Source organism: Neomonachus schauinslandi, chromosome 1 (assembly GCF_002201575.2).
Source record: "Neomonachus schauinslandi chromosome 1, ASM220157v2, whole genome shotgun sequence".
NCBI classification, from domain to species: Eukaryota; Metazoa; Chordata; class Mammalia; order Carnivora; family Phocidae; genus Neomonachus; species Neomonachus schauinslandi.
The window spans coordinates 115,509,419-115,581,507 of record NC_058403.1 but is presented as its reverse complement, the minus strand read 5'-3'; positions in this window follow the sequence as shown (position 1 = coordinate 115,581,507).

Below are 72,089 nucleotides of genomic sequence, written 5' to 3'. Positions count from 1 at the left end.
CAAGTACGCAGAGAGGCAGGCAGAGGGGGAGGGAGAAGCAGGCTTCCCGCCGAGCAGGGAGCCCGATGCGGGGCTCGATCCCAGGACCCTGGGATCATGACCCGAGCCGAAGGCAGCCGCCCAACCGACTGAGCCACCCAGGTGCCCCTTGATTGCTTATTTTTAATTTCATTGATTTCTACTCTAATTTTTATTCTTCTGCTTACTTTGGTTTTAATTTGCTCTTTTTTTTTTTTTTTTAGTTTCTTAAGATGGAAGCTTAGATGAGTAATTTTAGGTCTTTCTTCTTTCTATTCTTTCTATTTCTTTTCTTTACATCATGATAAACTCATTGCAAGTTGAAAATGCATTTAATACAACCAACATAGTGAACATCATAGCTTAGCCTTGCCTACCTTAAACATGCTCAGGACATTTATTACATTAGCCTGTAGTTGGGCAAAATCATCTAACACAAAGCCTATTTTATAATAAAGTCTTGAATACACCTGTAGGTTATTGAATACTGTATCGAATGATTGTATGGGTCCAGAATGGTTGTAAGTGTATCAGTTGTTTCCCTTCATGATCTTGTGGCTAGCTATGGCTCCCTGCTGCTGCCCAGCATCACAATAGAGTATCATACAGTGTATTGCTAGCCTGAGTAATGATCAAAATTCAAAATTGAAGAATGGTTTCTACTTAATGTGTATTGCTTTTGCACTATTATAAAATTGAGAAATTATAAATTAAACCATCATGAGTTGGGGATCATATATGAATTCATTGCTATAAATTTTCTTCTAAACACTGCTTTTGCTGCATCTCACAAATTTTTATAAACTGTGTTTTCATTTATTTCAAAATAATTTTTAATTTCTCTGGACTTTCTTTTTTGACCTATGTATTATTTAGAAATGTATAATTGTCAATTATTTGGGGGATTTTCCAGCTACATATATATATATTTTTTATACTTAAATCATAATTTTTTTTATTTTATTATGTTATGTTAATCACCATACATTACATCATTAGGTTTTGATGTAGTGTTCCATGATTCATTGTTTGTGTATAACACCCAGTGCTCTATTCAATACATGCCCTCTTTAATACCTATCACCAGGCTAACCCATACCCCCACCCCCTCCCCTCTAGAACCCTCAGTTTGTTTCTCAGAGTCCATCATCTCTCATGGTTCGTCTCCCCCACCGATTTGCCCCCCTTCATTTCTCCCTTCCTATTATCTTCTTCTTCTTTTTTTTTTTTTTTAACATATAATGTATTATTTGTTTCAGAGGTACAGGTCTGTGATTCAACAGTCTTACACAATTCACAGCACTCACCATAGCACATACCCTCCCCAATGTCTATCACCCAGCCACCCCATCCCTCCCACCCCCAACCACTCCAGCAACCCTCAGTTTGTTTCCTGAGATTAAGAATTCCTCATATCAGTGAAGTCATATGATACATGTCTTTCTCTGATTGACTTATTTCGCTCAGCATAATACCCTCCAGTTCCATCCACATCGTTGCAAATGGCAAGATTTCATTCCTTTTGATGGCTGCATAATATTCCATTGTATATATGTACCACATCTTCTTTATCCATTCGTCTGTCGATGGATATCTTGGCTCTTTCCATAGTTTGGCTATTGTGGACATTGCTGCTATAAACATCGGGGTGCACGTACCCCTTCAGATCACTACATTTGTATCTTTGGGGTAAATACGCAGTAGTGCAATTGCTGGATCGTATGGTAGCTCTATTTTCAACTTTTTGAGGACCCTCCATACTGTTTTCCAGAGTGGCTGCACCAGCTTGCATTCCCACCAACAGTGTAGGAGGGTTCCCCTTTCTCCACATCCCCGCCAACATCTGTCGTTTCCTGACTTGTTAATTTTTGCCATTCTGACTGGTGTGAGGTGGTATCTCATTGAGGTTTTGATTTGGATTTCCCTGATGCCGAGCGATGTTGAGCACTTTTTCATGTGTCTGTTGGCCATTTGGATGTCTTCTTTGGGAAAATGTCTGTTCATGTCTTCTGCCCATTTCTTGATTGGATCATTTGTTCTTTGGGTGTTGATTTCTAGTTTAATTCCACTGGGGTCTAAGAGCACACATTGTATGATTTCTATTTTTTTTTTAAGATTTTTATTTATTTATTTGACACAGAGAGAGACAGCGAGATAGGTAACACAAGCAGGGGGAGTGGGAGAAGCAGGCTTCCCTCTGAGCAGGGAGCCTGATGCAGGGCTCGATCCCAGGACCCCGGGATCATGACCTGAGCCAAAGGCAGATGCTTAATGACTGAGCCACCTAGGTGCCCTGATTTCTATTTTTTTTTTTTAATTTTCTAAGGTGTGTTATATACCCAGAATATTGTCTATCTTGGTGAATGGAAATGTGAGCTTCAGAAGAATGTGTATTCTCTTGTTGGATAAAGAAGTCTATAGATGTTAGTTATACTTGATTGATAGTATTGTTGAGTTCAGTTATGTCCGCACTGGTTTTCTGCCTGCTGGAACTATCCATTTCTGATTCAGGGGTGTTGAAGTCTCCAAATATAATGGTGGATTCATTTATTTCTCTTGGTAGTTTTATCAGTTTCTGCCTCATGTATGTTGGTGCTCTATTGTTAGACACATGTTAAAGATTGTTACATCTTCTTGGAGAATTGCCACATTTATCGTTATGTAATGCCCCTCTTTATTCTTAATAACTTTATTTCATCTGAAGTCTACTTTGTCCAGAATTAGTATAGCTACTCACACTTTCTTTTGAATTTTGTTATCATGGCATATTTTTCTCCATCCATTTACTTTTACTCTATATGTGTTTTATACTTACAGTGGGTTTCTTGTAAACAACATTTAGTTGGATCTTGTTTTTTGACCCACACTGATAATCTTATTTGTAATTGCTGCACTTAGAACCTTGGTGTTCAAAATGATATTGATAATGTTGGATTAATATCTACTATATTTGTCACTGTTTTCTATTTGTCACCCTTTTTTTGGTCACCCTTATTCTTTGTTTCTATTTTTGTCTTTTTTTTAACTTTTGTGATTTCAATTGAGTGTATTATTCCATTTTCTCTCCTTCCTTAGCATATCAATTATCCTTTTATTTTTTTTACTGAATGCTTACTCTAGATTTTGCAAAATACATTTATAATTAACCCAGTCCATTTTCAAAAAATACTATGCTGCTTCACAGGTATTGCAAGTACCTTATGATAATAATCCTAATTCCTCTCTTCTGTCCATAATAACATTGCTGACATTTGTTTCACTTATACATAAGAATACATAATCAAACACATTGTTAGTATTATTTCAACAAATTGTTTTATGTTAGATCAGTTAAGAATAAAAAATAAAAGTTTTTATTTTACTTTTACATTTCTTTTTCAGTGCTCTTCCTTTATTTATGTAGATTCATGTTTCTGACCCATATCATTTTCCTTCACCCTAAAGAACTTCTTTTAACATTTCTTGCAAGGCAGGTTACTAGCAACAAATTCCTCAATTTTTTTTTTATCTGATAAAGTCTTTATTTCTTTTTCACTTTTGAAGAGTAATTTCCAGTAAATTCTAGGTTGGTGAGTTTTTATTTCTTTGTTTTACTCCTCTTCACACTTTAAATATTTCACTCTACTCTCTTCTTGTTAACATGTTTTCTGAGAATAAATCATACACGATTTTTATCTTTCTTCCTATGTAGAGAAGTTGCTTTTTCTTCCTCTTCTGGCTTCTTTCAAAATTTTTCTTTATTTTTGATTTTATATAGTTTGGAAAGGTTATGCCAAGATGTAGTGTTTTTGTTTTTGCTTTTAAGTTTTGGAGGTTTCTATTGAGATATTCTCAAGTTCAGAGATTGTTTCCTCAGCTGTGTCTGGTCTACTAATAAGCCCATCATAAGCATTCTTCCTTTCTGTTAAAGTGTATTTAATGTATAGCCTTTCTTCTTGATCCTTTCTAACAATTTCCATCTCTCTGCTTACATTGCCCATCTGTTCTTGCATGCTGTCTACTTTATCAATTAGAGCCATTAGCATACTAATCATATATTTAAAAAAAAATCGTGATAATTCTAACCACCCTGCCATATCTGAGTCTGGTTCTGCTGCTTGCTCTGTCTATTCAAACTGTGTTGTTTGTTTGTTTGTTTGTTTGCCTGTTAGTATTCCTTGCAATTTTTTTCTTGATAGCCAGACACGATGTACTAGGTAAAAGGATCTGCTATAAATACGCCTTTAGTAATCTGGTGATAAGGTGTGTGTTGGGGAGAGGGGCAGAGCAAACATTCTACAGTTCCATGGTTCGGTCTCAGTCATTTAATGATCCTGCCCTTGGACTGTGAACTTCATATGCTTTTCTCATTCCTCCCCCTCCTCCTTCACTCAGGTGAGACAAGATGTCTAGAGTGGCCTTGGGGTGGATATTTTCATTCCCTTAAGTCAGTTAGGCTCTGGTAAAACCCCAGTAGATTAGACCTGAGTTCAGACCTTGTTAAGGAAAACAGAATGCTCCAGTGTATTTCAAAATGGTTCCTTTTCCTCTCCCCCTGCTGAAGGCATGAGGGGATTTTTCCCCCCCCCTGATATTCACTGTGAGAACCTGCTAGAGCTCCAGGGGGTAAAACTCACAAAAGTGTGTGGGTCCTCTAATGATGAGTCCCCCTGAAGTGTTTATATCTCAGACTTGTCTCAGACAAGCCTCTGACAATTCATCAACTGCAATTCAATTTTCCCTACAATCTCCCATGGAGATTTCAGCTAGAGGGTTTCTGCTCTCAAAAGTTGTGATATTCTGTATTTGCTTGTTGGTTTCTCCAGTTTTAGAGGCAGGACTTTGTGCTGTGACTTCCATTCTCTGATAGATGTAAGGAGAGTTGTTGATGTTTCAGTTTGTTCAGCTTTTACTTGTTCTTAAGATGTAGTTGAGAGCTGCTAAGCTTCTTACATGCCAAGCCAGAAACTAGAAGTCCTTTAAGGACATATTATTTCCCAGAGTTACTTTAAGTTTTTAGACCAGCCTGCTTGCCCCAACTGGTATCCACCTTAGGCATCTGTGATGACAAATGATTGATTGATTGCTGCTGATTATTTTTGGCAAATGCCCTGGGAATGGGTCATTTTTCACTGAGTATGCTGTGAATCAAAATTAAAGACAAGGTCTGAGAATGAGATTTTTCCAGGGAGCTGCCAGGCAGGTGTAATAATAACCATCCTGTGGGGATAAAGTTTTGGGGAGCTCCAAACCCATTCTTCCCTCTGTGGTGTCTATTAGTCTGTTGTCCTCCAAAATTACCATTGTAAGACTGTTTTCTTTCTTTTTTTTTTTTTTAAAGATTTTATTTATTTATTTGACAGAGAGAGAGAACAAGTAGGCAGAGAGGCAGGCAGAGGCAGAGGGAGAAGCAGGCTCCCTGCTGAGCAGGGAGCCCAATGCGGGGCTCGATCCCAGGACCCTGGGATCATGACCTGAGCCGAAGGCAGCGGCTTAACCGACTGAGCCACCCAGGTGCCCCGTAAGACTGTTTTCAAGGGTACTGAGGAGCTGAGGTACAAGGGATAGGAATGGAACTAGTTTAAATGCTATGGACCTCACTGTTTCTACCAGGATTTATCTCCATTTCTTAAATAAACACTTTGTGGATTGCTGTAGACTGGTTAAATTCCAGAATTCTGAAAATTATAATTGAGAGAAGTTTTCCAGTGTTCTCATCACTTTTACACAGGAGTGGATTTCAGAGGTTCTTATTTTGCCATACAGAGTGCTTCTCATCAGCAATGTGTATTTACATGGCCAAAGTTAAGTCCTGAAAGATAACATATAGCATAATGCTCTTTTTGTAAAATTAAAGAAAAAACAACTAAGATTACAAAAAAAATGGTTGGAATATACACTATATAAAAGGGAATACAGCAAAAAATAATAATGGGATTTGGGATACTGGTCATCCTGGACAGGGAGGGTAGGGAGAGGGGATGGTAGTCATACATGAATGAGAGTATATCATGAAAAAAAATGTATGTTTAACCTCCCTGATTCCAAGTTGGAATGAAGGGAGAAATAAATATCTTTTTAGCCTAAGACCATATCAAAATTAGCAGCAAATGAATAAAAAAAGCCAGTGGTCGACTTCAGTTTTTCTAGACTGTAGTTCACTTATATATATATTATCCATATGATCACATATTATCTGAAGTTACATATTTTCCATACATTTACATATTATCCATACACTCACATACAAGAAGTTGTGTGTATGCTCTTCAAAAATAGCATCAGACATTCTGCATAATACTTTATCAACTGCTTTTTTTTTAAGACTTTATTTATTTGTCAGAGAGAGAGAGAGAGAGAGAAAAAGCAGAGGGAGTGGCAGGCAGAGGGAGAAGCAGGCTCTCCACAGAGCAAGGATCCCGATGCGGGACTCTGTCCCAGGACCCTGGGATCATGACCTGAGCTAAAGGCAGATGCTTAACCGACTGAGCCACCCAGGCTTCCCATATCAAGTGCTTTTTAATATGTGTGGGATAAAGGTTACAAATTAAATTGAATGTATATGTGTCCTGTTTACTGATTCAACTGCAGTAGAAATTAAAAAACAATCTGTTAAAATTTTAAAGAAAATTTATTCTTTTACTGTTTTTTTTTAAGGACTTATCCTTTGAATGTTGCCAGTCTGACCTGTATTTTTATGATTACCTCAAAAAAAAAATGATTACCTCTTTTAGGTTATGCAAACTACTTAGGAAAGGTAGTCAACGAAGCAGTAAAGATGTAGCACTTGCTTTAATAAATATAAAATCTGATTCTAACTAATGCTATTTTGTATGCATCATCATCCTCTGCTCAAAATATACCTGTCCATAACCATAACTTTGCAGCAGATATATATGTTTAGGTTTGCTCAATCTAACCAGTTACAGTGCTTCACTTATGAATTTGGCCTGAGAATTTATTGTAACATAGTAGTTTTAGAATGGCTGAATTTAGTAGAAAACACTTAAGTCTCCTAACCCCACTTACCAACATTTTTAAATTCTCAGTTTTCTGTCCCATTTTTCTTTATCTAGTTGACATTGAACGAAAAGCTTATAGAGCACTCACTCATCAATCAATAAATAAATACATAAATAAAACTTTAGAAGGTTATTAGAGGGGTTCTTCCCCTTATCAGATGTGAAGACTGGGATGTCAAATGTTTATAAAAGGAAAAATTAGTCTTCATAAGTCTTTCCAGGTGGGTGTTAGTGTAGCCAAGAAATCAGTAGGAATTTATACTTTCTCGCTTACTTAATGATAAATATTTATACCAATAGTATAATAAACATTCCCAACAATATTAGGAGAAAGAAAACACTGGAAGACTAAGCAGTTAGAAAACATTGCAAGACCCATGTGCTGTTATTTCTTTTAATTTTCTGCCTCATTAACATCCCAGATGGGCATATGCTGAGTGTGCAGTAGTTGTGCTCCTTTATTATTAAATACTTCACTGCAAGCCAGTTCTTTATTGTCCTTCTGAGTGTGTGTGTGTATTATCCATATTGTGTTCATGTATGTTTATATATTTATATATATAATATGTGTGTATATATGTACACATTTGTATATATAAAATGTTTTATAGATATCCATATAGTTTATATCTCCATAGTTTGTTTGAGCCACAGTAAAAAGAATAAAACTATTGGGTCTGGAATGATATCCTAACATTTGATCATTTTGTTTGTGAAGTGCGTTTATTTAGTATAAAAATAACTATATTCCAAGATATTTGATACCTAAAAATGTATGCTATTAAATTTTCTATAATATATTGGAAAATAAGGAAAAAGAACCCAGGATATATGAGGAAGAGTTTCTTCCAGTCGCAGTTCTAGCATTGAATATTTGGGATTATGGGAAAGTCATTTAGATTTTCTCATTCTTAAATTCACTGAAAAATAAATATTAAAATATTGTTTTCAAGGTCATGATTATTCCTTCTCTGTTTTCTTCTCAACTCTTTATCACAATTTTTTAAGTCTTCTATTGTTTTATAATGATCTATTTACTTTCTGCTTCCCTGAGCAGAATATAAATTCTTGGAAAACTGTCTTTAACTTATCTTTCTGTCACACTTATTAGTGAATTCTAAGTTCATTTACAGCTTTAAAACTACATGAAAATTCACTTTGTCATTTTTCTTAATGATTTAAATACATAATTTACACTTTAATAAGTATTTAGCAAATTAATATATTACGACAGAGTAAGACCACATGTCCTTTGAAATTATGATATGCTGTCTAAAAAGGCTTTGCTCATATCTGTAGACTTATGCAAAGCCAGCTTCGTTTACATAAAGTTATTGTTGTGCACATGTGTCTTTTTGTTGATTTTTCTATTTAGAATGTTAGTCAAGTATGCATACTTAAACCTTAGCAAAAGTAAGTCACTTAACTACTAGTCAGGATCTTAAGCCGTTAATATGAGGAAAACTGAATATATATGTACATACGTATAATGTTAGAATTATAAAGTCTAAAAGATCTGGCACTTGAAAATTTGTAACATGCTACATTAAAAATCGTTACTTTGCTAAAGCAAACTATATGGCTTTACATTTGAAGCTGTGATTGTTTTCCTCCTCGATATCATACCACTCAGTGTGCTCATTTCCACCAGTACATTAAAAAAATGTGTCGCTGTGTCTTTTCTTTTTTTTCTGTCTGCCTCTATCAGTCTTTCTGGCTGCTGTTTCTTTTAGAATGGTGGAGCTAATATCATTCAGTTTGAATAATGGACTATATTAGTTTAAGCTTCAGAGACTATATGCAGCCCAGCATGAGGTTTTAGAGCCTGAGGGTAGTAAAGAAAGTAGTCACACTGGAAGACAGCCAACACAGAGTAGTTTAGTGAGAGCTAAATAAAGAGGAAATACAGCCCGGTGTAGGACATCAGAGCTCAAGCTGGTTGAGGAGGTTGTTCATGGTGGGGGACATCTGGCATGTCATGTCAAAGCCTAAGAAGATTGAAGAAGTGTCTTTACAGAAGAGCAGAGCACTGTGTGGTATCAGAGCCCAAGCAGTGTCTGCATGGGAGGGCTGCCTGGCATGGGATATTGAAGGCTGAGCAGGATGAGGAGTGTCCACTAAATGGTGGAGTAGTGACAATAGCCTGTGGTGGGAATTTCTTAGCCCAAGTAAGATGAAGAGGGCATCTGTGTAGGGAAGGAAGAGGAGGAGGAGTTTGGTAGGAATCAGACATTGTTCTCTTCTAGGAAGTTGAACAAATAAGTAAATGCATAAAGAATAGGTGCTAGTTTCCTTATTGTCAAAGATGTGAATTATAAATGTGGAAAGAGATAAAATTAGCATCAACCATGGTGTTGGACTAAACTGGAAGCCTGTGAGCAAACTCATGGTTTTCAATAGATACATATATAATAAAATATAGGTGTACATATATTTATGTATATGAATAAAATATATGTACATATGTGTTTATCTTATGCATGTGTGTGTGCACATGTGTGCATCTCTAGCTCTGCTTGGTAGCAGGGACACTGCATAGCAATAATCGTATCTAGAAAATAGATCTTGAGATGCCTGGGTGGCTCAGTCAATTAAGCACCTGCCTTCAGCTCAGGTCATGATCCCAGGGTCCTGGGATTGAGCCCTGCATCAGGCTCCCTGCTCAGTGGGGAGCCTGCTTCTCCCTCTCCCACTGCCATTCTCCCCGGCTTGTGAGCTCTCTCTGTCAAATAAATAAAATCTTAAAAGAAAAAAAGAAAATAGATCTTGTCTTTTAAATATTCCCTACTGGGGCGCCTGTGTGGCTCAGTCATTAGGCGTCTGTCTTTGGCTCAGGTCATGATCCCAGGGTCCTGGGATCGAGCCCCTCATTGGGCTCCCTGCTCCACGGGAAGCTTGCTTCTCCTTCTCTCACTCTCCCTGCTTGTGTTCCCTCTCTTGCTGTCTCTCTCTCTTTCAAAAAATAAATTTAAAAAATATTAAAAAAAAATATTCCCTATTAATGAATCAATGCTCAGTGGAAAATGGCTCATTCCCAGGAGCCGGATAATACAAGATGAGCCTAGAATATCATGTTGTGCCAGAAAATAAGAAAGTGCTCAAAGACTGATGATAACATACCAAATTGATAATAAATGCCACTTGCAAATCTATAATCATTTGAGCATCAAAATAAATATTGATAGTATCAGATTATAATCTATTGAATAAAATAGGAATAAATAAAATATGAGACTATACTGAAATTAATCAGTTAATTGAAACTTCAGTAAGTGTATTAGTTTTCTATGCTGTGTTACAAATTACCACAAATGTAGCAGGTTTTAAACAATATAAATGTATTATCTCACTGTTTCTGTGGGTCAGAAGTTGAGCACAGGATGACTGGGTTCTCTGCAAGGCGGCAATTAAGGTGTTATCCAGGGTTCTCTATAAGACTGCAATCAATATTAGTCAGGGCTGGGTTCTCATCTGGTGGTTCAAGTGGGGAAGATTCTGCTTCCAAACTTACTCAGGTTGTTGGAAGAATTCATTTCCTGATGGCTGTAGAAGTATTAGCTTAGTGTTCCCTGAGGCCAGCCACAGAGAGCAGGACTCCAGAATGAGTCAGCTAGCAATGCAAAGTCATATATATTAAAACAAACAAACAAATAAATACCATGGGAATGACATTCCATCAATTTTGTCATATTTTGATTAGAAGCAAGTCACAGTTTTTTCTTATAGAGGAGACTGTACTGGGGCAGGAATGGCAAAAGGTGGGAATCATAGGGATGACCTTAGGGTGTGTTTACCATATGAGGAACAGAATACAATTGACCCTTGAACAACGCAGGGATTAGGGGCTCTGACCCCTCCCCCATGCAGTCAAAAGTCCATGTATAGCTTTTGATTCCCCAAAAACTTAACTACTAATAGCCTACTATTGACCAGGCAGCCTCATCAATAATATAAACACACATTTTATATATTATATGTATTATATACTGTATTCTTACAATAAAGTAAACTAGAGAAAAAGTATTAAAAAATCATACAGATGAGAATATACATTTACAATGATGTACTGTATTTATTGAAAAAAATCCACATATAAATGGACCCGTGCAGTTCAAACCTGTGTTGTTCAAGGGCCAGCGTATTTACACAGCTCAAAGTACCATCCTACAAATGACTTCTTAATTAGAAACCAAAAAAAGAGTAACATTACAGTAGATCAAGCCTGTTACAGACTCCAGTGATCAAGTGTTCAAAGTGAATCTACCCTGTCTTTCAACAAACTGAAATTGTGTGACAGCTTATAGACTACAACAAAAAGAACAGAGGATCACTTCTATAATTTTTTTCTGCCAATGATGTATAATCTGAATTTAATCACGAAGAAGCATCAGGCAAGCCCAAATGAAGAGTATTCTAAAAATACGTGTCCTGTAATCTTCAAAAGTGTCAGGGTCATGAAAGTCAAGGTAGTTGTTCCAGACTAATGGTGGCTAAAGACAACTAAATGAATCACATAATTCTGAGCTAAAACCCATAGCTACAAAGAACATTTTTATGTTAAGTGGCAAAGCTTGGAAGAGGTCTGAGAATTACTTTAAATTATTGTATCCATTTTAATTTACTTATTTTGACGGTCCTATAATGGTTATGTTGGCGAATATCCTTCTTTGTTGAACATACATGCCAATACTTTAGGAGTCATGGAAGGTGAATTTGGCAACTTACTTTCAAATTATTTAGAAAATAATTACTTGTCATTTTTTTGTTAAATTTCTTTTGGGGCTTTTACTTTGGGAATATTTCAAAGTAAAAAAAAAAATTAAAAAACTATTGATTGTTCTGACTGCCTTCAGTGGCATTTCCTAAAGTGTATTCCTCAGAGTGTTAATGCCAATTGCATTTAAAATGCTTTAAGCCAAATACATTTGGGAGATGTTTAAAAAAATTTAAACAAGTTTCTTAAGCACAGGACTTCTTAGAGCCTTAAACATAATAAATATGTTGCTAGTTTCAAAGAGGGTGAAATAATATCTAGTGTTTTTTGATTTTGTTATTGTCTGTGCCTCCCCGTGAGAATTTCGTGGGACTGGGACTATAGAAAAAACACTTTGGTAAATGCTAATGTATAAATAAATTAAATGCTCCTTAGGCAATTATACCAAGCTGTTGTAATTTACCCCTTTATCAGTTCTCAACCTTGTTACTCCAACGATTAATTTTTTTCTTATTTAATAAATTATTTAGATATTTACCATTTAATCTTTGACATTTTATTTGTGAAAGTGCAATTATGTATAAAGCAGAAAATAAAATTCATTAGAAATCCCACCCACCAGAGACCCTGACTATAGCATTTTGTGTCTTTCTTTTCATTAACCTCCCTCACTTCCCCAGGTACGTGTATCTGTCAGTTCAGAGCCAGCCTCATTGTTCATTTAGGGTTTATGGTTCAGCAGTCACACCTTAATTATCATTATCCAAGCATTATCTGTCTTTTCACATTATTATTACTCTGGAAAATCCCAATTCATGGTTCAAATTAAAGCTTTCTTGTTACTACCTCTGTGATCTTTTCTGACTCTATCAGGTGAAGCTTATAACCCCTTCTGTGCTACTTCAGGACAGAACTTGTATATAATGGCAGTCAGGTGCAGCATTTACCAAAAGAAGTGAAGTCTTTCCTGAACTTTTTGGAAAACTTAAATGCTAAAATGGCATCTGCTTTATTTGTGCTTCTCTGGTACTTTGCACAGTTCTTGGTGGTCGACAATAAATGTCAGAGACATTTCCTTCTCAATTCCCCCAATGTTATCTTTCAATTTGTGATAGCTTATGCAATGCTGCCTAATATAATAAATGACCCATCAGAAGCAAATTTAAGTATTGCCAACAGACAATGAAAGTTTGAGATGCTTTAAACTTGTATAAATAAGGGGCAGTAATGTTGGTGAAAGTATCAAAGAAGAAAATATTAGTCCCAATAATTACTGTTAAAGCGTCTTTTAAAACAGAGAAAGTGGGATGGCTGGGTGGCTCAGTCAGTTAAGTGTCTGCCTTTGGCCCAAGTCATGATCCTAGGGTACCTGGGATGGAGTCCCACATCGCGTCCTTGCTCAGCAGGTCGCCTGCTTCTCCCTCTGTCTGCCACTCTCCCTGCTTGTGCTCTCTCTCTCTCTGACAAATAAATAAATGAAATCTAAAAAAAAAATAAAACAGAGAAAGTGAGGGAAATTAAGATAAATAAAACAAAGTCTTTATTTTGTTGTTGAGTTTTATAGTAATGCTTTAATTCTTGCGTATTCCTTCTTGTATTTGAATCTTAGACAATTAAAGTGTGTTTCCCGAGGGAGAGATTTTCATAAACTGGGGCATCATGCTAAATAGTTGCACATGGTTGCATATTTTGGGGCTGTTTAATTTGACATATTTCAACATGCTTGGGTTGAAGCTTCAGCGAATTTTCGCTACTCTTTTTTCCCCTTTTGCTTCTGAGAATGCAGATTAATCCAGTTCCATTCAGACTGATTACGGTTGTTAAATAAGTTACCCATAGCAGACTCTGTGAAATAAATCTAGTAATGCAATTCTCAATGGACTGCAAAAAGCTGTTATTAGTTAATTATCAAATCACTTCTGAGTGATATTAAATTATCCCATTTGTCTTCTGATTATTATTCTGGTGTCATGTAAAATTGTAAGATGTGTGAAGAATGTCCTGTTAAATACTAAATTTCCAACATGAGTGATTTTTACAACCACAAATTTAAGTTTTTACTCCTCAAATTTTAAGAAGTTCTTCTTTGACATTTTTCCTTATAGTTCTTTACTTCTTGGACAACTATGTAATTTGATATTAAGGTGGAATTTTTTTAGTCGTTAGATTTCACTAAAGATATATTAAAGTTAGTTCAGCTGACTAAGGCACCATTTATAAGTCCAAACCTGGAGATTAGTCCATCTGCTCTGCACTAATGTACAGTGATCAACAGTTTTGCTCACCTTACTGGTCAATTCAGCTGTGCCTGCCTGCACAAAACAAATGAACAGTTAATTCACCAACAAACAGATATTTGGTTGCTTTAACAATATGACATACTTTGTGGTGTGGCTTTTAATATGTAAAATAGGAATATTATGTATCTCTTTGTTGTTGTCAGGATAAAATGAGCTCCTTGGCATTTAGAATGTGTTCAGGAGGTATTACCTTAATAGTATTATGAGATCTTACAGGTTAGTCCTTGGTGGGCTTTATCAGATGAGCTTTATGAAAGGTGCCAGGTACAGCAGGATGTTCAAATAAAATTGAGACAAAAGGTTTCTACTGAATTTGTGAATATGAAGGTCCTTAGTCTCCATTGTGTTTTTATCCTTGGGTTCATGCTTTAAGGTAGAATGGCATTCTTGAAAACCATAGGCACTAATGAAGTATTTTCTATTTATTGTGTTGACTAAAGGGTAAATCATTACTTTTCCTACCTGGTAACCCACATTAAGTGAATCTTTTTGGTACCAACCATTCAGTTAATGTAATGCTTCTAGGATTTTCTTTTTTTAAACTTATTCCATTAAAAAAAATCCACTTAAAGTATGTGAGTTGTTTCTAGAGGGAACTCTGCACTCAGTACCTATTAATGCTCTTGAAAAGATTCACAATTCAGTACCGCAGCCATCCCTAGTCTCTATACTTTCCTTCGTTTGAATATTATGTTTCTCAGGCAGGTCATTCAAGAAAGAAGACATATTAAGAACTGTAAAAAAAAAAAGTAATAATTATCTGTTCTTTCCAGGAAAGCCCAATTAACAATTAAAGGATGTGTTGAAATAGGCTTTATCAGAAATTATGTATTTGTTCTCTATTTATTCCTACAGTGTTGTTACACAGTTCATTGCTCAAATTTAGCAGAAAGCTAAATGATAACCCAAATAAATGTTTTAAACAGCTTTAACATTCTTCTAAATAACAAGTCAAAAGCAAAATGACTCAGTTTAATTGTTTAATGCTTCTTGGATGAAGAGGTATTTTAATAGGTTCATTAGGAACTATAAAGGAAAACTCAGCTTTCCCTCCTCCTGTGTAGGGAAAAACCAGCTGTCCTACTATGAGTTTCTCCCCTGTTAGTGTCTCCTTTACTTTTACACAGAACTCCATGGCTGTCAGTTCTGGCCACCAAATTTGTTGAGGTTTTTCCTCACAACAGGCCATTCTTGGCAATGCCAGCTAAATGTTCTATCAATTAACTCAATTCTGACAGAATCTCTAGAGATCGTGTCAGATCCAACAGTCTACGAGCTCAATCCCATAAGACTGCTTTCCACCACACTTCAGATGCCACCTGCAAAGAGTAGGTCCCCAGATAACATACAACGTCCATCTGATTTGGCTGCCCCCTCCTCAAATCTGATTAATTTGCTAGAGTGGCTCACAAAACTCCAGGAAATGCTTACTTACATTTACCAGTTTATTAAAAGATATGATAAAGAATACAGATGAACAGCCAATGAAGAGATCTATACGGGAGAGGCCTGGGTGGGTCCTGAATGTAGGCGCTTCTGTCCCCCTGCAGTTGGGATGCATCACTCTCCTGGTATGAATGTGTTTGCCATCCTGAAAGCTCTCCAAACCCCAAACTTCAGGATTTAATGGAGGCTTCATTCATCACATAGGTATGAATAATCACTAACTTCATTTTAAGCCCTTCTCCTTTCTCAAGAGATTGATGGGGGTAGGGAATTGCTGAAAATTCTAAACTTCTCATTATGGCCTGGTTTTTCTGGTGACCAACCTCCATCCAGGAGTCATCCAGAAGCCCACCCAGTGTTGCCTAATTAGAATAAGAGATGATCCTTGTACTCTTATCACTTACAAATTACAAGGGTTTTAGGAGCCCTGTGCCAGGAACCTGGGGCAGAGATCAACATATATATATAGTCTAGTACCTCATAGGAACAGTCTAAAATGGTTTGAAAATGTCATTAATCTTTAGGACTAAAAGATCTTAATGAGCAAAGAAGAAGAAAAAAAAAAAAACCTCCTAAAGGAATGAGTAGGAATCAAGGTTAGGAGTTTGCAAAAAAGATGTATTTTTTTTGTATGTATTAGCATATCTAAGCTATATTTTATTCTCACTTTCTCACAGATATCTAAAATTAATGTAATTTATATAAGTTAAGAGTATGTCTGAGTTTGAGAAAATTTTACAAGGAATTTAATCAGATGGCAGAAGTTTAGAAAAGGCTTATATCAACTGATTTAATCTGTTAGGATATTGGAGTATCTTTTCAAAATGAGAATACCATAATGATAAAATTATATTCAAAGATTGACTAGATGGATTCTGCATTTATACAGAAATATTTTTTCAAAACTTTAGTAAACTAATAATTATTCATTATGAAAAATTGTTCTTACTAATCTTAGAACAGTGAATTGACCCATTATCAATATATTATTTTATGGAAATCATAAATTTGTAAACATAAATTATTTTCCAAGTAATAATTATTTAACATATAGAAAAACTATGAGGAAGTAATGAAAACTTGATTTTATAAAAAATGATAAATATCTTCTCCATTGAAGGAATAGTTTTACTCCTATGACGGTAAACATGAGTGAGAAATCATAGATTCTTTGAGTATTTAAGAACTTAATTGTCAACAATTTTGCCACTAATGTATTATTTTATATATTTATATATCTCCAAGTTTATGTGCTCAAGAAGTTGAAAATCTAATTTGGATTTATAATTTATGGAAAAGAAAATATGTAGTATATATCTTTTGCTACTTACACACACACACACACACACACACACACACAGAGCTATGCTGCTACAACTCTAATTGTTATAGGCCCTTAGAAAAGGAAGAAATTAGTGTTTTCTAGATAAACCAGTCAAGAAATAAGCAGGAAAGTACTTTCCTTGGAACACATAAGAAAGCTACGACTTTGAGAGAAAGTGACTTGCCAAGTTGCAAAACTGCTCTCAGAAGCTAAGCCCATGCCTTGTTAGTGCTGTGGTTTTTTATGGGCATACATTTGGCATTTGAGTGTGCTAATTCTTTCTTTAGGGCACTGGCCCACTCATTGCATCTATTATATATCTGTGCCTCTTGCTCACTAAACAGCATTCGCAAATACCCTACACATTTCCAAATGCCCCTCGGGGGACATGCCAACTCCTATTGAGAACCCTTTTAATACATGAATTCATTTAATTATAGGAAATAAAGATTTGTGACAGAACTTTAAGATAATGTAAGATACTCTTGACCAACTGAGAATTTATTATTATGGTGATGATTATTTAGTTTTTCTGCTGGCATTTCTACAAAATGCTTTATGGAAATTACAAATAGAACTTTTTCACCATCAATAAGCTATAGATAGGGTTGGCAAATAGATTAAATACTGTTGTACTACAGGAAATTTTAATATGTGATTAAACTCTATTAGTTCCTTTTGCTATTTTCCCAAGTACTTTTTTTACTCCATGTACTGATACGTGTTACTTTAAAAGTAACATTGTTTGACTTGATTACAGCCCAGTAACATTCTTCCAGCATTTTACCTTACACTTGTTCTTAGGTTTTTTTTTTTTTTAAATATATTATTTATTTAGTTAGTTGAAAGAGAGAGTGAGAAAGCACAAACAGGGGGAGCAGCAGAGGGAGAGGGAGAAGCAGGCTCTCCAATGAGCAGGGAGCCCAACACAGGGCCCCCTCCCAGGACCCTGGGATCATGACCTGAGCTGAAGGCAGATGCTTAACCAACTGAGCCAGCCAGGCGCCCCAGTTCCATAGCTTCTTAATAAATACCTTTGGAAGTGACTTGAGTACAGGGATGTTAATATGCTGCAACAAGAAAGATTGTACATCAGAAGTCAGGGACCTCTCACCAGACAAAGGAAGACACATTTTTTGTAGGGTTTGTGAGAAGGACAGAATTTAGATAAAATTTAAATGTAAGCAATACATATCAGGCTCAAATATATATTCTCTCAGAGACTTTTAAACTACAAATTCTCACTCAACTTGAAATAAGTAAACTTCCAAAGATAAAGCTGGATTCAAAGTCAATTGAAACACATTTTTGTTTTCTTTTTAAAGATTTTATTTATTAGAGAGAGGTGGGGAGCACAAGCGGGGAGAGGGGCAGGCAGAGGGAGAAGCTGACTTCCCACTGAGCAGAGAGCCTGATATGGGACTCGATCCCAGGACTCTTGAGATCATGACGTGAGCCAAAGGCAGACACTTAACCCACTGAGCCACCCAGGCGCCCTGAAACATGTTTTAAGCAGGGATTACAAACCTAAAACCTATGTGCCTTTAGTGGCCAGCTTACATAGATAAAATACACAGATGAGGTTGGGTGGGGATTTTGAACTTCAGAACACTTGCCGTCTCTTCTCGATTCCATCAGCCGGGAGAGTAGCCTTCATGTGGCCATACCAGACCTTCCAATTTTTCAAATAAATTACAAATTTAGATGTTTGTATGAAAGACATCAATTTTTAAAGATTTCTATTTATTTGTCAGAGAGAGAGAGAGAGCACGCGCACAAGCAGGGGAGCGACAGGCAGAGGGAGAAGCAGACTCCCTGCTGAGCAAGGAGCCCAGATGTGGGGCTCCATCCCAGGACCCTGAGATCACGACCTGAGCCTAAGACAGACGCTTAACCAACTGAGCCACCCAGGTGCCCCGAAAAGCATCAATATTTAAATTTTGCAAATTAATTAATGTATTTTATAAACAGTGTGAGTTTAAAAAAAATATATCCATTGGATTTTATAATTTGTTAAAACATTTATTTATTTATAGTAGGATAACATCAAAAATCTACACATTAAAGGGAGGAATGTATTCGAAAGTTCCAAAAACAATTGCACCAGAATAAACTCTATAATAAATCATTCCAAGAATAAAGAGACCTCCCAATTCCAAGTTTTCCTATGTGGAATATTTAAAATTCATCTTGCATTTGATATGCTAAATATCACAAATATTATATTTATGAGAGTAATAAAGGGAATAAGCAATTGTAGTTGTTCATAATGGAAAAGGACTACTGTTGAAATGAATTGAGTAGGAAACATCAAATTATTAATACAAAATGGCAAAGCCTATTCCTGACTCAATAGAGTGAATTTCTGCTTAAATAATAAATGACTCCAATGTCTTTAAAAACATGATAACCACATAGATGTAATTTGAGAAATAAAGTTCATTTTTTTAATGAAACCTCTCTCTCTACAATCAGATACTGTTAGGAAGAACTTTATAGAAAGTTATTAAAGATTATCTTAAATTTAACTGTATTTCTTATCTCTTACCAATCTCTGTTTTACAAAAAAGACTAGTACTAAATTTTGACTATACTATTGGGTGAGATCTTTTTAATAAAACAGAACAATGGTGTGATTTTTCTTTACCTTTGAGGCCACCCACTGCCAAATCATTTTATATAAACTAAACATTTTGAGGGTACATCCATATAGACATACACATATGGTAAATTGTTGTGGTAATAATGCTTAAATATATCACTTCTGGAACTGAAGAAAACCAGGTAATTAAGACATGCCATAATTCAAATTAGATTCAGAACCTACATCCCAGAGAACAGAATTATTATTGCTGGAGGGAGCATTAAAGTTTATTTCCACTAGTCCCAATGTTTAAATTGAGGAAATTGAGTCCCTGAAAATGTTCCCCTTAAAATTATGTGTGAGCTTTCAATCGCCAAGTCCAATGACCTGTTCTGTCTTTCCTCTTGCTTGATCTTTCAGCTGAATCTGACCTTCTTGATGTTCTCGTATTTGGCTTGTACCAACTGCTTTTTCCTCATTCTTGTTCTCAGTTTTTCTCCATCTTCTGTTTCCCTGCCAGTGCCATTGTGTGCTGATATTGCCCAAAGTTCTGCTTAATATTCCTCTCCATGTCCTGGCTGATGACAGCTATGTTTATTGCTTCAGTTATAACCGATACCTATTTTTCTAGCCCATGATCTTATCGTGAAACTCAAATCCACATTACCATTCTTCATCTACAAAGACTTTACTTTTCTTCATGATTTTATATCATCTTGGAAAGTTGACAGCTTATCACCCTTGACGGGTATTCAGTCTCTATTTTTACCCTGACCCAATATGCCCTTAGTATTCAGTTGTTTTCTGAATAGATCTAATTATTTCAGCCCCACTGTTTGTGGCACTCTTTTCAAATGGCTCACTTTTTCAAGATCAACTTTCTGCTTTACTTCCCCAGCTCCAGGCCCCTGAAGTATTTCTCATTCCTCAAACGTGTGTTTGTGTGTTGCATCTTGAGAGAATTCTTGCCTTGGTCTGGAATCCCCTTTACTTCTTTCTCTAGTAGAATCTCTCTTCTTGTAAGTTACACAAGGGTTACAAAAGAGGAAACCAAAGCAATCTTTCCTACGGAGATACAGGTCCCCTTTCCAAGGAATCCCTTGACTCCTCCTTGATACAAGGTTCTCTAATCAGTAATTAAATTGTCCAGTCACTTGGAGTAGGCAAAACTCTTGGTTTAATGATGTCTTGTTTCTTCCATTATCCAAGGCCTGTCACAAATAGGGAACTGATCGTAGGAGAATGGGGACATATATGTGGATTTTTCTTTTTTTTATCTTTTTCTTCAGTCACCACATAGACCTGTCAATTTTTGTCCATCCTATCCAGCTTGCTTACTGTAGCTTCAGATCCTTCAGGCCAAGTGACAGAGTTTGGGAAGTGTGAAAGGAGAGGAGATAGGAAGTTGTTATGACTCTCTTGTGAGCTAGAGTCATAATCTCTAGGTCTGGCTGGTGATTAGAATTGGCTCTAGTAGGAGTGTTCTTTAGAGATCTCCTTTTACTGGATTCTTTCACCTATAGCTTCCTTGACCGAGATGAAAGCCTTTCTACTCTAGCTAATCACTTACACAGTCTCTAGCCCCTAGGAATCTGGCAATACATTTAGCTTCTCTCTGCTGATGACCCTATGACTCTCTAGGTCATTTGGACCTAAAATGACTCCATAATGGCTTTTCCTCATGCTTGGCCACATCTGGTCCGTAAGGAATAATCATCCCCAAAACTGTTGGTGACAGGGGCCAATCCACTCTGTCCTTCAACTATAAGCACACATATTGGCTTCTCCCAGGGGATCCATTTAAGTGCCTCTCACCTGGTTTGATGTGAAGAGCATTCTTTTTATGTATCAGTTGCTCCCTCAAAAACTCCCTTCACAAATAACCTTCTCTCTTACTCTTTGGAAATACTTATAAATGCAGTATAGGTAAGGTTTAAGACTTGTCTAACTGGTCCCTGTCCACCCATTTCCTGCTGGCCCTGGAGATCCACAACTCATTTGCATATTATTGTGAAGTCTCAGCTAAAACTTTCATTTTACCTACATGTTTCACATGTTACTGACAGACAAGGTCATGGAACTCCATCTCCTGAGTGTAAAATGAAATCAAATTGGAAATTCTAGGTTTAAAATGAAAGTTCTAGAAGATGGAGAGGTGTCACAGGAGATTCCCACACATTTTCCTAGAGTGAACTGGTCACCATATGTGAATCTCAATTTGAGGTTTATGTTTGGAAGTTTTCAGTAACAGGTGGATTCTAGCAGGTATCCTAAAGTCAAATGAAAGAGCTAAAACCAGAAGATGTGAATACAGGCATAAGTTGGAGATATTGCTAGTTTGGTTCCAGACCACCATAATAAAGCAAATATTGCAATAAAAAGAATCAAATGATTTTTGGTTATCCAGTGCATATAAAAGTTATGGTTACACTATACTCCAGTACTGTTTTATGTCTAAAAAAAAAAAAAAACCCTGCCTATCTTAATTAGAAAATACTTTATTGCTAAAAACTGCTAGCCATCACCTAGATTTTTAGTGAATCATAATCACTGATCTGGGATCACCATAACAAATATAATAATAATGCAGAAGTTTGAGATATTGTGAAATTTACCAAAATGTAACACTGACATGGAGGGAGCAGATGCTGCTGGAAAAATGGCACCAAGAGACTTGCTCATCACAGGGTTACCATAACCCTTCAATTTGTAAAGAAATACAGTATCTGCAAAGTGCGATACAGTGAAGGACAATAAAGCAAGGTGTGCTTGAATAAATAACTGTAAGGTGCAATGCAGCTCGAGGAGAGCTGAAGAGAGCCGAAGCTGCCTCATTGGTGAGCTGTACCTTAGACCCTGCGGCTGCCTTTTCCTCACCTCACTTCCTCACAGACTTGGCTGACTCCCTAGCTTCTGGCTGTGCAGCCACCCCCCAAGAGAAGGCCAAGGGAAAAGAAAAGGGAAAAGAAGAGCCCATATTTTCTTTTTTAAATTTTGAGTTATTTTAGACTTAAAAAGGAATCTCAAAAATTCTAGATAGAGTTCCCCATACACCCTTAGTTAGCTAGCTTCTCCTTATGATAACATCTTCTATATCTATAGAATGTTTATCAAAACTACATAATTAGCCCTGGTGAAATATATTAACTGCTGAATGTATTTGAATTTTATCAGTGTGCCTACTAACATCTCATTTCTTTTCCAAGATGCAGGTCAGGAATCCAGATTACATTTACTTGTCATGTCTCCTTAGCTTCCTCCAATTTGCAACGGTTCCTCATTCTGTCCACATCTTTAAAGACCTTGATATTATTGAAGAACACTAATTAGTTATTTTGCAGACTGTGTCTCAATTTGGGTTTGCCTGATAATTTCTTATGACTACATTGAGATAATGAGCTGTTGAAAAGAATACAAAAAAAAAAAAAGATATGTTCCCTTCTTAGTGTATCATATCAGGTGTTATATGACATACCCGTGTGTTACTGGTGGTGCTAATCACTTGGCGAGGGTGGGAGCTGCCAGCATTCTCCCAAAGTAATTTTTTCTATTTTTCTTTTTATAATCCCTAAATATTTTACAGGAGATACTGAGATTAAATAAATATTTATTTAGTCTGCTTAAATTCTCTCCTAATTTCAGCATTGGTGGATCTTGCCTTCAGCAATTATTGTTGTAATGTTCTAGTAGTAGTTTTTCCGTGTCTTTAATTTCTTCTGTATTTATTAATTGGACTTGTATAAAGAAGAATTGTTATTATTTCTCTATTTACTCAGTTATTCTATTAGTACTGATTCTAGGGTAATTATTCTATTCTTTGGGATATAGCTCCCAACAATGGTTATTTATTTTGTTGCTCGGGTTATTGCCATTTTGTCCATGGGGAGCTCTTCACATTGGCTCCTGTGCTCTTTGGATATACCTCCATACTTTTTTTTTTTTTTAAGTATTTCCTTACTTTCTGGCACCAGAAAGTCAGAAGATGCTCCAGATTTACCTTGTATTATTCATACCCCAAACAAGGAATCAACTACTTCTCCAAAGAGCCTTGGCACTTATTATTGGAGGATAGTATTTAGAAACCAAGATCATGGGCTCTGTTTTTTCCCATTTCTAATGGAGGGTCACTGCTTCCAGCCCCTCTTAGTAGATATAGCTAAGTTTTATACACAGGCAAACACACAGTAAGCTAACTCATGGATATACACACCTAAGTTTATTTCTCCACCTCTTTATAGGACTCTGTATTGATATTTCAACTACGGCTGGCATCAAAGGGTTAATTCTAGCCCTCTCCATTTCTTTATATCTTTAAAAAAGTTTTGACCATAAAAACCTGGCTCTCATTATCTGTAATACCTTAATTTATTTATTCAAATTTAATATTCAAATACAGTAATTATGGAATTCCTAATCCATACTCTCGTAAGAACAAATTTTGTAACTGTAATGTATTTGTATAATATTGTTTTGGTCTTAACTTCACATTGTCCTGCCAAAGCACTGTTTTTCAAAGTTAGTTAGATTAGCTCCTTTCTTCCTCATACTTTCCAGGGTGGTTAGATGATTGATTTGTTTTTCAATTAGATTCATTTATAAAGGTCCATGTACCAGCTTATCTCCATACACTATTTTTTTTTTTTGAAAGGGGTTTACTTTACTAAAAAAATAGATTTAAAAAAAATAATCTCCACACTCAGTGGTGGTCTCGAACTCATGACCATGAGGTCAAGAGTTCCATGCTCTTCCAACTGAGCCATCCAGGCACCCCTCCATATACCTTTTTTTTTTTTTAATTAGTATACGTATAGCAGAATTCATTTTTTGTGGTGTACATTTCTATGGATTTTGACAAATGCATAGAGTTGTGTTTTCACTACTGCAGTTCCACACAAATGTTCCATCATCCCAAACATTCCCCTGTGTTACTCTGCATAAACTTTCCCCCACCCAATACATTGGCAACTGCTTTTGTTTTCTGCTAATAGTTCTGTCTTTTCCACAATGACGTATTAATCAAATCATGCAATATGTAGCCATTTGGATTTGCTTCTTTTCCTTAGCAAGATACATTTATGTTTCATTTAATGTTGTTATATTCATCGATAATTCATTCTTTATTATTGAGTAGAATTCTGTTGTATGGATGTATCATAGTGTACTTATCTATTTACCAGTTAAGACACTTTGATGTGTTTGGCAATTATGAATAAACTTACTGTAAACATTGACATACAGGTTTTTACGTGACCATAAATTTTCATTTCTCTTGGTTTAAAAACCCAGGAGTGTAGTGCTGGGTCATAAAGTAAGTGAAAACTGTTTAAGAAACTGCCAAAGTATTTTTCAAAGTGGCTATCATTTTGCATTCCTGCCGCAAATGTATGAGCATTCCAATTGCTCAGCATCCTCATAAATACCTGTTATTGCTAGTTGTTTTTAACATCCTAGTGAGTGTATAGCAATATCTCATCATAGCTTAAATTTTTATTTCCTAAATAACCAAAGATATTAAACATCCGTGTGTGTGTGTGTGTGTGTGTTGGCGTTCATATATCTTCTTTGGTAAAGTATCTTTTGAGACCTTTTGCTTATTTTTTTTAAAAAATTTTTAATCATTGAGTTTTTAATTATTTTCTTCTTTTCTAATTGTTGAATTTTGTGAGTTCCTTATAATTTCTGGAGACAATTTATTTCCCATATATAATATACAAACATTTAGTCCCAATCTGTTGGAATGTTTTTTTCACTTGCTGATCAATATCTTTCACACAGCAAAAGTTTATATTTTTAATAAGTCCCATTTGCCAATTTTTTTTCTTTTATAGATTATGTTCTTAGTATTGTATTCAAAAGCTCATTATGTAAGCCAAGGTCATGTAAGTTTCCTTCTACAAGTTTTATGCCTTTATGTTTTATATTTAAGGTCTATTATCTATTTTGAGGTGATCTTTGGATACTATGCAATGGGTCCAGACTCATTTTTCTTGACTATAGATGTCCAGTTGTTCCAGCACCATTTGTTAAAAAACTGTCCTTTCTTTCAATTGTCTTTGCACATTTGTTAAAAAAATTTGTTGACTCTTACTATGTGTGTGTGTATGTGTATGTTTTCTGGATTCTTTATTCTGTTACATTGATCTACATCAATCAGGTAATGGAATCCTTCAACTTTGTTCTTTTTCAAAATTATATTAGCTGTTTTAGTATTTTGCTTTTCTATAAAAATTTTAGAATCTTCTGTTACTATCTATAATATACAACTGGAACTTTGATTAAGACTGTGTTGAATCTGTAGATCAAATTGGGTAGAGTTGGCCTCTTGATAATAATTAGTTAAATAATTAAGCCTTAATTTTCATATTTGAGCCTCCAGTCTATGAACATAGTATCTTTCTCCTTTAATTTAGGTATTCTTTGATTTCTTCCTCAACGTCTCATCACTTTTAGAGTACAGATTCTACAGATAATTTGTTGGATTTATATCTTGGCATTTCTTTTGCTTTTACTTTTCTTTCTTCTTTCCCTTCTGTACTGATTTGTTAGGGAAGAAAAATCATAAACTAGGTGGTCTAAATAACAGAAATTTATTGTCTCGCAGTTCTGAGGCTGAATGTCCAAGGTCAAAGCTACCAGCAAGTTCAGCTTCTTCTGAGGCCTCTCTCCTTGTCTTTCAGATGGCTGCCTTCTTCCTCTGTCTTCACATGACCTTTCCTCTGTGAGCACACTTCCCTATTGTCTATCTCTGTGTCCTAATGTCCTCTTTTTATAAGAACAGCCATCACATTGGATTAGGACCCACCCTAACGACCTCATTTTAACTTAATAACCTCTTTAGAGTCCCTAACTCCAAGTACAGTCACATCCTGAGGTACTGGGAGTTAGGGATTCAACATTAATTTTTGGAGTGACATAATTCAGCCAGGACACCTTTACCTGCCTTCTTGCCTTCCTTCCTTTGTTTCTTCAACCCCAAGTAAATGATATTGCTTTTTTTTTTTTTTAAGAAGATTTAAAGTCCAATTATTCACTGCTAGTATTTGAAATTCCATCAGTTTTTTATGACACCTTGCATACCAAATGATACGGCATGTTGCCCACCTTCTCCATTAGTGCCTTAAACTTTTTAATCATAGTTAGGAAGTTTCTTATCAGATTTTTTGAATCTGTGTCATGTCTGAGTCTCATTCTTATGATCATTTTGTCTCTTCACGCTCTGTTTTTTCTTGCATTTTTTGTGCTTCATAATTTTTGGATGAAAGACATTTTTTGTGGGTCAGCAGAGACTGAGATATTTCTCCTATCCAGATATGTGTACGTTTTTCCTTCTATAGACCTTTACAGCAGAGTTTCATTTAATGTATTTAGGAGTTGGACTAGGTTTGATGTTATTGCTGTCATGGTTACTGTCATTGCATATCAGATTTTAAGTTTCTGTAGAGATAGCTTATGTTTAGGATGGAGGATGGTTTACCAAAGAAATGTCCATTTGATTCTGAGGTGTAGATCTTCTGTCTGTGCTGCACCTTAATGAGAGCCTCTGTACATGCTGTTCCTGTCCTGTGACTCTGTCAGCACTATTCTGTGTCACTCGTCATTTGTCACTTGTTGGCTTGTGGTGGGGTGTGCTCATTGCTTCTGTAAGCCTTAGTCTTGGACATGCACTGTGTAACTGGGTCTAGGCCATGTGGTCCTCTCAGTTCCTTTGTCCCTCTCACTGCAGTTGTAGGCTCAGCACATAGTACTGCCTCTCATCCAGAAGTAGGATTGTTTTCCCCGATCTTTGTCCCAGTGGTAATGAATTTTTAGTAGTGCCCTAAGGACAGCAATTCTTCTTGCCCTTCCCACAGATTAAAGCTTGTGTTCTATAGTGTAGACAGAAAATGTTATGAGTTGAATTTTGTCCCTCCAGAAACACATGTTGGAGTCCTAACTCCCTGTATCTCAGAATGTGACATTATTTGGTGATAGGATGTTTACAAAAGTAAAAAAATTCAAATGAGTTCCTTAGAGTGGACCCTGATTCAATATGCCTCATGTCCTTTTAAAAAGGGAAAAATTGGGGGGGGAGCCTGGGTGGCTCAGTCATTAAACATCTGCCTTCGGCTCAGTTCATGATCTCAGGGTCCTGGGATCAAGCCCCGCATCAGGCTCCCTGCTCCGCAGGAAGCCTGCTTCTCCCTCTCCCACTCCCCCTGCTTGTGTTCCCTCTCTCACTGTGTCTCTCTCTGTCAAATAAATAACATCTTTAAAATAAATAAATAAACAATTTACAACAGTCAAAAAAATTTTTTTAAATATATGTATCTGTTATTGCTACTTCTTTCCTAAACTCAAATTTTCTTTTAAATAAATAGTAATTTTAGGGCGCCTGGGTGGCTCAGTCATTAAGCATCTGCCTTCGGCTCAGGTCATGATCCCAGGGTCCTGGGATCGAGCCCCACATCGGGCTCCCTGCTCCGCGGGAAGCCTGCTTCTCCCTCTCCCACTCCCCCTGCTTGTGTTCCCTCTCTCGCTGTCTCTCTCTCTGTCAAATAAATAAATAAAATCTTCAAAAAAAAAAAAAAAGAAAAATTGAGACACAGAGACAGAGATGCACAAAGGGAGAACCTAATGTGAACACAAAGGCAAATATTGGGGTGGTGTGTCTACAGGCCAAGGAATGCCAAAGTTGCCAGCCAACTAGCAGAAGCTAAGAGACAGGCACAAAAGACATTCTCCCTCACAGTCAACAGAAGGAATCAACCAACTGAGACTTTGATCTCAGACTTCTAACCTCTAGAATTGTGAGAAAAAAAATTTCTGTGGTTTAAGCCACTTTGTTTGTGGTGTTTTGCTATGACGGCCCTAGCAAAATAATGCAGCAGAGAGGGATCTTTGTGGAATTTCTTTCCCTTTCACCTAGCTATTGCTCTCTTCCCATAAGGTTGCCTCCTTTCCTGGGTCTGTTTCCAGTCTTTTCTGTGAGTGCCTGGTGCCACCGATAGAATAAAAACCTGCAAAAATATACGGATTCCTCAATTCCTTGGCCTCAGAGAGGTTTCACACTGTTCCCCAGTCTGCACTCAGTCTTCACCCATTTGTCAGCTATCCCAGCAGAACTCTTCTTATCAGTGTCTAGCTTCATCACCCAAAGTGTGTGCTGGCTGTGCCCTGCGTGCATGTACCCAATCCTGAGATTCGGCGCCAGTTTTTTTGCTGGCAATTTGAATGGTTCAAAACAAGTTATACATCTGAAATTAATTCAGCTTGTTTTTATTAAAGTAAGGTGGGGAGCAGTGCTCCTTCTAGATTTCCATATTATTAGGCAGCAGCTGGAAGCCCCACCTTTTTTATAGTGGCAGATATATCATATACCCAGCGGACTTTTGAGGGTATTTTTTTTGTTGTCTGTGTTTATGTATTGCTTTTATTTTGTTTTGTCTTGCATCACACTGTGCTGTAACATTCATTGCACTTTTTGTGAAATAATCATTCAAAGTTTAGAAAATTCACATCATCGACATTTTTTTTTCTTCATCTTTATTTCTTTTATCTCACATCATCTTCTTCAGATTCCATACTTTTGCTTTGTTTGCTTTGCTACAATGTATGTTTTAATTTTTTTTTTTTCTGAAAGAATGTCTGGGAATTGAATTTTGTAAGTTTTTGAACTTCTTAGCCAGTATTTATTTTGGTTACATTTAATTGACACTTTACCAGAGGAAATTAACTTACTTGCAAAATAATCTCTAAGAACTTTATAAACTACGCTGTTTACCAGTAACATATATGTTTGAAGATAATAATGTTTGATGTTATTCTGATCTTTTAAAAAATCTCATGACTGGGGAACCTGGGTGGTGTAGTTGGTTGAGTGTCCAACTCTTGGTTTCAGCTGAGGTTGTGGTCTCAGGGCCTTGTGATGGAGCCCCGTGTTGGGCTCTGTGCTCAGTATGGAGTCTGCTGGGAATCTCTCTCCTTCTCCCACTGCCCCTCCCTGCTGCACTCTCTCTCTCTCTCAAATGAATAAATAAATCTTAAAAAATATTTAAAGTCTCATGACTGCGGTGTGCCTGGGTGACTCAGTTGGTTAAATGGTTGACTCTTGATCTCAGCTCAGGTCTTGATCTCAGGGTTGAGAGTTTAGTCCCTGCATTGGGCTCCAGGCTTGGTGTGAAGCCTACTCAAAAAAAAAAAAAAAAATCTCCTAACTGTATTTTTTTACTTCTTTGGAAATTTCAATTTGCAGTTTGCATTCCTGAAACTCTGCGAAAGTTTGAACCAATCTCTGAATAATCTATGAATTTTATTGTCAGAAGAATAAATTATTGTCTGCCCATGGTCTCATTTATAAGAAACCAAAATTCAAGATTTAAAGAATAATTTCTACTTAGTTTATCTAAGTATAGATTTCCACTCTTTTCAAAACTTCTGTAACATTCACTATTTTTCAAAGCAATATTTTATTAAAGCATTATTACATATTAACACGTGTGACATTTTCCACTTTATAGTTAGTTTCAAGGTAAACCTAAGTTTTATTTTTATTGTAGCAAGGAATGTAAGAATTCCATGCTATTAATACTTCACAATGTCATTGAAGTTTCATTTAAAGGCCAATTTTAAGACGTTTTCAAAAAGTGTATTCCACTCTATCCACATTCGTATATGTTGGTAGGCTCCCAATAACCAGATATTTATTCATTTCAAATATAATTTCTAAAATTACAACAAAAACACAGAGAAAAAAGTCCCTTTTATTCGAGTTACTTAGGCAAAATTGTTAATGTTTTCCAATATGTCTGTTATTGGGCACATAATGAAATATCAGTATAAGAAAACATAATAACAAAATAGGATTTTGACTACTATTTGAATTCTGAAGTAGCATTTGCCCATATTTTCTATTTATTAGTGATCATGTGCCATTGAAAATTCCCTGCAATATCCCTAGAGCCCCCAGTTCCATTGCATTCCTTAGGACTGAATACATATCTCCGGATCATATTCTATCAGAACAATTTGAAATCTTAAAGGTGCTAAAATACTTTGTAGTCAATTTTCACATTAGATTCCTTCAGAAGAAAACACGGCCTGACCATCTTGTAATTAGCTCTGTTTACTGGGATTTGAGTTTTTAGTGATTTTCTTTACTATGGACTGGTGTTCCATGGTGAATGCTCCTATTTCTCTTCTTGGTTCTTTTCAATCAATGTATTAATAGAAAATGAGCAAGTAGTTTATTTTAGATGAATATAGTAATTGAAAATTGAAATGAAGAAAGTTATTCATGCTGAAGTTTCTACATGGCATTAATCTTAAAGATTTGGAATGTTGGGCACAGGAACTGAAAATAGTCATAAGAAAATACCAGCACTGTTAGGTGGTTGACAGTGAGAGATTTAGATTGGTTAGCAATATGGTGCATTGCCCTTTGATCTAATGTAAAAATGTGCAAACATTTGGCTTCTGAGGTCAGAACGCAAACTTCCACAGAAAATTTAAAATTAAATAATTTTGGTTAAGAGAATACATTTATTCTAGAATATGGTTTATCTTTGGCCTTTTCTCCATATAATCAGTCTATTTTTTGTGCATCTGTTTTTGTTATACATTCTGCTAGAAATTTTGTTATTTCATTACATTTTCACAGCCATAACAGGAAGGCATTATTATCCCTATTTTTTAGCTGAAGGAATGGATGCTCAGAGACATTGAGGTAACTTTCCTCATAAATTGTACTTGTTGGAATCAATTATACTAACCTATGTCTTTCACTCAGAAAGATCTGAGCTCTTTTTTACTGCTTTATGCTGTGTATCTGTCACTCTTATTTTCTTGTGTCCTAAAATTTATAAGGCGACTCTTATTCTGAAAGAAAAATGGACTATTTCTATACTCATTTAAAACATTTTATTAAATATGAGGGACAGTTTTCATTACATAACCCAGGGCTTCACAACCTCAACGCTGTTGACTTTTTGAGCTGGATAATTCTTTTGGGGAGTGGGGCTCTCCTATGTATTGTGTGTATTTTATGATGTTTAGCAGTATCCCTGTCCTCTAGCCACTGAATGCTAATAGCATCTCCACAGTTGTGTGATAACCAGAAATGACTTCAGTAATTTCCAAATTCCTCTGGGGGAAAACCACTTAGGGTTGAGATAGAAGTTTACCATAGTATATATCTGCTTGCTAAGGCAGGATTTCTTTTCTCTTATTTAAAATACTTTTTAAACATTTTTAAACATTTACTCAGAATATGTCATTTTCATCAGAAAATGGCAATTTGAGGAGGTGATAAAAGTGGGGAAGGTAAAGGAAATAGGATACGTGAGTACTTATATAAGATATTCTGTTATTTTTATTTACATAAATTATGTCTTTTTATAACTAAACAATCCTATGAAATATAAGTTAAATAGTTATGGTTTTACAAATAATGTGTTAAATACCTGGCCCAATCATACAGATAGTCAACTATGGACTTGTGATTCAAATTCATAATTTTTCTTTGCACTAATAGTGTGACATTCCTAGTGATAATTTTTAGTCTCTTCATAAGTATGTGGAAAAATATGTTTCAATATACTCATCCCATCTACTGCACTGTCAAACAACTTCTTTTCAAGAACTAGCTAATTTCATCTGACGGTTGTTATCTTTTCACTGTGTTTCCTTCAGCATTTATATTTTCATATCACTTATCAAAAACCTTGCCTCTCATTGGCTTGAAGGGATTTCTTTTACTTGACAATGTATTTCTGGTGTTCATTCCTTAAAAAAATAAAATCCCTAAGCCAAAAATCATTGCTTTGCCTCACTCCTGGGGTATCCTTCAAGGTAATGTTTATAATGTTGGAAAATTGCTTAGATGATAATAACAAATAGTTTTCTTCAAAACACTGTGTAGTCCTTTAAAGAACTATCAATAAAAAGACTATTAAGACACACCCTAATGCTTATAACATTGGAGTATTTGATAGATGTAAAGTATAAATGACCAATTATTTTGTAAAGTTAAGGTCCACTTTTCTCTTTCAATTGAGTATATAATAGAGAACACTTTGATAAAGAAATAATGAAAATCTGTTCTTGACTAGACACATTTTAAAATAGCTTCATTCAGATGTTACTGGAAAAGAAAACGCATGTTTGTTGGAGTGTCCTTGTTAGGAGATAAACAAACTGCACTTCCTTATATTTAAAACAGTTGCAGTTTTGATTTAGCCATGATTCACCATCTGCTTCATGCAAAGCGATATCAGCTCTGCAGCTGAGATAAGCAGTTTATGATATCAAATAGATAAATGGAGGGGGACCATCATTCTCTGTCAGAAAGTAGGGTTAGGCAAACAAATTTCCATACATTACATTTCCCACTAGCGTTTTTATGTTTCTAACTTCCAGCTTACATTGGAGTACTGACACCGAACACATTTTTCCTGCTTATCGCTCACTTGCATTGAGGAAGTCCAAAGCCCACAACTGTATTTCTATTTGACATTTGCTGAACATTGACATATGATACCCATATGAAGTGACAATGAGGCACAAAGGAAACATGAATTTGTTTAGAGAAATCTTTAGTTTTTCTGTCTCTGCTATGAATTGAAGGCATTTACTGGATTTTCCATTATTTTTAGAAAAATTACTCAAAATAATGAAACTAGTTACTGTTAATCTTGTGCAGGGACCATGTCTTACTTAGCTAAACTCATCAAAAAAACTAATGCAGTGATTGATGTCAGCTTGGAAAATCATAAGAGCAGAAAAGTTCAACTTAATTATTTGTATTTGTGATTTTTCATTAACTAGAATTCAGTGAATGCAATGAGCATAGTAACTTCACTGACAGATTATGTTATTTTGACAATTAAAAATTGTGTAATCTGATTCCCAGAGAATAATAAATAGCTATATTTTCTCATATAGCTATTAAATGTCAGGAAGAATGGCAGATATTTTAAAAGGATTATTTTTTTAAAGCCCCGTGCCAGTTCTGTGACAGTTCTTCCTTACAGATGAAGAAACTGAGGTTTGGAGACTAATTTATCCAAGACCACACAGCTATTAAATATCAGGGTTGAGAGTAAAACCCATCTGTTATATTTCAGAGATGATCCACTTTGATTCCTCAATACTACCATGTCTATGGGTACCATTACTAAGAAATGGATGTTATTTTGGGAATCTGGTTAATTATAGAACAGATGTTTTATGGAATTATAGCCATATCATGTTCTTTACTGAAGTAAAGATGTGTTCTTCCCTTCCCTTTTCCTTTTGTTATTTATTTTATTTTTAAATTTGATTAACACAGTAATAATGTACATACTTCGTAATATGTCTGTCTTATAACACATGTAAGCAGCAGTCCCCTGCCTCAAACCTCCTCATAAGGTTCCTGCTTTTCAGAGGTAAATATATTTTATATTGTTAGCTGATACTTCTGGTATTTGTGTTCATATTTCTAGCGCATGATTATTCTACTTAGCTTTTATTTTTGATTTTAAATATTATCTGTTGATTTTCTATGAAAAAATAAGAGAACTTGACTTTCTTCACTGTACCGCTCAAACACATAACACTTTTCTTCTCATACTCTTAATATAGTTATACCATAATTTTGGCCCTTATAAATATTCAGTGTTTGTGTTGTTATAACTATGTAAATATTGTTCATGGCTCAGTCACTTGTGTACTATAAGTTCCATTCCTAGTAATAGTTTCCCTGCCTTGGAGTCAGTAGTTGCTAATATTTTGTTTGAACTGTTCAATCAATGAATTATCCACTTTATATAGTCTTTCAATTGTCTGACACAACTATTGTATCTAATCAATCTAATTTGATTAAACAGAATCCTCTTTCCTTCTCCAAATTCAACTTGGCCTCTAAGCCTGCTAAAGAGCACCTGTCCCAGGATTTCCCTTTACCATCATCTTAAAGAATGCTCTTCCTTTCCTTTCCATGTGGATTCTCCTGTTTCCAGGATCCAATGCATCTTTGTTTCTGTTTACTCCTTCATTTTGTGTAACATATTCTACAACATCTTTCTGAGGATGGATAGATGGAAATTAAATGTTTGAGCCATTGGGTAAATTAATATATGTTGATTTTACCCTCATAAGCTCAGTTCTTTATCACTTCAAGGACCACTGAGAAGGCCAAGAGGCTTCTTAGTATTAAATGAAGTCATCTTCTGCACCTTCTAGGCAAACGATATTGAAAATTAAAACCACAATCTAATTTTAAGGGTAGCAAATCCACCAAAGAGACTTAGGAGTAGACTGAACAACTCTCCTCTGCCAAATTATAGACCTGATAGAGAAAAAGTGACACTCTGAGCCCTTTTGTCCCTTTGTGTGGACATGTTTGAGAATCTCCAATTCCTAAACATTCCAGGCTAAGTGGCAAATCTCCCTCCTCCAGTTAGAGGAAAGCAGTTTCCTCTTGGAGACAATACAGAGACTTCAGTTCAAGACTCATAGGTTATGATTTTCTACTTCAAAGAGGGTACTCCTCACCTCTCAAAGAAGAGCCAAAGAGAAGTCACAGCACAACTTGAGCAAGGGGAATGTAGTTTCTTCTCCAGAAGTAAATATATTATACCCAGAAAGAATTGCAGGACCTCTCTGCAGGTATGCTGGTAACTTGGGAATACAACTGGGTGTGGTTTTTGTATTAGATCAGGGAGACCTTCATAAAAGGCCAGAAATTTAAAAAAATAAATGCTCTTTTATGAGTCAAAGTTTAAAGTTCTGGTAAGGATTCTTGTAATCAGTCCTACTATGCTATTGGGATGACTCTTTAAAGCTTGGACATGTCAGTGGCCTATAGGGGAGATACCAAAATTGCTTTGCTCCAAAATTGAGGAGAAGTCTAAAGATTCATGGAAACAAAGACATTATATATTTTCAGACCAAAGAATCTACACCCTGGACGTGAATAAGAACTAGAAGGACTCAAATTAAACTTCATCCAGTAAGGCAATATAAAATAAATCACGTATTTAAGAAGTTTGATGGAGCTGGTATATTACAGACCAGGGTTGAGAGGACGACTACCATATATGGACTAGCTGCCATATATGATACTACAAAGAGTGCAGCCACTGTAAAGCCTTCATAAATCAGCTAGTCACAACCACCTCTCTAGCTAATGGATATGGGAGCTCAGCTGAGACCAGTCTGCTCCAAATGAGGAGAGTCATCCAGCTGCTTGGCTGAAAGCCAGCCAACCCTCCAAAGGAGAGTCACTTAGATGACTGACAGCTGACTACAGACATATGAGTGATCCTAGCAGAAGAACTGTCCCAGCTGGGTCCAGATCAGATTGCAGATCCACAAAATTATGAGCCAAATAAATGGCTGTTGCTATAAGTCATTAAATTTGGGGATAATCTATTATACAGAAAAAGCTAACTGATAGAGAAATTGGTCCATAGAGTGGGAGTGATGCCATAACAAAAACCTTGAACATGTGGCATTGCCTTGAGGATGCTGGAAAAGTGGTGAGGAAATTATAAATTATTCTAGCAAAATAACGTATAAACTGGAAGTGCCTCCTTAGAGCTGTTAGAATGGCTATGTATATGTCTAGGAATTTATACATTTTTCTAGGTTATCTAATTTGTTGGCATATTAAATATCAATAGTAGTTTCTTACAATCTTTTGTATTTCTGTGTTATCACTTGTAATGCCTGCCCTTTCATTTATAATTTTATTTATTTGAGAATTGACTTTTTTGTAATAGTCTAAAGGTTTGCAATTTTTTATCTTCTCAAAAACCAACTCTTAGGTTTATTAATATTTTCATTGTTTTTTTGGTCTCTATTTCATGTATTCCTTTTCTGATCTTAATTATTTCCTTATTTCTGCTAACTTTAGGTTTAGCTTGCTCTTCTTTTTCTAGTTCCTTGAGGCATAAATTTAGTTTGTTTATTAGAAATCTTTCTTCTTTCTTAATGTAGACATTTATCACTATAAACTTCCCCTTAAAACAGCTTTTGCTGCATCTTGTAAGTTTTGGTATGTTGTGTTTCTAGTTTTATTTTCTCAAAATATTTTAAAATCTTCTTCCCTCCCTTCCTTCCTTCCTTCCTTCCTTCCTTCCTTCCTTCCTTCCTTCCTTCCTTCCTTCCTTCCTTCCTTCCTTCCTTCCTTCCTTCCTTCCTTCCTCATTAGGTTATTCAGGAGTGTGTGATTTAATATTCACATATTTATGAATTTTTTCAATTTTCTTTTATTGATTTCTACTTTCACACCATTGTGGTTTGAAAAGATATATGATATGAATTGTCTAACTGCCAATATTCTCTTCTCCCTTACTGACAGAACCTCAATTTTGTTGGTTCAATTTTGTTAGACAACAAAGTCCCCAGCTACAAAACTAATTTTCTCAGCCTCCCTTAAGCCAGGGATGACTATTAGACACAGTTCTGGTCAATGCACTGCAATTAGATATTATTTAGTATTATTTACATGAAAACTCCTCGGAAAGAGAACAAACTTGCCTGGAACATCTCTTTGTTTTCTGCTTTTTGTTTCCCTCCTGTCAGGAAATTATTTGTGATCTTTGAAACTGAGACAGCTATTTGTATCTACTAGAAGAGGTCTAGAGAATCATAAATTCTTAGGTTTGTATATTTTTGATTCACTGAATAAATTCTTATGAAATACTTTATGAAAAAGATAAAGCCCTACTAGGCTAAATGAATACTATTTTTTTGTTATATACATTTCTGTTATAGAGAATAAGATGGAATAACATATTTAGCTCTTAAAATAGGCAGAAATCAATGGCTTTCTTCTATATACTGATTAATATAACTCTCTTTTTCTACTGGGCCATTACATAATGAAAATCAAGTATAAATGCAATAATTGTCTTAAAGATATTGTGAGGCTTAATGTAAAAGACTCAGAAAATCTGAAATTCATTATTAGAATTTGTTGCTTTTTTCTAAATGCTTAAGTATATTAATTATAGAAGAGGTAAGTAAAAGGGAACACTAATGAATATTTTCCCCAAAGAATGACTATGTTAAGCTTTAGTCTGAATTTATAAATAGCAGAAGATAAATGTAATTAAAAAGGCATCATCTTACAAATAAGTCTGCTATCTATCTGCTTGTTGTTTTGTTTTACATAAAAAATACTTGTGAAATTACCACAAATCCATGTTGTATGTTGACAATGGAAAAATTACAATAAATAGAATGTATTCGCAATTGAAAGAGTAAATAAAATTAGAAGAAACACACAGCAGAATCTCCTACTTCTTTATTATAATTTATGTAACATAATAATGAAAATATTGAATGTGCAATCATTAGAGAAGCAAGCAAGGAAAGTAATAGAACTAATTGTACATGCAAGTACATAATTAATAAAAGAATTAAAAGGAGAAAAAATGCAGATAATTAAAATCTCAGGTTCACTTATTTATTTTTTCTTTTCTTTTTTTTTTAATTTTTTCTGCCTCTGGAAGCAAACCAAGAATAGTCACAATTTTCAGGTCTTATATGTTCTTGGCAATTGATGTTGTGATATGCATTGGTCAGCTCAGGCTGCCATAACAAAATACCACGGACTAGGTGACTTAAAGAATCTTAAAGAGGTCCAAGATCAGAGTGCATGTGATGTAGGTTTCATTATGAGGCCTCTTTTCTTCCCTTATGAGTATCTCCTATCCCACTGGGTGCCCACTGACTTCTTTATGTATTCATGGGGCGAGAGAGAGGGAGGTTTCTGGTATCTTCTCTTATAAGGGCCCCACCCTCTTATGAGAGCCCCACCCTCATGAGCTCATCTAACCCTAATTATGTCTCAAGGGCCCCATCTCCAAATGCCATCAAATTGGGGGTTGAGGCTTCAACATATGAATTTTGTTGGGGCACAAACATTAGTCCATAACATGATAAAAGCTTTTTATTGTGATTATCAAATTGATTACATTAGCAAGCTAACAACTTTACTAATAGTGTAAAACAAACTCATATTCATTCAATGTGAATGCAATTACATTTTGATTCGTTTAAGTAGGTCTGGGTCCTATCTTTCATTGTAGAGCCTTTAAAACTTATTTGAGGATGCTGGATATGATAACAATGCTTCTTTCTGGATAGCAAGAGGGTTTCTCTTCCTTTTAAATTTAATCTTGGGTATTTGGTAGACAAAATAATGAGGACAGGGGACATGTTCTTTTTGTCTTGGGGACAAAAGATTCACTGTGGTTGTGGATTCACTAACAACCTAATCTTTTGCTATCACTATCTTTGCTCTTAATCTTTACCCAGCCAAATCTCAGAATTCTGACATTTCTTTTTACACTATAAAATTAAGATAAAATGAGTTAAAGTGTATGGTTGGTGGTGTGGAGAATTCCAAAATGGTGTGAAGAAGTGTATAGACTTGCCAATGAGTCATCAAATTCTCTGAGAATAAGTTTATCTACCAATAAATGGTTGAGAAACAGTAACAACGACAACAACAAAAAAAACACCCCTGGATCCCAATTCTCATTGATAGATTTACCTGTTTTCTATATACACATGCTTTCACTGTATGTATGTATGTATTAAAATCACATTGTATAAAAAGCTCTGAGATTGAAATCACACCTAGATCCTAAGCCCTTTCTGCTGGGAGGAGTTGTGAGACCTTCTAAACATGTTGAACTTTGGATTTCTTCATAGGCTGATGAAGACATCAGGGTTAATAATGTCTAATGTTCCTCCAAGCAATTAACTGTTCATGATTTTCCAATGAGTTTATCAGAGGGTTGAACCTTAGCACTGTTCTGCTCAGGTATGTTAAAACAAACAAGAAATCCACCTTGATTTTCTTAAAGGAAGAGAAGATGATAGGAGTACGCTCTTGTAGTCAAAAGTTCTTCTAAACCAAGAAGAAACAAAGGAAATTCCAGGAGGAGGCCCTGGAAGGAGAAAGAAGGAAATAATGGGTTTTGTTTTGTTTTGGTTCTTTGCCTAGAGTTGAGGGTCATCAGGCCATACAAGGATGACTAAGGCAGGAGAAGGGACAGGTTTGGGAAGAGGTCTGGGGTATGCATTGAACTTTTCTTTGACTCTTAGCTTTTAAGCCAAAATAATTGATTCAGAATTAAGAATTCCTCATATCAGTGAGATCATATGATACAGGTCATAACATAATAAAAAAAAATTATTGATTCAGTGCTATGCAAAGGGAAAAGCTATTGATCTCTCACTGTGTGCTTTTTAGTGACTGTGAGCTGCACATTAAGTGTTGATCCTATCTGTGTATCTTCCTTTAGTTTTAAGAGAAGTTATTACTGGAGGATATGTTGAAAAGGAGACATTATAAACATTTAATCAGTTCAAAGTATGATCAATATACCCAGTAATGCTCGTATCACGGCATTTTGTGAAACAGTTAAGTAACAGGAAAGTGTGAGACATGATCCCATTGCAGATGTATGAGGAATATATTTTACTTGTGGAAAATGACTTAATATTCAAAATCCAAAACCTAAATTAAAAAATCTAATTATATGTAAGTCGTGCATAAAGATAGTTTAAGAACATGCTCATCCTTTACCCATAGCCCATACAAAATACTTATGTATTTTTCTAGTATTTACAATACCAATTAACTGAAGGATTCTATTTTTTACTGAAAAATTCCCAACATTGATAGAAGAAAGAAGCAGAATGTGTATGTTTATCTAACTAGTTTCCCTGCTTCACGTTTATTTTTTTAGGCAAACTGTTAATCATTGCTAATAGTTTTGTGCAGGATTATCAATTATAAAGTTCTTTGTTTTTCTCAAGAAGGGATATGAAAGTGTTCTCCAAATTCTTACCCCTAGGGTATTGTGAGGGGGGCCGGGTGTGGGGGAGGTCTCTGAGTTCCTTGCAATAGTTGAAGACATGATCCTTCTGTTTCAATACTAACAATCTTTGGTTTATTCAAAATCAAGGTTGGCTCTTAATACTATGTTTGTCATAGTGGAAGAGTCTTCACTAGTTTGTGAATAAAATAGCTTTCTGCTAAAGAGCTTCAGGCTGAAGATTAGGTCACTTGAGGAAGTCTCTCCTGTATAGTTTCTTGATAACTTTTTGGTTCCACATAAATGCAGTCCAAAGTCATGTGCTTTAACTGTGTAATGAAACCATTATTCATTTTAAAGTTATTCTCAAGTGGCATCTATTTTCATTTTGGTTTTATATTAATGATTTCTTCTAGCCATACAATATTCTTCAAAGCCTAATTAATGGGTTTTACACTAAACTATATTTTTGAGTGTCTTATTGATCTTTTTAATGAAGGACTTTGGTGCTGTTTATGAGGAAAAGATCTTATTAAACTATCCAGAAAATTTACTTTAAACTTTCCTTTTCTGTGACTGTTCTTTTAATAAAAAGTTTATTGGATTTTCTGGCAAGAAACTCAGCAGGAGATGTTTCCTTCATTAGAAAATATACAGTGCTTAAGGGAGTAGACTATGTTAGCTTTTTGTTTTCAAATTCATTACACTTTTTTTCTTATATTTGGCTAGTGGGACATTAGGCGGGAAGGAAATTGTCTTGCATTTTCCCATACTTGGTAATCTGTGTTTTTTTACAATGATTTTTGCAAAATCTGAGTTTAGAGAAGTTTTACACAAGGCATAAGAATTTGGGGAGATATGTAAAATATGAAATTCTTATCCCAGGATAAAGAGAAATAATAAACACATACACAGCAGAACATTTTATCAAAATTTCATTGTACCTGATGACGTTTTCACACCTTCTGCAGCAGCTGTAGCACATATGAATTCACTGCAGCTTATTAGATCTATAATCTTTTTTTTTTTAAAGATTTTATTTATTCATTTGAGAGAGAGAATGAGAGAGAGAGAGCAGGAGAGGGGGGAGGGTCAGAGGGAGAAGCAGACTCCCTGCCGAGCAGGGAGCCCGATGCGGGACTCGATCCCGGGACTCCAGGATCATAACCTGAGCTGAAGGCAGTCGCCTAACCAACTGAGCCACCCAGGCGCCCTAGATCTATAATCTGATTTTGGCTTCTGGGAATTTATTTTTTGTTTTTATGTTTTTTGGGTTTTTTTTTTTCCCCCTGAAGTTTTCATATGAGTACATTTACTTTAATCTGCATAAAAATATTCACACTGTCTGGAGCTAAGAAAAGGATTCTTATGTAAATGAGTTATTTAAAATTCTGAATAGCAGCTTCAGACAAATGGAGGAGAAATGACAGGGAATTAAAACTTTGGAGGAATATTTTCAATATGGTAATTGGATTCAAATAGTTTATTTTTTTGGAGAACATCAAAGACCCACTCACAAGCTTGTGCCCAGATTAAGTGAAAGTTAGAAGACATACATTTGAATATATTTAAACTTTAAAATTTTTCTAACAATTTAAAAATGTAATTCCTACATTCATTATACTGCCTTATTATGTGCCAGGCTTCTTCATGTCAGTTTTCTGAGTGCGAGTGATAATATTGATCAAATCTTTCTGACATGGGTATGAGAGACAACTGACCAAATAGGATGGACAGTAGGCCAAAAACCTTTGTTCAGAACACCCCAGTGTCTACTGGATGAAACATCAATCCTGGCTCTCATTAATTGCTTTACTCTTGCTTCATCATGGATTGCCATAAGGAATCTCTGGCTCCTATGACTTCCTTTGACCCTTAGGCATTTTTTTTTTGTTCCCTGGACCACCTGGATCTTAGATCACTGGCCAGAATCTCTTCTCTTCCCAATCTCTTCAAACTGAGGGTTGCTGGAGGGGAGGAGGGTGGAGGGATGGGGTAACTGGGGGGTGGACATTAAGGAGGGCATGTGATGTAATGAGCATTGGGTATTATATAAGGCTGATGAATCACAGACCTGTACCTCTGAAACCAACAATATGTTATATGTTAATTTAAAAAAATAATAAAAATAATGTAAACTTTTCAATGTTTCAGATTGCTTCAGTAGTATACATTTATGTAATAAAAATACTAAATATAAAAGTGGGATTTTATTTATCTTTTGATATATATTAAGGTGTGTTACCACATCCTCCCTTTCCTTCACCATCTTACCCTAAACATCCTTGATATATTTTACCAATTTATTTTTCATCAAATGTATATAAAAGTACACAACTCACTTTTCCACACCAGAATTGATGGATACTTTTCATGTTTATTAAGCATATATGCATAACGATGCTATCTTACTATTTATATTTTAAATCAGATATTCTGGCCATTATATCTAAATGCTTAGCTGGGATTGGCTTGGGGGAAGTATTCTACTTACCCACCGTTATCTTTGTGAAAATGTGCCTAGCAATTTTCCCTCAGACATGCATAATTGTATTTGGATATATAAAAGAAATTCCAATATAGCTCATTTATGAAATCTGAATATTATTTGAACTAGGTTTAACTGAGGGTCATAAGACATTACCTAATTACATGAGTATATATATCAAAGGATTAAAATAACAAGTTTGGCTTGTGAAAAAGTTGTTAGTTCTGTCACAAATGGTATTAATATACATTGCTCTATCCTCCATTGTTAGTTCTATTTTAACTTTTTCATTACGAAGTATAAAATTTAACAATGAGTATTCACAAGGGGCTCACAAAGCATTCATTCTGATACCAAATCAATGATCAAGGCTATATTTACATAAATAAGCAAATTTTATGTTACATTAAACTAGAGTCAAAATCAAAGAATTAATAAATGTTCTTGAAATTTTTTAGAAAACTGGAGATTTTAAAAGAAAATACATCTCTCCCTTGATAGAACAAGCTAATTTATAGTCCTATTTCAGATTCATGGCAATTTTCCCATGTCTTATTAACCTAACTTTCTCATTTCTTTTCATTAACACCTGGTTGGAGCTCAGTACCCCATTGGGAAACACCTGTCCACAGTTAACAAGGTGTTAATTGTAAAAACAATAAAAAGTGGAGTCAGGGAATTATTTCACAGATTCTTAAATTATAAATAATTCAAGATAGTAGTCAAAAAAAGGTTATTTTTTATAAGAATCAATAGTTTATAGTGATTCTAGCTCTGTAACTTTGGGCAAGTTCTTGAACCTCTCAGTGCCTTACTTTACTCATCTTGAGAATGGGGATATTGATCATGTATATGGCATAAAATTCTTATAGAGATCAATGTAGGCAATACAGGTAAATGTTTAGCACATGGTAAGCACTAAAAAATAATAGCGTCATCATTGAAGTTATTTTTAATACTTTTGTTTGGATTTTCCATATACGCATTTTTATGTGCATGAATAGAACATTACATTTTACTATAGATATATATGATTTTCAGTGTTCTATCTGCTATTGTGTTCACTCAGTCAATAATTCCATGAAAGCTAGTGAAGTGGTCTGTACTATTTTCTCATGGCTAATGATTTTGAGTGTACATAAAGCAAATGCTGTGAGCCAATGTGATTTCTAAGTATTGTGATTTGAACTTGTTCTACAATTTGAATTTTTTTACTGCATGTGGACTTTCTGCCATGTATATTTGCTTCTGGTGAATGATTTGATCTATAATGGCTTTTAAAAAGTACATTTGATATTGCATTAAAAAACTGAAAGAGAATCCTGCTAAACATTGATAGAGAAATTTTGACTTTTACTACTGTACATGCTGACCTACTGACACAACTGTAAGACTGATTAAAATATATGAGGCATGTGTTTTGGGGTATTGGAAACAAGGAACACAGCACAGTGGTTCTTGAGAGAAGGAAATGCATAAGGTGAATCCTGTTATTGTCTCAGTTCTTAGCATGGTGGCATGTCCTGCTGTGGCCCAGAGAGGTGGTCCTGTTGATTTGAGGAGAAAGTGACTTGGTCTCCAACTAATGGAGCATCTGATCACAGTCACAAAAAAGAGGGAACTCCTAAAAGGAATCTCCAAAATTTTGTAAGTTGTAGTCACCATGGGGTTTTGAGTGAAGGCTAGACTGTACATGTAGAAGACAAACCACAAAAGTCCAAGCAGAGTTCACCTGTTGGGTTGAAGCTAAACTGTGATACCAGAGTCATGTAACACCAGAGTAAAGAGACATTGACTAGCACATCAGCACCCAGTTGAGTCTCATGAAAGGCCATGTTGAAGAATGGAGGACCATGCCATAAAATAAATGCCACGTTCTAGGACTAAGTTCAATACCAGAGTCAACCTTCTCCAACCAAAAATAAAACCAAATGTATTTGAACCAAAAGTTTCAGCCAGTAATTTAACTGTCTGATGGAACAAAAATCAATACTCTTTAAAAGAAAATGTCACAATCTCAATCTTTATAATCATTATATACAATATCCAACATATAATTGGAATTTCTAGACATGTAAAGAAATAGTAAAGTATCCATAATCAAGGAAAAGGCACTGCGACAGCTAAGGTATTGCTGTTCTCAGATGAAAACTTTGAAACAGTTATGAAGTACATTCTTAAATATTTGAAGAGAGTATAATTATAAAAAGTGAATATATAGTGAATCTCAGAAGATAAATCAGGGCTATTAAAAAGAAAAATAACAATTGAAGAATTATTAGACCTGAAATGAAAATTTTACTAACCAGTGTTATCAGCATTGAGATTGCAGAAGAGGACTGATAAATATGAAGGAAGAGCAATAGAAAGTATTTGGTCTGAAGAAAAATGAGAAAAATGGTTAAAAAATCCTGGAGTCTCAGTGATTTGTGAGACAATATCAAGCAGGATAACATAAGTGTAATTGGAATTTCAGGGGAAAAAGTTCAAGAGAATGGAGGAGAAAGAAATATATTTGAAATATTTGAAAAAAATGTTTAAATTTTCCAAGTATTTGTGAAAGATATAAGAAACTCAGTAAACCTCTAAGTGTCAGGGTATATACAAAGATATACCTAGGCACATTATAGGCAAGTTGCTAAAATATAAAGAGAAAATTTAAAAATAGCCCGAAAATTTAGATATATGCAATACATGGGACCACGTACATATAGGATGACTGATTTTTCATCAGACCAATGGACAAGGGAAGGCAGTGGAATACTATAAAAGTGATGGGTATTGAGGAGGACACGTGTTGGGATGAGCGCTGGGTGTTATACACAACTAATGAATCGGACACTACAACAAAAACTCATGATATACTATATTTTGGCTAACTGAACATAATGAAAAATTTTTAAAAATTAAAAAAAAATTGCAAAAAGCCAAAAATATTCTTCAAAAATGAGGGCACAGTCAAGACATTTGCAGATTAAAACATGGAAATTGTCGCCAGCATATCTGCAGTATAAGAAATTTAAATGAAGTTCTTCAGGAAAATGACACCATATGGAAGCTTATATTTTCAAGAAGAAATGAAGAGCAACAGAAGTGCTAAACTTGTGGGTAAATATGAAAAATAATCTTTTACATATATTAATTTTTTAAAGAAAAGTGAATATTTGAAGTAAAAATAACCACATTTCCTTGTGAGACTTAAACCTTAAATATGTATAAAATAAATGTGCCTATAGTACCAAATGTGGAGAAAGTACAATAATTTTATTAATGTAAGGTTCTTGCATGTTACATGAAGTCATATAATGTTATTTTTAAGTTTATAGTAGTAATTTGTTGTTGCATATTGTAAGCCCTGTAGCACTAATTCTAAACAAATTGTGATTTTTTTCCCTCATAGGACATTTGGAAGTACATGAAAAAACAGTACTGGCATCTAGAGGACAGAGGCCAAAGATGCCAGTAAATATCCTGCAATATACAGGGCAGCCCCCTCACAGCAAAGAATTATCCAGCCTTGAATGTCAATGGTGCTAATACTGAGAACCTTACCCTAGAAGAACTATATTCAAAGAGTTAAATAAAGAGGTATTGCTGAAATGCTAACAGAGGAATTAAATTAGTATATGGAAAAGTATTAACTAACCCAAAAGAAGACATGAAAGGAGGAATTAAGGGGAAAAAAAAAAAGATGTGGCAACTAGAAAGCAAATAGCAAGATGGTAGACTTAAGTCTTACTATGTAAGTATATTTAGTATAAATATATTGTAGTAAACTAAATACTCCATTTTTTTTTTAAAGATTTTATTTATTTATTTGAGAGAGAGAGAATGAGAGAGAACACATAAGAGGGGATAGGGTCAGAGGGCAAAGCAGACTCCCTGCTGAGCAGGGAGCCCGATGCGGGACTCGATCCTGGGACTCCAGGATCATGACCTGAGCCGAAGGCAGTCACTTAACCAACTGAGCCACCCAGGCGCCCCTAAATACTCCATTTTATAGGCAGTGATTGTTAGGAGTAAAAATATATATGCTATTTATAAGAGACAGTTTAAATACACAGATTAGATATAAAATAATGAGAAATGCAAACATAAGAAAGCTGGAACATCTCTACAAATATCAGACAAAAGAGAACAGAGTATTATCAGGAAAATGAAGGTACATTGTGATGATAAAATGTGTGCATTCATCTAATAAAACTTCAAAATGCAGAGAGCAAAAATTGATAGAACTACAGGCAGGTATCAGTAGTTCTGCAATCATATATGGAACTTATTGTCACCTTTCACATAGTAATTTATAGACTAGATAAGGGTGTCACAAAATGCATAAAATATTTAAAGACTATCAAACAACTTAACTGACATTACAAACAACAACAACAACAACAACAACAACAACAACAACAACAAAGCACTACAATTCCATAGCCAGAAAGCAAACTTTCTTTTCCACTGTATATATAACAAGCAAAATAAATTTTTGGAATGAAAAAAAAAAACATTAAAACTTCTACACTGAAAAGTACAAAATGTTGAGATGACCTAAATAAATGGAGAAGAAACAACCCATTCTCATGAATTGGAAAATCTAATATTGTCAAGATGTCAATTCTTCCAAACTGATGCATATTTTCAGTACAGTGTCAATAAAAATGCCAATAATCTTCCTTTGAAGAATTTGATACATTTATTCAAATATTAATATGGAAATTCAAAGGACTTAGAAGACTCACAATAGTCTTGATCATCGTAAGGACACACACTAGCTGATAGTGAAACTTATTATAAACATATAATAATTAGTACAATATACTATTGGGCAAGAGTAGAAAAACAGGTCAAAGGCAGAACAAAATAGAAAATCCAGAATAGAAAAATCACATTTATAAAGTCAATTGATTTTAGAAAAAGTTCTAGGGGAAAATCAGAGAAGAATTTTTTTTCCCAGCAAAAGTTTGAAAAAGATTGAAAAATGTTTGAAAAAGATTTTTTTTCAAAGATCTTTACATACATGACAGACAAAGGGGTATGTACTGAATCTAGAAATAATTCATACAAATTGATACAAATGTCAAATAACCCAATTTAAAACCTAACCAAGAGATTTGAACCAGTATTTCACAAAAGAAGGCATATGAGCCACAAAAGGTATACAGATGGCCAATAAGCAAGTGAGAAAACCATTAATATCATTTCTTCTCAGAGAAATAGAAGTTAAAACCACAACATAGAATTCTACTGGAATTGCTAAAATTAAAATAACAAGTACAGTTGATTAGCAAGGTTGTGAAGTAATTCAAACTCTCCTACCTCGTTAAGGAAGTATAAGATCATATGACGACTTCAGGGACACGTTAAAAAATGAGCAAAGAGTCGTAGTCAAGTAAGGATTAGTACAGGTCTTTTGGCACTGTGAAGAGCATTATAAAAATCACTTTAGCCTAAGAGGGTGGACCAATAATTATATGAATGAAGATTAAAATAAAGTAAATCTTAAAATATTTATCGAGTCAGAGATTTGAGAATTAAGGCTGATTAACTATAAAAAAACCAAGGAACAAGATTTACCAAATTCATATACTGCTGTTAGAAAAATAGTTCTTTAAAAAAATCATTCGCGGTAAATAGAAGCTGAGAGAGGTACTGTATTGTGGGGATGTGCATGAATTCTTTTTTTTATTATGTTAATCACCATACATTACATCATTAGTTTTTGATGTAGTGTTCCATGATTCATTCTTTGCGTATAACACCCAGTGCTCCATGCAGTACATGCCCTCTTTAATACCCATCACCAGGCTAACCCATCTCCCCACCCCCCTCCCCTCTAGAACCCTCAGTTTGTTTCTCAGAGTCCATAGTCTCTCATGGTTCGTCTCTCACTCCGATACCCCCCCTTCATTTTTCCCTTCCTGCTATCTTTTTCTTCTTCTTCTTCTTTTTTTTTTAACATATAATATATTATTTATTTCAGAGGTACAGGTCTGTGATTCAACAATGTCACACAATTCACAGCACTCACCATAGCACATACCCTCCCCAATGTCTATCACCCAACACCCCATTCCTCTCACCCCCCACCACTCCAGCAACCCTCAGTTTGTTTCCTGAGATTAAGAATTCCTCATATCAGTGAGGTCATATGATACATGTCTTCCTCTGATTGACTTATTCGTTCAGCATAATACCTTCCAGTTCCATCCACGTCGTTGCAAATGGCAAGATTTCATTCCTTTTGATGGCTGCATAATATTCCATTGTATATCTATACCACATCTTCTTTATCCATTCATCTGTTGATGGACATCTTGGCTCTTTCCATAGTTTGGCTACTGTGGGCATTGCTGCTATAAACATCGGGGTGCACGTACCCCTTTGGATCACTACATTTGTATCTTTGGGGTAAATACCCAGTAGTGCAATTGCTGGATCATATCATAGCTCTATTTTCAACTTTTTGAGGAACCTCCATACTGTTTTCCAGAGTGCTGCACCAGCTTGCATTCCTACCAACAGTGTAGGAGGGGTCCCCTTTCTCTGCATGCCCGCCAACATCTGTCATTTCCTGACTTGTTAATTTTAGCCATTCTGACTGGTGTGAGGTGGTAGCTTATTGAGCTTTTGATTTGGATTTCCCTGATGCTGAACAATGTTGAGCACTTTTTCAAGTGTCTGTTGGCCATTTGGATGTCTTCTTTGGAAAAATGTCTGTTCATGTCTTCTGCCCATTTCTTGATTGGATTCTTTGTTCTTTGGGTGTTGAGTTTGATAAGTTCTTTATAGATTTTGTATACTAGCCCTTTATCTGATATGTCATTTGCCAATATCTTCTTCCATTCTGTCGGTTGTCCTTTGGTTTTGTTGACTGTTTCTTTTGCTGTGTGAAAGCTTTTTATCTTGATGAAGTCCCAATACTTCATTTTTGCCCTTGCTTCCCTTGCCTTTGGTGATGTTTCTAGGAAGAAGCTGCTGCGACTGAGGTCGAAGAGGTTGCTGCCTGTGTTCTCCTTTAGGATTTTGATGGACTCCTGTCTCACATTGAGGTCTTTCAACCATTTGGAGTCTATTTTTGTGTGTGGTATGGTCCAGTTTCATTCTTCTGCATGTGGCTGTCCAATTTTCCCAACACCATTTGTTGAAGAGGCTGTCTTTTTTCCGTTGGACATTCTTTCCTGCTTTGTCAAAGATGAGTTGACCATAGAGTTGAGGGTCCATTTCTGGGCTCTCTATTCTGTTCCATTGATCTATATGTCTGTTTCTGTGCCAGTACCATACTGTCTTAATGATTACAGCTTTGTAATAGAGCTGGAAGTCCGGAATTGTGATGCCACCAGCTTTGCTTTTCTTTTTCAACATTCCTCTGGCTATGCGGGGTCTTTTCTGGTTCCGTACAAATTTTAGGATTATTTGTTCCATTTCTTTTTAAAAAGTGGATGGTATTTTAATAGGGATTGCATTAAATGTGTAGATTGCTCTAGGTAACAAAGACATTTTCACAATATTTGTTCTTCCAATCCATGAGCATGGAACATTTTTCCATTTCTTTGCGTCTTCCTCAATTTCTTTCATGAGTATTTTATAGTTTTCTGAGTACAGTTTCTTTGCCTCTTTGGTTAGATTTATTCCTAGGTATCTTATGGTTTTGGGTGCAATTGTAAATGGGATTGACTCCTTATTTCTCTTTCTTCTGTCTTGTTGTTGGTATTTAGGAATGCCACTGATTTCTGTGCATTGATTTTTATATCCTGCCACTTTACTGAATTGCTGTATGAGTTCTAGCAGTTTTGGGGTGGAGTCTTTTTGGGTTTTCCACATAAAGTATCATGTCATCTGCAAAGAGTGAGAGTTTGACTTCTTCTTTGCCAATATGGATGCCTTTTATTTCTTTTTGTTATCTGATTGGTGTGGCTAGGACTTCTAATAGTATGTTGAACAGCAGTGGTGATAGTGGACATCCCTGCCATGTTCCTGACCTTAAGGGAAAAACTCTCAGGTTTCCCGATTGAGAATGATATTCACTGTGGGTTTTTCATAGATGGCTTTTATGATATTGAGGTATGTGCCCTCTATCCCTATACTCTGAAGAGTTTGGATCAAGAAAGGATGCTGTACTTTGTCAAATGCTTTTTCTGCATCTATTGAGAGGATCATATGGTTCTTGTTCTCTTTTATTAATGTATTGTATTACATTTTTTTAAAAGATTTTTTAATTTACTTATTTGACAGAGAGAGACACAGCAAGAGAGGGAACACAAGCAGGGGGAGTGGGAGAGGGAGAAGCAGGCTTTCCGCTGAGCAGGGATCCCGATGAGGGGCTCGATCCCTGGACCCTGGGATCATGAGCTGAACCAAAGGCAGACACTTAACGACTGAGCCACCCAGACACCCCAGTGTATTGTATCACACTAATTGATTTGTGGATGTTGAGCCAAACTTGCAGCCCAGGGATAAATCCCACTTGGTCGTGGTGAATAATTCTTTTAAGGTACTATTGGATCCTATTGGCTAATAATTTGGTGAGAATTTTTGCATCCATGTTCATCAGGGATATTGGTCTGTAATTCTCCTTTTTGATGGGGTCTTTGTCTGGTTTTGGGATCAAGGTAATGCCTTATAAAACGAGTTTGGAAGTTTTCCTTCCGTTTCTATTTTTTGGAACAGTTTCAGAAGAATAGGTATTAATTCTTCTTTAAATGTTTGGTAGAATTCCCCTGGGAAGCCATCTGGCTCTGGGCTTTTGATTTTTGGGAGATTTTTGATGACTGCTTCAATTTCCTTAGTGGTTATAGGTCTGTTCAGGTTTTCTATTTCTTCCTGGTTCAGTTTTGGTAGTTGATACATCTGTAGGAATGCATCCATTTCTTCCAGATTATCTAATTTGCTGAGCGTATAGTTGCTCATAATATGTTCTTATAATTGTTTGTATTTCTTTGGTGTTGGTTGTGATCTCTCCTCTTTCATTCATGATTTTATTTATTTGGGTCCTTTCTCTTTTCTTTTTGATAAGTCTGGCCAGGGGTTTATCAATCTTATTATTCTTTCAAAGAAGCAGCTCCTGGTTTCATTGACCTGTTCTACTGTTCTTTTGGTTTCTATTTCAGTGATATCTGCTCTGATCTTTATTATTTCTCTTCTCCTGCTGGGTTTAGGCTTTATTTGCTGTTCTTTCTCCAGCTCCTTTAGGTGTAGGGTTAGGTTGTGTATTTGAGACCCTTGTTGTTTCTTGAGAAAGGCTTGTATTGCTATATACTTTCCTCTTAGGACTGCCTTTGCTGCAACCCAAAGATTTTGAACAGTTGTGTTTTCACTTCCATTGGTTTCCATGAATTTTTTAAATTCTTCTTTAATTTCCTGGTTGACCCATTCATTAGGATGCTCTTTAGCCTCCATGTATTAGGGTTCTTTCTGACTTTCTTCTTGTGATTGAGTTCTAGTTTCTTTTTCTTTTTTTTTTTTTGAGTTCTAGTTTCAAAGCATTGTGGTCTGAAAATATGCATGGAATTATCCTAATCTTTTGGTACTGGTTGAGACCCGATTTGTGACCCAGGATGTGATCTATTCTGGAATATGTTCCATGGGCACTAGAGAAGAATGTGTATTCTGTTGCTTTGGGATGGAATGTTCTGAATAGATCTGTTAAGTCCATTTCGTCCAGTGTGTCGTTTAAAGTCTTTATTTCCTTGTTGATCTTTTGCTTAGATGATCTGTCCATTTCAGTGAGGGTGGTGTTAAAGTCCCCCACTATTATTGTATTGTTGTCGATGTGTTTCTTTGCTTTTGTTATTAATTGCCTTATATAATTGGCTGCTCCCATATTAGGGGCATAGGTATTTACAATTGTTAGATCTTCTTGTTGGATAGACCTTTTAAGTAGGATGTAGTGTCCTTCCTCATCTCTTATTATAGTCTTTAGTTTAAAATCTAATTTGTCTGATATAAGGATTGCCACCCCAGCTTTCTTTTGATGTCCATTAGCATGGTAAAAGTTTTTCCACACCTTCACTTTCAAACTGGAGGTGTCTTCAGGTCTAAAATGAGTCTCTTGCAGACAGCATATCGATGGGTCTTGTTTTTTTATCCAATCTGATACCCTGTGTCTTTTGATTTGGGCATTTAGCCCATTTACATTCAGGGTAACTATTGAAAGATACGAATTTAGTGCCATTGTATTGCCTGTAAGGTGACTTTGTATTGTCTGTGTTCCTTTCTGGTCTATGTTACTTTTAGGCTCTCTCTTTGCTTAGAGGACCCCTTTCAATATTTCTTGTGGGCTGGTTTCATGTTTGCAAATTCCTTTAGTTTTTGTTTGTCCTGGAAGCTTTTTATCTCTCCTTCTATTTTCAATGACAGCCTAGCTGGGTATAGTATTCTTGGCTGCATATTTTTCTCATTTAGTGGTCTGAATATATCCTGCCAGTCCTTTCTGGCCTGCCAGGTCTCTGTGGATAGGTCTGTTGTCAATCTAATGTTTCTACCATTGTTGGTTACAGATCTCTTGTCCCAAGCTGCTTTCAGGATTTTCTCTTTATCTCTGAGACTCAGAAGTTTTACTATTAGATGTCGGGGTGTTGACCAATTTTAATGATTTTGAGGGGGGTTCTCTGTGCCTCCTGGATTTTGATGCCTGTTTCCTTCCCCAAATTAGGGAAGTTCTCTGCTATAATTTTTTCCAATATACCTTCTGCCCCTCTCTCTCTTTCTTCTTCTTCTGGGATCCCAATTATTCTAATATTGTTTCATCTTATGGTATCACTTATCTCTCGAATTCTGTCCTCGTGATCCAGTAGTTGTTTGTCTCTCTCTTTCTCAGCTTCTTTATTTTCCACCACTTGGTCTTCTATATCATTAATTCTCTCTTCTGCCTCATTTATCCTGGCAGTTAGAGCCTCCATTTTTGATTGCACCTCATTAATAGCCTTTTTGATTTCAACTTGGTTAGATTTTTGTTCTTTTATTTCTCCAGAAAGAGTTTCTCTGATATCTTCCATGCTTTTTTCAAGCCCAGCTAGTATCTTTAAAATCGTCATTGTGAACTCTAGTTCTGACATCTTACTAATGTCTGTATTGATTAGGTCCCTGGTAGTTGGTACTGCCTTTTGTTCTTTTTTTTTGAGGTGATTTTTTCCATCTTGTCATTTTGTTCAGAGGAGAATAGATGAATGAGAGCACAAAATGCTAACAGAGTAACAATGACCCCAGAAAAATATGTACTAAACAAATCAGAAGGAGACCTGAAACCGGAGGAAAAGAAAGGGAAAGAAAGAAGAAAGAAAGAAAGAAAGAAAAAGATAAAAACAAACAAACAAACAAAAAAAACAGAATATGATCAAATATGATCAGGCTGGTGCATAGATCAGTGCCACACACTAGATTTTGGGTGTATTTTGGTCTGTTAGAAGAAAGTGTCTTCCAAAACTTTAAAGAAAAACTGATATATGTTCAAAAATAAGGATAAATACAATGAAGGGATGGAATGTGACTGTAAAGATGAAAATTATAAAAGATTTTATAAAAGGAATTGATAAGAAGTTTGAAAAAAGAAAGAAGAGGATTTAAAAAAAGAGAGAGAGAATGCGATCAGGCAGGAGACTAGAATGAAGCCATACACTAGAGATTTACAGTATATTTTGGTCTGTTAGAAGAAACCGTATCCCAAAATTTTAAAGAGAGAACACCTTATATATATATACCAAAAATAAGGTTAACTACTATGAATGGATAGAATATGACTCTGAAAATGAAAAATAAAAAAAGATTTTTAAAAAAAGGGATTGATAAGATATTGGTTGAAAAAGGGGAAAAGAAAAATTAAAAAAAATTTTTTTTAAAAATTAACTTTGAAAGACTAAAGAATCATGGGAAAAAAGCCATGAATTCTATATGCAGAATATCCCTAGCGCTGGAGTTCTGCCGTTCTCATTGATCGGTAAACTTGGTCTTGGCTGGCTGTTCTTGCTGACCTTCTGGGGGGAGGGGCCTGTTGCCGTGGTTCCCAAATGTCTTTGCTGGAGGCGGGATTGCCCCACCATTGCCGGGGTCCAGGCTAAGTAATTTGCTTGGGTTTGCTCTCAGGAGCTTTTGTTCCCTGCAAGCTTTCTCTACAGCTTTGGAGGACGAGCATGAAATGGCAGCCCCTGAATCTCCACCCTGGTGGAGCCGAGAACTCAGGTCCCCACTCCTCAGTGCGCCCCCAGAGAAAAAGCAGTCAATCACTCCCATCTCCCCAGTCTCCGGCTGCATTCCATGCTCACCTGGTCTGTGACTGAGCATTTCTATCTCTGGCACCCGACCCTGTGTGGACTCTCCAAACCCAGCAGATCCCTGTGGTGCGCTCCCACACTGCTCCTCCCCAGGGGAAGAAGGGGAGTCTCCCCAGATCTGCCACTTGTTGGGTCCCTGCTGGAGGAGCAGTGGCCTGACTGTTCCAGGGACCTCAGTTTATGGCAACCCTGAGCAGAGAGCCTGCTCCTCGGCGCCATCTCTGCAGCCAGCTTCCCCGCTCTGATACCTGGGAGCTCTGCCGCACTCAGGCACCCCTGGTGTTCCTGTGACCCCAAGAGTCCTAAGACCACACTGTCCCAGTGAGGGTTCCACCCCCCACTTAGCCACTAGAGCTACGTCCCTCAGCCCAGCCGACTTCTAAAGTTCTGATTTTGTGCTCCACAGCTCTATCACTTGCTGGTAGCAGCTTACGGAGGCCCACTCCCCCGCCATCTATCCTCCCGAATATCGCCTTGGATTCACTTCTCTGCACATCCTACCTTCCAGAAAGTGGTAGCTTTTCTGTTCAGAGAGTTGCTGCTATTCTTTTCTTACATCTCCTGTTGAGTTCATAGGTGTTCAGAATGGTTTGATCCCTATCTAGCTGAATTCCAGGGACCAGACAAAATTTAGGTCTCTTACTCCTCTGCCATCTTGCTCCTCCCCTCGAATTCTTTGTTTTTATGATCATGATGTTAATGGAGCCAGAAGAGTAGGTAGGCCAACTCATGTATCCTGTCCAACATTTTGAACCAGAACTCTTACAGGTCCTCTCGTAAATGAAGATCTCCTTACCCTCCTCTCTACTGTGAATTCTAGAAGATGGAGAAGAATGGAAACAGAGAGCTGAAGGTCATGTTTTACTTAAACCGAGGAAATTGCTATGCAATTTTAAGTGCTCATAAAGCTATCACACAAATAAAAGAATAAAATTGGAAACCAACCTGAACATTAGGCAGTGATATTCAAACTTTTTTTCATTTTATACCTCCTAAAAGAATTTTGAGAAAAACTCTGTATGCCCTTGCACATATTAAACTTAACATCAATAATTTATTACTGATATTTTATACAGTATAAAGGATTCTGGCATTTTATTGATTGATCCTGTTTTAAGTACACTTTAAGACCTATTGATACTACAAACTCAGATATGCTGAGTTTGCTACCCTTAATAGCAACTTCACCCTGTCATTTCTTAAGCTTGCAATAATTCAACCCTGCGTTTAGTGCAATTTAAGTGTTTGAACTTCACATATAGTGTTAGGGTGGGATTTTACTTTGTCAACACCATAAAGCTTCGAATTTAGTCTTTTCGAATTTGGGAAATATATATTATATCACTTAAATGGCAAAGGTAGTTCTTATCAGCCATAATCAGACTGAGTTTCCATAAAAATATCTATCTGCTTTCTTTTCAATTTAATCAACTTTTTATTCCTGTGACAGAAGTCTCTCTTCTGAATTCTAAAATGAATAGGTTAGATCAAATATATAGAAAGCCCCACACTTAGTTTGTTACTTGGATAAAATAGAGTGCTTCCTTTTCATATCTTTCTCTTTATTTTGCCCTTACAATACTCTCCTCAAAAGCAATGGATCTAGAATACTCCTTTAGTGCCTAAACGTGTTTTTACCCTGTACCTCATTAGGTGAGATGGGTGAGAGGTACCCCTTTTTTTGTATAGTTGTAAAAGGTAGGTGAAAAAAAAAAAGTTGGCAAATCACAGTGTTTTCTGGCAGAATGATTTTTGGAAAGGACATATTTTGAAGTTGAGGGTCTGGAAATTGATTTCTTAAAGACACTATCTATGTCTATGGCTACATACCTAGTAGAAAATCTGTGTATCCTTGGGTATTTAGGTACCTAATTTTGAAGACTACTGCCTTATAAAATAATAGTTTAAAAATGTCTTAGTGATGTTTTTCATATTGGCTTTCCACTGATAAGATCTTAAAAGTTGTTCCAAAGAAAAGTACATAAAATAATGATTCAAAATATGAAAAAGCAAGGCTACAAATATTGATTCGTTCTTTGGTGTTTACACATGCACACACATCCATAAATGCCCAAGTTTTTTGCAACAGAAAATTTTCATTCATGTTTTAGCCTCAGTTATTAAATAGATTAATAGTTATATATCTACTAGACACGCTGCTAGGCTCAGTGAATATAAATATTTAAAATCTGCAATCTCTAATCCAAAGAGCATTCAGTGTAGAGAGGAAAAATAGAGACAGTCATTCCCTCTTCACTTCCTGAGTGTCTCATCACATGACAGTGATTGGTGCACGTGCAGCTACCGAGCACCAGCACTTCCTGCAGCTGGGCTGAGTGATGTAGATGTCCTACCACCTGGCACCAGCAGGTGCTAGCATATTCCACAGCTGCTTCTGGTCCTAGGTGATGCTTTCTGGTAGTGGTAACTCAGTGTGGAGGAAATGCTGCTGTGCCTATAAACATATAATTATAATGTCTTGTTTGTTTGTTTGTTTGTTTTTAACAGTAGTCCCAAACTCAAGAAAGAACTAATGTCTCACCCTAGATTAACTTTATATGGGAAATTTGTTCCTTTGGGTTTTTGTGTAATGCCTCTCCCTGAAATGAGTTATTCCTGAGGGCTGCCTTATATTATGAAAATAAAAGAGCTAAATAGACTTAATGATGAAAATTAAAGAAAGCATTTGAATGCATGGAGGGATACAATTTCAATTATATCCATAAAAGAAATGAATAAGCTAAGCCTCAGTAGCTTCTTAGGGCTTTGCTTATTTCTTATACTAATAGATTGTTTAAAAGTACATTTGGCATAAAAAGTTAGGCTTATTCAATTTCTTAAAATAAGTTCCTATCATCAAAATTCATTGTCTTTAACTTTGAGTATGCTTCATGGCCATTAAATGAATCTATATTGAGCAGAAAAAGATTCACACTTAGAACATAAAAACTGCCACTTAGAAACAAAAAAGTACAGTTTGTATTTTATAGATTTCTGATGCTTTAGTATAAATTACAGATTCCTTCCTGCCAGTCACTAAAAATATGGCAGTGAGGTTCATTTTGTTGCCACGCAATAATTTTTATTTACCAAAAGTAAGTCTCAGATAACTGCACTGATTCTTCCACACTTGGGGCCATTTAAGAGGGAAGAAAAGCACTGCACAAAAGGCATTTTAGAATAACAATAGCAGCAAAGGGCAGCTGCTAGAGCTTTAAGGAGATTTTCTGTTCAGATGAAGTTTAGCATTCCTGCAGGACAAGATCAATATTGGCTTATTTTACCTAGATATTCTGGAAGACTTCATAACAATGATATTTTAAAATATCATTATTTTAAGCAAAAGGATCCATATAAATTGCTCAATGCATACTAAAATTGACCACATTCAAAATACTGGCTTATCTTCTTCCTAAACTTGATCTACAGAAGTAAGAATTTTCTGGACCAACCATATGGAATGCTAGACCTTATGAAAAGCAAAAGGAAAGATAAATAAGATACCAATAAGAAATATAACCAGACAAAATTCCAAATGTCACATTTGTCTGAATGTGCACATTTCACAAAACCACGCCTGCTGTTGAAATAAGTAACTTCCCTTTCTAAATATGAAGTTCTCTTTCCAGCAGCCCAATTCGGAGGTGATTAGAATAAACTTAAACTCTAATGTAGGGGGCTGGTGGCTTTGGAGGACGATACAATTGTAATTATTATTAATATTTCTGTTAATTATTTTTAAAATTTATTAACATACTCTGCAACTACTGTGTGACAAATAATATCTCCCATACATATAAACATCATTTCAAACACGGGTATCTAAACATACCTGTGAGGAAGGTACTTTTTAATCTTCATAATTTTATAGATAGGGTTAGCAAAGCTCAAAAGAAGTAAGTTATCCAGTGTTGATCTATGAATAAGTATCTGATCCAGAGTCTAATTCTGGGTAAGACTGATGCCAGATCCTCTGGTCTTACCAGTATTAGACAGCTAAAAACCTCTAAGAAAGAGATTTCAGTACTAGAATGGTTATGGTTACTAGCATCTAGGGATTCATGAAAGAAAAAGTCATGAAGTAATAATGTCTTTACCCTCTATTTCAGAAATGGTATGCAGACCTGTAGGATTCACAAAATGTAATTGTCACAATCCCTTAATACATTTGAAATTCTGATTCCGAGAGACTTAATAGAACTAAACTATGGTATTTCATTGGTGTACTCCCAACCATGTGTTTCATGAATGCTCTAGTTTGATATTTAAGCACTTAAATTTATCTGTCTGAAAGGGGACATTTGGGAGTATTCCTCAGAATAGGTAATGTACTGGCCATTGATGCAAACAGCAAATACAATCATTCATTACTCTTCAGCAGACAAACATTAATTTTTAACCATGGCGTTCAGTTTGTTCTATTACTTATGATTAAATCTGTATCCTTGTTCATCAGTAAATATCTTGGGCTGAGCCTGCAATAGGTAATTTTGTTATGCAATTTCCAAGCTCCACATGATACAATAGAAACGCCTAATAGAATATGTTTCCTGCACACCTCCTGAAATTTTAAATGACTTCAGTGCACAGCATTCAGATTGAAACAATAGTAGAATACTGTATTGGTAGATACTCTCTGAAGCACATCAAAGATTTTTTTCTTTAACTAAAGAAAAGATCAAGAAGAAAAATAAAAACATTATCAGTAAAATCTGTTCAATGCAGACTGATTTATTAGATTTTTTTTTAAAAGAGTTGGTGGATCAAATACCTTCACATATTGCTTAACAATTTATTTTAGGAACAGGTTCCTTGATATTCTCACATTGCACTGATTTGATTTGGGGGAGATGGGAGATAAAGGCCAGCAAATTTCCACTGTAATATTCTGGACAGTATATTACATTAGATAACTGACTACATACATAACTATAAGGGAAAAGTCCAATAGAACATGCCTAGTTCTCAAAAGCATTGCTAGTTCGGTCACATAATATTTGCTTTACTTGAAAATTCCACTAAGCTTAACTAATGTGTATTTTTTTCATCTCTTAGAAAAAGTTTAATTTTCTCTGCAAAATATATTGCTACTAATAGAAAGTTTTTAGTGTTTGATAAAACATTAATTTTGATGGAACAAAGCAGTGTCCAAAGGTGTATTTAAAAAAATCAAATAAACAACTTTAAATGTTGGTGTATGCTGGTAGCTCCAAGCACTCACGGTTCATCGGAGTCACATGTAGATCCTGGGCCTCACCCCACAAATTCTTTCCTGGGGTCTAGATTTGGGCCTGAGCAGAGACATTGTCTAAAGCACCGCAGGTAATTCAAATGTGCAGGCAGAGCTGAGAACTACTGGTTCAGATTAAAATCGAAGAGATGAATTAAAAACAGGTTCTGAATCCTGGCAGAAAATGGAAAGTGATTTTTAAGAGAACTATTCCCTTGCTAGAACAAGGATATTTACTGCCCAGTATCAAATACATGGCAGTTTTCCTGTTTCATAGTCACCTATTTTTCTTATTCCTTTTCATTAACAATTAGTTTCTATTGGGAAACATCTGTCCACTGTTTAACAAAGCGTTTACCATAGAAACATTTGACGGAGGATTCACAGAGCCAGCACACAGATTTTAAAGGAAGAAAAACATTTTAGAGTGGCAATGCCCCTAACTTTACTCACATCCTTTGGAAGCCAGGCTAATAAGTTAAGAAAACCCTGATAATTGTCACTGATTTTCCTGCATATGTGAAGCAAACAGAGAGGCTCTCCCCATCTTTTATTGCCTCTGGTGATGAAGCTGTAGAAAAAGGAGTTGTGAGGTGGGAAAAGAAAATGGACACTATTTTGCTCTCATGAAATAAATGTTCTAATTGTAAAATCTGAAGTCCAAAAATGTCTTCCCACAGTAATGATACTCTCTCAAATTGATGGTGGGAGCATAATAAAGGATATTTTAACAAAATCTGTGACACAAAAGATGAGAAGTAAGAGAGGAAAGCAGAGGAGAGAGGAAATGACAGGCCCTCAAAATTTGCCTTGGTTGAGGGGACCTACTCTAATTCTGGGATAAGGGGAAAAATAAGGGAAAGAAGAATGTACTGACTATGTCAGAGTGAAGGGAGATACTATGAGCAAGATATTTTAACTGACAAGATTTTTTCAAAGATGAAAGAAAAATCTACATTTTGCAAAATAGAGTAAAAACTTTTCCCAGTCTGGTAAAAAGAAATCATAGGGACAGAAATAAATTCTCCAGAAGTGCTGTGAAGTAATAATGTGAATATGCATTCAATAGAAATGAGACCCAGAAGATACTTTCATAAAACAATTAAGAGAAGAAAGGTAAACTGCAGACATAAGAAAAAAAAAATTAGCAACAAAACACATCATAAAAATGCTGAAAAAAAATTAGAATGACAAGAAATGTGTAGACATCTAAAATTAAATTGCTGACAATTGAGGCTTGAGATGACTGCAGTGATCATGTATGAAAAAGACGAAGAGATTAAAGCTATCAGAAGCAAAATCCTATCCAAGAAGCAAAAATTGATCCAATTGAAAACCATTAATTTCCCCAGAGTAGAGAACATAGCAAATTTAACAAAAAATGTTCAGAAATATAATATGAGCAAAGTTCTCTGAAATAAAGGACTAGCTTTCAGTATGAAAGAGCATATGTACTTCTAGAAAAATCTCATATAGTGCATGTGACACAAAGATTAATACTAATTCACTTGTTAAAATTTGTTTATGGAAGAAAGAATATTTTGGACACCCATGTATAAAAAGGAAATCTTCTGAGGGAAAAAGTCAAAACAGGCTTCCCTGAGACATTTTTCCAGCAACTTTTAATGTCTGATACATTACAATAATATCTACTAAATCTTCAAAGAAACAAAAAATGATCTAAATACCATATTCAGCAAGTTACAGTTTAGTGATAAAGCAAACATTTTCAAAAGTGAAAGAACTCAAGAGTAGCCAGGATTTCTTGCAACAAGAAGAAATTATCTGGTTAAAAAAATATCTAAAAAAACTAGGAAGCATCCTAATAAAATAACAATAAGAAACTAGAAAAAAATGCTGCATTAAAAAAGTGTATGTAGACCACTGAATCTATAGGAATGATGAAGGAATTGTAAATAATCCTAAGAATCCAATTGCACAACAGGCTGTAAATATTATAAACTTGGATTCTACAAAAGTGTAGCATAACTAACAAAAAATGGTTATTGTTCAGTCCTTCATAAGAGAAAGTCAATGCTACTGTCTGTAATTCAAATTTATAGTTAAAATCTAATTACCTCAACCCCTTAATACAAAAATCTGTTTTCTCAGTTGTATAAGAATCTTTTAAGAAATACATATTTTGGTGAAGATATATTTATTTGAATATTGGCGGTTGCTTTAGTTTCAATCTATCTATGTCAAGTACCAATATATCTAATACTTTTTATTTAAAAGAGTAGAAAACTAGACAGTAAAGCTACCACTTTTTGGAAGGCATCAGTTCTCTTCTGATTTGTTTAGTGTATATTTTTCTGGGGTCATTGTTACCCTCTTAGCATTTTTTTTTAGCATTTTGCTCTCTCATTCATCTATTCTCCACTGACAAGATGACAAGATGGAAAAACTCACCTCAAAAAAAAAGAACAAGAGGCAGTACCGACTACCAGGGACCTAATCAATACAGCCATTAGTAAGATGTTGGAACTAGAATTCAGAATGACGATTATAAAGGTACTAGCTGGGCTTGAGAAAAGTATAGAAGATACTAGAGAATCCCTTTCTGGAGAAATAAAAGAATGAAAATCTAACCAAGTTGAAATCAAAAAGGCTACTAATGAGGTGCAATCAAAAATGGAGGCTCTAATTGCTAGGATAAATGAGGCAGAAGAGAGAATTAGTGATATAGAAGACCAAAGGAGGGAGAATAAAGAAGCTAAGAAAAAGAGAGAGAAACAACTACTGGATCACAAGGGGAGAATTCAAGAGATAAGTAATATCATAAAGTGAAACAACATTAGAATAATTGGGGTCCCAGAAGAAGAGAGAGAGGGGCAGAAGGTATATTGGAGCAAATTATAGCAGAGTACTTCCCTAATTTGGGGAAGGAAACAGGCATCAAAATCCAGGAGGCAGAGAACCCCCCTCAAAATAAAAAAAATAGGTCAACACCCCAACACCTAATAGTAGAACTTTCAAGTCTCAGAGACAAAGAGAAAATACTGACAGCCTCTTGTGACTAGAGGTCTGTAACCTACAAGGGTAGAAAGATTAGATTGGCAACAGACCTTTCCACAGAGATCTGGCAGGCCAGAAAGGACTGGCAGGCCAGAAAGGACTGGCATGATATTAGCAGAGCACTAAATGAGAAAAATATGCAGCCAAGAATACTATATCCAGCTAGGGTGTCACTGAAAATAGGAGAGATAAAAAGCTTCCAGGGCAAACAAAAACTAAAAGAATTTGTGAACACCAAAGCAGCCCTACAAGATATATTGATAAGGGTCCTCTAAGTAAAGAGAGAGCCTAAAAGTAAAATAAACCAGAAAGGAATAGAGACAATATACAGTAACAGTCACCTTACAGAGAATACAATGGCACTAAATCCGTATCTTTCAATAGTTACCCTGAATGTAAATGAGCTAAATGCCCCAGTCAAAAGACACAGGGTATCAGATTGGATAAAAAAAACAAGAACCATTGATATGCTCTCTGCAAGAGACTCATTTTAGACCCAAAGACAGGCCCAGATTTAAAGTGAGGGATTGGAAAACCATTTACCATGCTAATGGACATCGGAAGGAAGCTGGGGTGGCAATCCTTATATCAGACAAATTAGATTTTAAACTAAAGACTATAATAAGAGATGAGGAAGGACCCTACATCAAATTTAAAGGGTCTATCCAACAGGAAGATCTAACAATTTTAAATATTCATGCCCCTAACATGGGAGCAGCCAATTATATAAGGCAGTTAATAACAAAATCAAAGAAACACATTGACAATAATACAATAATAGTAGGAGACTTTAACATGCCCCTCACTCAAATGGTCAGATCATCTAAGCAAAAGATCAACGAGGAAATAAAGGCTTTAAATGACACTAAATAAAGGCTTTAAAAGACCAGTTGGGCTTCACAGATATATTCAGAACATTCCATCCCAAAGCAACAGAATACACATTGTTCTCTAGTGCCCATGGAACATTCTCCAGAATAGATCACATACTGGGTCACAAATCAGGTTTCAACCGGTACCAAAAATTGGGATCTTTCCCTGCATATTTTTGGGCCACAATGCATTAAAACTAGGACTCAATCGCAAGAGGAAAGTTGGAAAGAACTCAAACACAGGTAGGCTAAAAATATTCTGACTAAAAAATGAATGGGTCAACCAGGAAATTAAAGAAGAATTTAAAAAAATCATGGAAACAAATGAAAATGAAAAAAACAACTGTTCAAAATCTTTGGGTTGCAGCAAAGGCAGTCCTAAGAGGAAAGTATATAGCAATACAAGCCTTTCTCAAGAAACAACAAGGGTCTCAAATACACAACCTAATCTTACACCTAAAGGAGCTGGAGAAAGAACAGAATAAAGCCTAAACCTCACAGGAGAAGAGAAGTAATAAAGATCAGAGCAGAAATCAATGAAATAGAAACCAAAAGAACAGTAGAACAGATCAATGAAACTAGGAGCTGGTTCTTTGAAAGAATTAATAAGATTGATAAACCCCTGGCCAGACTTATCAAAAAGAAAAGAGAAAGGACCCAAATAAATAAAATCATGAATGAAAGAGGAGAGATCACAACCAACACCAAAGAAATATAAACGATTATAAGAACATATTATGAGCAACTATACGCTCAGCAAATTAGATGATCTGGAAGAAATGGATGCATTCCTAGAGACGTATAAACTACCAAAACTGAACCAGGAAGAAATTGAAAACCTGAACAGACCCATAACCCCTAAGGAAATTGAAGCAGTAATCAAAAATCTCCCAACAAACAAGAGCCCAGGGCCAGATGGCTTTCCAGGGGAATTCTACCAAACATTTAAAGGAGAATTAATACCTTTCTTCTGAAGCTGTTTCAAAGAATAGGAATGGAAGGAAAACTTCCAAACTCATTTTATGAGGCCAGCATTACCTTGATCCCAAAACCAGATAAAGACCCCATCAAAAAGGAGAATTACAGACCAATATCCCTGATGAACATGGATGCAAAAATTCTCACCAAAATACTAGCCAGTAGGATCCATCAGTACCTTAAAAGGATTATTCACCACGACAAGTGGGATTTATTCCTGGGCTGTAAGGTTGGTTCAACATGCACAAATCCATCAATGTGATAAAATACATTAATAAAAGAAAGAACAAGAACCATATGATCCCCTCAGTAGATGCAGAAAACACATTTGACAAAGTATAGCATCCTTTCTTGATTAAAACTCTTCAGAATATAGGGATAGAGGGTACATACCTCAATATCATAATAGCCATCTATGAAAAACCCACAGGGAATATCATACTCAGTGGGGAAAAACTGGGAGCTTTTCCCCTAAGGTCAGGAACAGGGCAGGGATGTCCACTATCACCACTGCTATTCAACATAGTACTAGAAGTCCTAGCCACAGCAATCAGACAACAAAAAGAAATAAAAGGCATCCAAATCGGCAAAGAAGAAGTGAAACTCTCATTTTTTGCAGGTGATCTGATACTTTATGTGGAAAACCCAAAAGACTCCACCCCAAAACTGCTAGAACTCATACAGCAAATTTAGTAAAGTGGCAGGATATAAAATCAATGCACAGAAATCGGTGGCATTCCTATACACCAACAACAAGACAGAAGAAAGAGAAATTAAGGAGTCGATCCCATTTACAATTACACCCAAAACCATAAGATACCGAGGAATAAATCTAACCAAAGAGGCAAAGAAACTGTACTCAGAAAACTATAAAAAATTCATGAAAGAAATTGAGGAAGACACAAAGAAATGGAAAAACGTCCCATGCTCATGGATTGGAAGAACAAATATTGTGAAGATGTCAATGCTACCTAGAGCAATCTACACATTTAAAGCAATCCCTGTTAAAATACCATCCATTTTTTTCAAAGAAATGGAACAAATAATCCTAAAATTTGTATGGAACCAGAAAAGACCCTGCATAGCCAGAGGAATGTTGAAAAAGAAAAGCAAAGCTTGTAGCATCACAATCCCAGACTTCAAGCTCTACTACAAAGCTGTCATCATCAAGACAGTATGGTACTGGCAGAAAAACAGACACATAGATCAATGGAACAGAATAGGGAGCCCAGAAATGGACCCTCAACTCTATGGTCAACTCATCTTCGACAAAGCAGGAAAGAATGTCCAATGGAAAAAAGACAGTCTCTTCAACAAATGGTGTTGGGAAAATTGGACAGCCGCAGGCAGAAGAATGAAACTGGACCATTTCCTTACACCACACACAAAAATAGACTCAAAATGGATGAAAGACCAAAATGTGAGACAGGAATCCAGCGAAATCCTTGAGGAGAACACAGGCAGCAACCTCTTTGACCTCGGCTGCAGCAATTTCTTGCTAGACACATCTCCAAATCAAGGGAAACAAAGGCAAAAATGAAATATTGGGCTTCATCAAGATAAAAAACTTTTGCACAGCAAAGGAAACAGCCAACAAAACCAAAAGACAGCCAACAGAATGGGAGAAGATATTTGCAAATGACATATCAGATAAAGGGCTAATATCCAAAATCTATAAAGATCTTTCAAACTCAACAAGTAAAGAACAAATAATCCAATCAAGAAAGGGGCAGAAGACACGAACAGACATTTCTGCAAAGAAGACATCTAAATGGCCAACAGACACATGAAAAAATGCTCAATATCACTTGGCATCAGGGAAATACACATCAAAACTATAGTGAGATACCACCTCACACCAGTCAGAATGGCTAAAATTAAGAAGTCAGGAAACAACAAATGTTGGTGAGGATGTGGAGAAAGGGGAATCCTCTTACACTTCTAATGGGAGTGCAAGCTGGTCCAACCACTCTGTAAAACAGTATGGAGTTTCCTCAAAAAGTTAAAAATAGAGCTACCCTACAACCCAGCAATTGCACTACTAGGTATTTATCCAAATGATACAAACGGAGTGATCCGAAGGGGCACCTGTACCGCAATGTTTATAGCAGCAGTGTCCACGATAGCCAAACTATGGGAAGAGCCAAAATATCCTTCAACAGATCAATGGATAAAGAAGATTTGGTATATATATACAATGGAATATTACTCAGCCATCAAAAAAGTGATATCTTTCCATTTGCAATGACATGGATAGAACTAGAGGGTATTGTGCTAAGCAAAGTAAGTCAATCAGAGAAAGACAATTACATGATTTCACTTATATGTGGAATTTAAGAAACAAAACAGAGGAGCATAGAAGAAGGGAGGGAAAAAGAAAACAATACAAAATCAGAGAAGAAGACAAACCATAAAAGACTCTTAATCTTTGGAGACAAACTGAGGGTTGCTGAAGGGGAGGAGGGATGGGATAACTGGGTGATGTCATGAGCACTGGTGTTATATACAACCAATGAGTCACTGAAGTCTACCTCTGAAACTAATGATATACTATATATTAATTAATAGAACTAAAAGAAAATAAGATTAAAAAAATAAAATGAGTCTCTAGCAATTCTAGGATAAAATTGTACTGCTGATAATAATCCATAATATGGAATATATGATTATTGCCTAGGACTGTGCCAATTACTTTGCATTTAATATCTCATACTAGGTAGCATGACATCTCATATGTATTTCTGGACAAAAGTGTTTTCCTAGTGTCCCATGAAATCTCAGCAAATAGGGAGATTCATGTTTGTTGATGTTCTTTTCTATTCAGAGATAATGTGACCAACACCTTTGTAAACCAGGCAGTATTACTTAAATATTAGCACAACACAGTTCACAAATTATTGACATGACAAGAATCACAGATTTGTGAAGCATTCTCACTGCACCTAAGGGAGTCCAGCTCCATCAGTAGGACCAGCAGCTCTGCAGAAATATACTGAGTAGTATAAACAGCTTCATGATATTTTGTTCATGTATAAATTTGGGGCCTCATATAACAGAAATGGGCAGGTTAAGTTCTCAAATCACATGGCATAAAGTGCTTATTTTGCAAGATTTAACCAAAATCTTGGTGTGGTATTTATGGTCCACAGCATCATATACTCCTCTCCCCTCTGCCCCTGTGTTCCATGCACACTGGCTTTCTTCCAGTTTTTAAAGTGTGCACATCCATTCTCCTCTTTGCCTTGTCTGGTCCCTTGGTCTTAAATGCTCTTCTTTTTATCTTGTCATGGTGGGCTTCCTTTGTCATTCAACTTTAATGTTAAATTTAACTTCCTTAGACAGATCTTAGCTTGAATTCCTAATCTATAGAATTAGTCACTATCCTATTTCATTTCTCTGCAAAACACTTGTCACTACAGGAAATTTTCTTGTTTATTTATGCATGTATGTATTTACTTATCATCTGACTTTTCCCACTTCAATGTAAGATCTTTGAAAGCATGAGCTTTTGATTCTCAGGTTCCTGGAACTTACTAAGATTCAGTAAATATTTGTTGTATGAATAAATGAAATTAACTCTCACTGTGTAACACAAGTCTACTCTTTGAGATAAACTGGCTAGAAAATAAACACCTAGGAAGAAGAATGTATTGACTTTTTGCACAAGGTTTTTAGATGTAAGCCAGATAAATATTGAAAAGACATTTGCCCTACACAATTACATAGTGCTTAGACTAATTGATATCTGGACTTTCTTCTGCATAGTATGTAATGGACTATTTATGTTTTTTTTTAAAGATTTTATTTATTTATTTGAGAGAGAGAGAATGAGAGAGAGTACATGAGAGGGGGGAGGGTCAGAGGGAGAAGCAGACTCCCTGCCGAGCAGGGAGCCCGATGCGGGACTCGATCCCGGAACTCCAGGATCGCGACCTGAGCCGAAGGCAGTCGCTTAACCAACTGAGCCACCCAGGCGCCCCTGGACTATTTATGTTTTAAACCAAGGCCACATCATCCTAATTTGTAAGAATAAAACCATATCAGTATATAAAGGGGGGAGGGGTTGCTTATCCTCGTATTTCCTGTTGAGGGATATTGGAGTGAATCGAGGATACTAAGTATTTGGTTTTTCCTATAAAATATCCTATCAGACATTGTCATAATGTTTTTTTTTTTTCAGAATTGATTTTATAAAACTAATTCAGCATAAGTATCCACAGCCAGGGACAATAGTCAGTTTATTCAGCATGGCACTTACCGGATGCCTAGCCTCAGAGTCCATATCCAAGGAAAACCCAATAAAAGTGACAAGTCCTCTTTGTTACCTTGAGTGTAATTAAGAACTATTGGTGAGCAAAACAATACCAATGAGGGAATAGCAATGCCTAAGACCAACCTGCTTCTCTGGTAGAACACTGGTTACAGAAGCCCAGGATTACAACTTATCCAATACAATCTTGCATGGTGAGCTAATTGGAGAAACAAAGAGTTGCCTTTTTAAAAAGTGTGATAGACTTTTCAAAACAGGTATGCCTGAAATTGGTTTTTAAAATAAGGAAAACCTAGCATTGAGTGCTCTCCATAAGTATTTCTAGAGCAAAAAATATTTCTCATTGGTATATTTAGATTGAAATTTTAAAATGTGCTATACAATATGATAGGGTAAAATAGCATTTATATGTGCATATTTTAAATTGTTCAATTATATGGTACATAAACTTAGCAAAAGGGACAGTGCATACTACAATACTGATGATATAGTTTTTCCAGGTGAGAAATAACTGTCCAGAAATTGGAAATAAGGCAGAAAAGTAGCTGGCATGTATTTTCAATGTATACAGGCATGTTGCCCCCTGACCAAGTTTAGGGAAATATACCTTTCAATTCACAGCATGCTATTAATTAAGGTCTCACATTTAGTAAAGTTAAATGTGAGCTTGTTGATTTCTGTCCAATAGAAGTCCATTTTCTACTTGATGGAACAAATAAAGGTTATAGTTTATTGCCCTTTTGAACCTTAACCAATTTTAAAACTAATCCAACCATCTTAACCTAACATTCTTTTTTTTTGAGTTGCCTATAAATAGCCAGTTTCTCAAATGTTAATGTTTTCCTCTTAATTAGTTGGACAAAATATTTGCTGTATTCATTTTTTTTGCATAAGTTTCACAAATTTTGCCTTTGCAAAATTATATGTTAACAACCCTCAATCCATATATCCAATCAGTAATACTTCCTTAATATTCTATCTCCTTAAACAGCTTTCTGTACAACCCACATCTGATGCTTTCTCCATGGTGCCACTGCCTTAAAAGCCCTTTGTCTACAGGATAAAAACCATACTTTCTAGGAAAAATTATAGTTCACAAAATTTAACCTCTGCCTATCTCTCCAGCATTTTATCTTGCTGTATCTGCCCTCATCTTCTATGCCCCAAACCTACTGAGTTGTTACTAGTTAAAATGAACATGCCCAGTTGTTTCATGGAGCCTTTTTGCTTTTGCTATTGTATTTTATTTATTTATTTATTTTGTGGTCTGGGAATGCCTTTATTCTAAACACCTGACCCGCTCCTTGTCATTTTGTTTCACAAAAATATCAAATAACACTTTTTAATATAAAATCTTTTTGGATTAGTCACCTAGAAATGCCCTGGGTAAAGCTAGATTTCTTCCGTGGTTCCCTAATTCTAACTGAAGAACTCCCTCATTTCACGTGCAATTCTTTATCACACTTATTTGTTCACATGTCTTTCTCCATTTGCCAGACTCTATTTCTTCAGGAAGGGTATATGTCTTCTATGGCTTTGTGTTTTTAGTAATTCTGCGGCAAAGTTCTCTGATACATAGAAGTTGTAAATGACACATGACTATTGAAAATGAATTATAGAAGATATGGACTGGGGAGATGTGGCCTAATACCATAAGGTGAAAACCAGAAAGAATTTTAGAGATCAGCTAATTTACTGTTTCTAACAGATCACACTCTGGGTGGGTAACTCATCTAAATTCTACATTTTAGACTTTAAGAGTAGAATATGGAACTGTCCCTGTTTATAGGTGGAGAAACACTCCACACCAAATCCTCATTTAGGTGAAGAAATTGAGGCTCAGAAATAAAGCAGATTGTCCACAGTCATAGAACAGTTATGTGACAGACCTTAGATCAGTTCTTTTGTCTTGAATCCCAAATGAGTATTCTTATAACTAGTACCCGGGACAGGAAGTAGTTTTTAAAAGGTCCTTTTTGATTCTGATGCTGAATTAGCCTTTCCTTTATAGACAGGCCTGAGCCTGAGTAGAAGATGACCCTTGTATCACATTGCCTTTTCACCATCCCCAAGGACATTATGACCTTTTAATTTCAGTTTCTTAATTCTCCAGGATGACCATATCCCCCTCAGAGGAACACCAGGAGTCATTTCAGTTTTCTTCTGAGACAAAGAAACATTACAGTGCTCAGCTTCTGCTAATAACTTGACCTTTCCATTTAGTGGTGCTCATACTGGTATCGCACGTGATTTCTTTAAGAAAGGAAGGAAAAAAAAAAAAGAAAAACAAAATAGCAAAAGGGTAATGTTTTTCCGTTAGTTAGAAATTCCAGCCTATTTACTACCATGACACACAATCAGAAAGGCTCATAAAGCCCGTTTTCCTTTCTCTATCCAAAATTACCAGGCACCTTCTGCTTATTTTAGGCAAATAATGATCAAATTAAAAAAAAAAAAAACCTCTACAAATACGTATTAAAAGCAAACAGCCTTAAAATAATGGCTTAAAGAAGAGATCATTGGAAGAGTCTTAGTAAGTAGGATAGGAAAAAAGAACATGGGTTGTTACACAAATGTAATTCTGATATTTACAGACTTTAAAGCAATTCATGATAAAATAATTTTAAAATGATAATATATCCCTTGGGAATATATTACCCTAACATTTAAATTGTTTGTCTAAGTCCTGGAAAACGAATTCTTAACATGGGCTGATAATATGTGCTTTATTCTCTTTTGAGAAAAAGAGTGGAAGGCACAATGTTTAAAAGAAACTGAGACTTAT